Source organism: Protomyctophum parallelum, assembly GCF_964188405.1.
Source record: "Protomyctophum parallelum genome assembly, chromosome: 2".
Taxonomy (NCBI): domain Eukaryota; kingdom Metazoa; phylum Chordata; class Actinopteri; order Myctophiformes; family Myctophidae; genus Protomyctophum; species Protomyctophum parallelum.
Window position 1 is genome coordinate 57597021 of NC_139699.1, and position 68814 is coordinate 57665834.

Sequence of the window (68814 nt, forward strand, 5' to 3'; positions counted from 1 at the left end):
TACATGTTGTATTATTTAATATTTATAATTAACGCCATCTGTCAAGGGTAAGGTCCTATATATTCTGTGCTGTCTATTTTGTTATTATTTTGGGGGTTTTAAAGACTATGTTTATCATTTGATACATTTTCATTGACACGGCTCTGGAGTTGGACTGACGCCCATATAGTAGGCGGAGGTTACCGGCCGGGGAGGTAGACCTGAGAGAGAGAGAGAGAGAGAGACAAACATACAGGGAGTGTAGTCAGTGTACGAGGGACCTGGACACGTTTGTCTCACTAAACATCTCTTTACCTGAAGCTATAGCTACAAGAACTCATTGTGATGACTCGAGATAAAAGGTTAACGTGAGTTTTGTTTCTGTCTGGGTTTACTGCTTGTTATAGGCTGTTTTCATTACATTACATTCATTTTACACTGAAAATGCGCATTTCGTGTGCAGCATGAGCAGCATGAAAATTTGCCGTGCCGTCAGAGTCAGACAGTCAGTGTCAAACAGCAACAACAACGCACACACTACATTCACCCAACAAATGCTATCCAAGTCTACAGAAATGCTTCTACTCCACTACATCTTGTATCCAAATATTGTACTTTTACTCAGCTACAATTTATTTGAAAGCTTTAGTTACTAGATACTTCAAATATATTTGTATTATTATTACAAAACATACATTAACCAATGCAGCCCTATATACACATTTTGGCCATTTGAAAATGGCCGATCTACAACCTCACTATTCTGACCTTGTAGATCGGCTCTTTTCACATTCTTTTTACAGGGCTACATTTGAAAACTTGAAATGGGACATTCAGCATAATGAGTACTTGAATTGAAAGTACATTTTGATGCCAATACGTCTGTACACTTACTCAATACATTTTGAATTTACTTTTACTTAACCCATTTTGGGGCGGGAACCCCTTTTGGTGTTAGCTATTGAAAAACAGCAGATCTACAAGCTCATAGCGCACGCTACGAGCTTGTAGGTCTGCTATTTTTGAAGAATCAAAGAACGACTGACATAGCAAACATAGCTTTTTCAGAAAACTGTCAGGATGTAGAAGACATTTTTAGAATCTGATCTCAGGTCAAAATGGGTTAACCCATTCTGACCTGAGATCAGATTCTAAAAATGTCTTCTACATCCTGACAGTTTTTCCATTCTGACCTGACCTGAGATCAGATTCTAAAAATGTCTGTCAGTCGCTCTTCGATTTTTAAAAAAACCTACAAGCTCGCTAGGAGCTTGTAGATCTGCTATTTTTCAATAGCTAAAGTATAATATGATGCTTAAAACACCAAAAGGGGTCCAGAATGGGTTAAATGAGTATTTGTATAGCAACACAAATTGACATTAATATAACATTACCCTCAGTTAAGTTGAAATATTCCTGTTAGAGAATGAACCAGACCAGACAGTATTGACATTGAGTGTTTATTCAGTCTTTGCAGATACAGGTATGGCAGTGGTGAATAAATAACAATCAATAATGGGGATAAGTCAGGCGTAATACACAGTAGGAAACATAGGCAATACAACGAGTAGGATATATAGTAAAGCAGACTTACATTAATGCATCATTCAGTATACAGGCACATAGGAGTTGTCTCTCAGTGAGAGACAAATGTTTGTATGCTGCCTAGTTAGGCCTATATATATCCCTCAGGTGTGCAGATTATCAGCCCCGCCCACACCACCAACAGGCAACCTGCTACTGCTCCGCCCGCTTGTAGCGCGGCACTATGAGCTTGTGGATCTGCTATTTTTCAACAGCTAAAGTTTAATTGATGCTTAAAACACCAAAAGGGGTCCAGAATGGGTTAAATGAGCATTTGTATAGCAACACAAATTGACATTAATATGACATTACCCGACGTCAAGTATTGAATTAAAGCTGCAATGAATACACAGGCCATTCAGAAAAAGTTACATCCAACCAACTATGTTCAGAGAAACAGCAGAGACAGTTTTTAAATGAGATGGACATGTATATGATAGAAAACATTAAAAGCATCGTAACACTGGTGAAATAGTGAATTTCATATTTAATGTAAACATACAGCAGGACTAAGGTGAGGCAGGTCAGCAGGTTTACAGCGCTGTAGGGCTACGAACCCCATATCCAGGCAGAAGCTCGGACAGTACACTATACCAGCGCTTTCTTTTGCTTTGCAACACCATGTCTTTACTTGCATGTGAATTCAGAAATATAAGATAGCCGATCTACAATATATCCTAATAATTAACCCTATAACCTTAACCCAATTTGCTGTTGTACATGGTCATTACAGGTCAATCCACTTGGACGCAAGCCGGTGTCTCATCGGGTCGCCTGGAGGACGGTGTCCTGTTGAGAGACGCAGAAACATCACATGATTCAAGATTACAACATTGACAGTCCAGGTTTGTGAATCAGCAGATGTTTTATTTTATCATGCAAGTAAGGACACTCGGTGGCGCGATATGAGCTTGTAGATCTGCTATTTTTAATAGCTAAAGCATAACATGATGCTAACACCAAAATGGGTTCCCGTTCAGAATGGGTTAAACTCATATCGCGCCACTCGGTGGCGCGATATGAGCTTGTAGATCTGCTATTTTTCAAATAGCTAAAGCATAACATGATGCTAACACCAAAATGGGTTCCCGTTCAGAATGGGTTAAACTCATATCGCGCCACTCGGTGGCGCGATATGAGCTTGTAGATCTGCTATTTTTCAAATAGCTAAAGCATAACATGATGCTAACACCAAAATGGGTTCCCGTTCAGAATGGGTTAAACTCATATCGCGACACTCGGTGGCGCGATATGAGCTTGTAGATCTTCTATTTTTCAATAGTAGCTGCGTTACCTACCTTTACTGGGGACCCCCTGGGAATCCCCCAAGGGCCTGGGGGGTCCACGGATCCATTACTGAGAAGCACTGGGAGGTCAACTGTAGTTCACTGCTGTCTATATACTTCAAACCACTATAGCTGCGTTACCTACATTTACTGGGGACCCCCTGGGAATCCCCCAAGGGCCCCCGGGGGTCCACGAACGCTTAATTGAGAAGCACTGGGATGCATTCTAAGCATTCATGCGTAGTTATCTTTTGCGCGCGCTACGAGCTTGTAGATCTGCTATTCTTCAATGTCTGTCTGTCTGTCTGTCTCTCTTCTCTCTCACTGTCTGTCTGTCTGTCTGTCTGTCTGTAAAATGTCTTCTACATCCTGACAGTTAAAAAAAATAGCAGACCTACAAGCTCATAGCGCGCCACTCGGTGGCACGCTATGAGCTTGTAGATCTGCTATTTTTCAATGTCTGTCTGTCTGTCTGTCTCTCTTCTCTCTCACTGTCTGTCTGTCTCTCTGTCTGTGCGTGCGTCTCTCTGTCTGTGCGTGCGTCTGTCTGTCTGTCTGTCTGTCTGTCTGTCTGTCTGTCTGTCTGCGCGTGCGTGCGTGCGTGCGTGCGTGCGTGCGTGCGTGCGTGCGTGCGAGACTGCACATGCTTGAAGCTAAAGGTGCCGTTTAACTGAGGGCTGATTATATCCCCCTTGATTTAATTTGGTTGGCTCTGTTTCAGGAATGATAACTTCCAATACAACAGATTTGTATTATTATTAATTTATTTTTACAGTTGTAGAGCATTGCATGGATCAGGGTTAATCAAAGTGGGTGCCGTGACACAAGTCCAGGGGTGCCTCAGAATACTTTGATTATTTGGAATGTATTAATATCACTTGAGTAAAGTTTAATACTTAGTGAAACAGACCTGAATTGCACTGTACTTGCTACTGTACCACCAATTGGTGAATGTTCCCCCCTCATCAGATTGACATATTTACGTAGCGTAATATGACATACGTTATACACTAGAGTTATTCAGGGGTGCCCTGAGACAACAGAGTCAGAGAACCACTGGCATCCATAGATGCTGCTGTTGTTTGTCTGAATTCCGTTCTTGACGCATTAAGGAAGTGCGGTTCTGCGTTAAATGCAGTGTTATGTACTGTAGGCACAGAACGAGTGTTGTGTTGTGTTGTGTTGTGTTGTGTTCCACCTGCGTAAAACAAATGCTATTTGGGGCTTCAGATTTAGCTGTGAACGGCAGGTCTATACAACACCTGCTGCAAATGTGAAGCTTAAATCATTGTTAAATGAATGTGCAGTAAAGTTATTTTTCAGGCACCACTCTGCTCATTTGGAGTCAGTTACTAGTTACAGTATGTAAAATAGTCTCTCTCTCGTAGGTCAAGGGAACCACAAGGAGGACAGCCCGTTCCTGAACAGTACAGATGCTGCCAAGAACAATGACTTCTATGAAAGGAACAGCATCTCAAATATGCAATTTGTCGGTGTCAGTCTAGTTGAGATTAACAAAACATGTTGCGTTACAGAACATATGAAAAGTAGAAATTCTTCTAAAGCAAATTCTGAATTGTGATGCAGTTTCACAATGATGTAGACATAGCAACTATAGTGTATATAGTTGTATACGCATAGTTTCATTAATTTATATAGATATTCCACTGTACTTGTTTTTAGCTTTATTTCGTATGATTCATGGTGACTATTTTTATGTACTATACATTTGTTTTCTGTTCTTACTTACTGTAAATTGCTCTGGATTAAGTCATGCTCGTAGGCGATCGAGAACATGCAATGAACGTGGGTTATGCGGTTTAACCTCAAATGAGACAAATGAGAAGCAATAATAATAAAAAACTGTTCTGATTAACCCATTCTGACCTGAGATCAGATTCTAAAAAATGTCAGTCGTTCTTCGATTTTTCAAAAATGGCAGACCTACAAGCTCGTATCGCGCCACTCGGTGGCGCGATACGAGCTTGTAGATCTGCTATTTTTCAATAGATAAAGCATAACATGATGCTAACACCAAAATGTGTGCCCGGTCAGAATGGGTTAACTTAACACTCAGGAATTGACAGGTATTTTATCGGTCCTCCTCAGTGGACAGAAGCCACCCCATCTTAGCCAGCTCAGTGGTACTTACCACTGGCACATTCCTGTCTGGCTCCCTATTCATGGGTCAAACCACATCGCCGGGGGGGAGAATTGGAGACCCCCCATCGGGCGCCGGGCTATCCCACACGCTGCGGGAGAAGTTGGCGCTGAAGGTGGGCAGGCTACGGACCGGTACACCCCCAAGGATTGTGAAGGACTCTGTAGACTTCTCCCTGGCCCAGGTTCAAGCCCCTGACAAGCAGCCCACCCCGTTCAGCTTCATGAACTCTCACACACGCTGCAAGGTGAGATAATGCAAAACACTGCCTCTGAAGTTGACTCTAGAAGAACTCAAACCCCTCTGAAATGAACCATACTCAGTCTCTCAGACGTTCTCTGGAAGTGGTCGGAGTATGGTCTGAAAACACCCCAAATGATTCCTCAAAACAGTAATGACCAATTTAGGAGAAAACATGTTATAAGCGGTTTCCAGTCTGTAAAAATATTGCATTGTAAAGCAATGACTTAACGGACCACTACACCACTTTTAAACCTATCTTCATATAACGGGTCCTCACTAATAATCATGATAAAATGGCACAATTTTTTCCTACTCAGTCTGTGTCTCATAGGAGGGCTGTGGGCAGTTCAGAAACCCGTCCACCAGTGACATCATCGTTAGGCAGAATTTTTTTAACCCATTCTGACATGAGATCAGATTCTAAAAATGTCTATTACATCCTGACAGTTTCATTATTAACCCATTCTGACCTGAGATCAGATTCTAAAAATGTCTATTACATCCTGACAGTTTCATTATTAACCCATTCTGACCTGAGATCAGATTCTAAGAGTGTCTTCGATTTTTCAAAAAATAGCAGACCTACAAGCTCGTTATGAGCTTGTAGATCTGCTATTTTTAAATAGCTAAAGCATAACATGATGCTAACACCAAAATGGATTCCCGTTCAGAATGGGTTAAGAGTGCAGATGGACCCATATCCATGTGTTCATGTGTACATTAACCCGTGAGGGTCCATTTGGTTCCAAACTATCACTAATTTTCCTTTCCTTTCCTTTCCTTTGTTTAAATAACTTAAGTCCATGCAGGATAACACATCGAAGAAGGTAAACTCATGAGCCACGTGTCCTCCTCTCTCCCTCTCACCAGACACGGAGACATGCGACTACGGCTGGCACAAGTTCCAGGGTCACTGCTACGCTACTTCCCCACCAGGAAGAGCTGGGACGCGGCCGAGAGGGAGTGTCGTGTCCACGGGGCCCACCTGACCAGCTTGCTGTCCCACGAGGAGCAACACTACGTCAACCGTACGTCCCACAAACGCTAATATGGTATCCGTTTCGCATTCGGGTTCTTGGAAACGCCCCCCAGCCACTGCGTTAGTTTGACTGAGGTTAGGTTTAGGTATAGTTTTACTGAGGTTAAGGTTAGGGTTAGGTTTAGGTATAGTTTTACTGAGGTTAGGGTTAGGTTTAGGTATAGTTTTACTGAGGTTGGGGTTAGGTTTAGGTATAGTTTTACTGAGGTTAGGGTTAGGTTTAGGTATAGTTTTACTGAGGTTAGGGTTAGGTTTAGGTATAGTTTTACTGAGGTTAGGGTTAGGTATAGTTTTACTGAGGTTAGGGTTAGGGTTAGGTATAGTTTTACTGAGGTTAGGGTTAGGTTTAGGTATAGTTTTACTGAGGTTAGGGTTAGGTTTAGGTATAGTTTTACTGAGGTTAGGGTTAGGGTTAGGGTTAGGGTTAGGTTTAGGTATAGTTTTACTGAGGTTAGGGTTAGGGTTAGGTTTAGGTATAGTTTTACTGAGGTTAGGGTTAGGGTTAGGTTTAGGTATAGTTTTACTGAGGTTAGGTTTAGGTATAGTTTTACTGAGGTTAGGGTTAGGGTTAGGTTTAGGTATAGTTTTACTGAGGTTAGGGTTAGGTTTAGGTATAGTTTTACTGAGGTTAGGGTTAGGTATAGTTTTACTGAGGTTAGGGTTAGGGTTAGGGTTAGGTTTAGGTATAGTTTTACTGAGGTTAGGGTTAGGGTTAGGTTTAGGTATAGTTTTACTGAGGTTAGGGTTAGGTATAGTTTTACTGAGGTTAGGGTTAGGGTTAGGTTTAGGTATAGTTTTACTGAGGTTAGGGTTAGGGTTAGGTTTAGGTATAGCTTTACTGAGGTTAGGGTTAGGGTTAGGTTTAGGTATAGTTTTACTGAGGTTAGGTTTAGGTATAGTTTTACTGATGTTAGGTTTAGGTATAGTTTTACTGAGGTTAGGGTTAGGTTTAGGTATAGTTTTACTGAGGTTAGGGTTAGGGTTAGGTTTAGGTATAGTTTTACTGAGGTTAGGGTTAAGGTTAGGTTTAGGTATAGTTTTACTGAGGTTAGGGTTAGGTTTAGGTATAGTTTTACTGAGGTCAGGGTTAGGTATAGTTTTACTGAGGTTAGGGTTAGGGTTAGGTTTAGGTATAGTTTTACTGAGGTTAGGGTTAGGTTTAGGTATAGTTTTACTGAGGTTAGGGTTAGGGTTAGGTTTAGGTATAGTTTTACTGAGGTTAAGGTTAGGGTTAGGTTTAGGTGTAGGCTGTCAATCACAGCGACTGGCCAGTCACAGCGCACCATTTACTCAAATGCGAAACGGGAACCATATCGGCCCCACAAACAGTTGCTCTTTAAACCTTTGCATGCGTTGTCTTCGGGTCAAAAAGACTGGCGGTCAGCATGTTTACCATCAAAAGAATAAAAATAAAAATAAATAGTCATGTTCTTTTGTAAATGAACTCCCTCCGTGATCATGCTATGGCTTCACGCGAAAGCATTAACCCATTTAGACCTGAGTTAAAAAACATTCACTTTGAAAGAATATATACTTAAAGATTTGCGCCACAATCTTATGATTTTTCAATAGCAGACCTACAAGCTCGTAGTCTGTCTGTCTGTCTGTCTGTCTGTCTGTCTGCCTGCCTGCCTGCCTGCCTGCCTGCCTGCCTGTCTGTGTGTGATTTCTTTTAAATAGCAGACCTACAAGCTCGTAGCGCGCCACTCGGTGGCGCACTACGAGCTTGTAGATCTGCTATCTGTCTGTCTGTCTGTGCGTGCGTGCGTCTGTCTGTCTGTCTGTCTGTGATTTTTTTTAAATAGCAGACCTACAAGCTCGTAGCGCGCCACTCGGTGGCGCGATATGAGCTTGTAGATCTGCTATCTGTCTGTCTGTGCGTGCGTGCGTCTGTCTGTCTGTCTGTCTGTCTGTCTGTCTGTCTGTCTGTCTGTGTGTGTGTGATTTTTTTTAAATAGCAGACCTACAAGCTCGTAGCGCGCCACCCGGTGGCGTGCTACGCGCTTGTAGATCTGCTATTTTTCAATAGCCTGGGTACCGGCCTGGGTACCGCGCTTCCTACAACAAACCTTGAGTGTGTTTGTGTCTGTGGCTCCACCTGTCTGTGTAGGATGATGCCAGGAAGCTTCAGCACCTTGCAGACACCATGGAGGAAGGCACCATGCCAAAGGAAATGGCAGACATCATTATACGTTTGTGGAACGATGGTGGCATCCAGCAATGCTATGAACGAGCCGCAGAATACCAGCTCAATGACTCTGCCGGATAGTAAGTCAGCTCCTTTCTGCTACGGGAAACTTCATCATGGGTGTAAAATGTAGAAGAGTAGCTGTGGCTGACAATAAGTAGTTTAGTACCTCTCAAATACAAAGGGGCAGTCGATGAGTGAGTGGTACTGTATGTCTTTGGTTTCCCTTGTGGGAGATCAAGGTTCAAATCCGGGTGGTTTCCTAAGAACTAACGAGATGAGTAAATCTGTAAGATATGTTACCTTGTGTGAAAAGGACTTGTGTGATCAGAGAAGTTCATTGTTTGGCAGCTACCTGTGTGACTTGGCGAGACTGGTGGTGCCAGGCTACGTGCCTACGGAGCAGGATGTGTTGCGCTCAAGAGTAAAGACCACTGTGTCTGAAACTGAGGAGAATGGATGTATGTTTGTAGTGCGCCTGTATCTCTCAAGATCTTCACTGCAACTGCCTTTCCACCAGGCAGAGACACATACCCCTCTGAAATAAATGCTGAATAAACCGCTTTATTTAACGGAATGACAGGGGCAGCAGGGAATTCTCCTTTAACCCATTCTGACCTGAGATCAGATTCATACGAGGTTTCCGCCAGACACACACTGGTCCTGATGAACCCATTCTGACCTGAGATCAGATTCTAGAAATGTCAGTTGCTCTTCGATTTAAAAAAAATAGCAGACCTACAAGCTCGTATCGCGCCACTCGGTGGCGCGCTATGAGCTTGTAGATCTGCTATTTTTCAATAGCTAAAGCATAACATGATGCCAACACCAAAATGGGTTCCCGTTCAGAATGGGTTAACCCATTCTGACCTGAGATCAGATTCATACAAGGTTTCCGCCAGACACACACTGGTCCTGATGAACCCATTCTGACCTGAGATCAGATTAAAAAAATGTCAGTCGCTCTTCGATTTTTACATAACAACGTTTAATAGGATTGAAATTCTATTCGGAATGAAAAGGGGATTTAACTGCTCATGTAAACATAGCCACTGTGTGCTTTTCAATTCTGATGAATTGAAAATGGTGGACCGTATTGTAAACAAGTGATATGCTTTACCAGTGTGTCGTTCCAGTTCAGCTTCCCGTAGCTTTGTTTAGTTGGCTCGACAGCAGATTTAAACCGTAAAGATTATGACATTTGTGATTGTACAAGTCTGCTGCAGACAGTGCTGAGCCAATCTATCAACGCTATGGGAAACAGAACCTGAACAGGAAACTCAGGACTGTCTACAGTTATGCACATACAGAGACTACAGTATATGGACGGGGATTTAACAATGTGCTTTGTTACCTTGTCGTGTTTGCCCCAGATCACCTGGAGGGGAGCTGTGATCAGGTGCAGGTTGTCCTGGAGAGAATGACGAGATCTTTCTCCTACAATCTCCAGAAACGCTAACATGGACACAAAAACACAGAAGTATGCACACAAAGGCGCACACACACACACACACACACACACACACACACACACACACACATGCGCGCGTGCACACACACACAAATTGTAGAATCCCAAGAAAACATAGTATCAGCAGTAGTACAGCATTTAGTATGTAGTAGGCCTAGTAGCAGTAGTAAGTAGCACTCACCTTCTCTGTAGAAGTCATTTAGTATGTAGTGGGCCTAGTAGCAGTAGTAAGTAGCACTCACCTTCTCTGTAGAAGTCATTGTTGGGGATCCGTTCATCAATGAGTCCCTGTAGAATCTGCAAACAACAGCAACATAATGTAATCCCGCTGCTCTTTAAACAAACAAATAATGTAAACGCAATGCTGTAAATAGGCCTGTCACAATTATTACATTATCAACTAATCACAATTTCCTGAGATAATGCATTTGAGAGTGCATGGTCATTTTGCAAAACATAGAAAGAAAACATTGTAGATCGGCTATATTACGCATTTTTAAACTAGAGGTGCGGGCCGCTATGCAGCCCTCACATCTATAGAGTTCCACGTCTCAATCATGGTGTCGGGGGCTTTGTCAGAGTCTCCGTGTTCCTGTCAGCCATTGCTCAGGGGTATTCTTGAAGGGCGCTAGCCCCTCCTATAGAGGCTACAGCTGTTGTCCCCACACGTCTCAATATTTGCCATTGACAATGAACGGAGAAATTACGTCAGAAATCCGCTAAATATGACGGAAATTACACATTAAACGCCATTGACATTGAAGGGAAAACGTACGTCATATGTAAACGAGCAAATCGGCTAACCAATCACATGTTGGTGGGGAGCCCTTGGCCAATAAGGGACCACCTTATGTATCTCATGTAGCAATGGCAAATGTCCGCTAACATAAATTGATGTACGATGACAAGAGCGCCCCTCATTTCACACGGGTGTGATTTTTAAAATAGCAGATATGCAAGCTCACAGCACGACATCACACCGCAATACCACTGCTATAAGAGACCACCTTAAAGCTAACCAAAAGAGAAATAAGTTATTTTAGAGGCGCTATAAAGCGTCCCACTCCCTTTCATGACGACGACAGGCCCAGGAAATAATCCCCCGTTCATTTTCCCCATGGACATTTCAAAAATAACTTATTTAAAGATCTGTGAGCCTCGAACAAAGCCAACTCGGATCGTGACAAGTCATGACAACAAGCACAATATTTTGGGACCAAACAAATAATTACAAAGAAGAGAAACAACAAAAAATATGTAACCTGGCTTTTCTTTCTTCTTTCCAATTATTTGTTCGGCCCAATTAATTTCTTTTGTTTGTTGTCATGATTTGTCACGATCCGAGTTGGCTTTGCTGGGCCTGCCGTCGTCTTGAAAGTAGAGTATAGTTGTAGTAACAGCAGTAATATAAATAGAAATAACAGCAATAGAACACAGTAATACCTTCTAGTAATTGAGTTTCATTAGGTGGGATGTATTGTAGTACTAGTAGCGCCAGTGTAAGGTATTAGTAGTAGTCAAACTCCTTCTCACCTAGTAGTAGTAGTACTAGGAGTACCAGTGAGGTGGTGATACTTATAGTAATAGTGGTAGTACTTGTAGTAATACTGTAGCCTACCTTCCTGTAGAAGGCTTTGTTGGGGATCGGTACGTCAATGATTCCCTGGATAATCTGTAGAAGAAAACGGCAAAATAATGTAATCACACTGCTCACGTAAATACGCTTGCGTCGTCACACCGCGACTTCTCAGAGCAAAAACGCAGGTCTCATTGAAAATGAACTATAAGGCGCGTTGTATCGCTCCCCGTTTGCAATGCCCATTAAGGTTCAAGGTTGTACTTTAACCCATTCTGACCTGAGATCAGATTCATACGAGGTTTCCACTGGACAACACACTGGTCTGATTAACCCATTCTGACCTGAGATCAGATTCTAGAAATGTCAGTCGCTCTTCGATTTTTCAAAAATAGCAGACCTACAAGCTCGTATCGCGCCACTCGGTGGCGCGATATGAGCTTGTAGATCTGCTATTTTTCAATAGCTAAAGCATAACATGATGCTGACACCAAAATGGGTGCCCGTTCAGAATGGGTTAATTTGTGTACAGGTATATATAAGAGTAAAACGTATTCTTTGCAATGCAGCAGCATAGATAGCGATATTAAAGTATTAAGTGTACCAGTGAGTAGATATAGTACTAGTGGTGGTAGTACTGTAGTGACACTGTACCTGTCGAGGTATTTTGAAGCGTACGTCACAGCAGAGCGTCAGCATGTCTTCCATCTCTTGTGGTGTGGACGGGATCAGAGGAATATCCTGGACATCCTGACTGTTCTCTATCTCCTTCATTCTCTTTATGAACACGCTCTCTGTGGGGGCATCCAACCCTGGGACGAAATGCAAGAATCAACATTTGCCTGATGAAGACCCAGCAGGTCGAAACATTGCAAATTGTTGCCTCTAAACAAAGTACGTCTCATGGAGCTCTAGAAACTAGTGTGCGGATGTTCTTTCTCTACATATTGGACACTTTGAGGTGTAGTGGAGTAGAAGTAAAAGTATTGGAAATTTGGAAATACCTCAAAATTGCGCTTAACCCAATTTGGGGGCGGGAATCCCTTTTGGTTATACATTATGGTTACGTGATAATTTAGCTATTGAAAAATAGCAGATCTACAAGCTCATAGCGCGCCACCGAGTGGCGCGCTATGAGCTTGTAGATCTGCAATTTTTTTAAATCGTGAAAATGTGGCACAAATTTGGAATATATAAATGCAGGGCGCTATATAAATGCACCATTTACCATTTTGATTGGATGACACGGGTTGAGTGAATACAGGTGAGCTGTCTGGGGTGTTAAAGGCTCATACATATAGTCTGGATTTTCGGTGGTGGGGTGACCAACCGAACATGACGTCACTGAGCCGCGGTGAAGAGCAAACCACCGCCACCGCTCCAGCCCTTCTCTCTGTTTTTTACTCACCACGGTGGTCAGCTCACCACCGGAGCGGTGGTCACCTCACCACCGAAAATCCAGACTATGAATAGGCCTTTAGTGTAGTACCTGCCGGGCAGATGAGGGTGACTCCTGACAGGTGAGCTGTCTGGGGTGTTAACCCATTCTGAACGGGCACCCATTTTGGTGTTGGCATCATGTTGTGCTTTACCTATTGAAAAATAGCAGATCTACAAGCTCATATCGCGCCACCGAGTGGCGCGATATGAGCTTGTAGGTCTGCTATTTTTGAAAAATCGAAGAGCGACTGACATTTTTAGAATCTGATCTCAGGTCAGAATGGGTTCATCAGACCAGTGTGTGTCCGGCGGAAACCTCGTATGAATCTGATCTCAGGTCAGAATGGGTTAAGTGTGTAGTACCTGCCGGGCAGATGAGGGTGACTCCTGACAGGTGAGCGGGGAAGCGGGCGGCGTAAACCCCCGCTACTTTCCCTCCCATGGACGTACCGACCAGGTGGAATGGACGTCTGTCTAGACTGACGCTCTGTACAAACTACGCACAGACAAACACGCGTCTTAACTTCATTCTATTACATTCTATGACGAAGAGTGCTATTAAAAAAAACCCCGAAAAGGACCATAACAATATTAGTTATTATTACCTGATGTATACGTTTGACTTGTCCCTCTATGCAGTAATCTTCAGCATTTGTCCTGCTGGTCCCTTCATGTCCAGGCATGTCCAAACACACAACATGCTGGCTCTTTGGTAGGCACTGTACACAAAAACACACCGATGTTATTAGTATTCCAACTAATCTAGGTTTCGATGTTTACCCGATATCCTAGTTTTCTTTGAAGCACAATTGTCTTTGCGCAGAATTTCATGTTATTTCTTTCTATGTTGCCCTTCTGTAACATACTTTGGAGATTATTGCACTTCTGACCATTTAACAAGTCTGCTAAAACAGGGCTGGGCAACTTTGACGATGGAGAGGGCCACTATAGTTCCACTATCAACAAAAACACCCTGAAGACCTTAACAGGAGCCCTCGTACAAGGTTTCTTTGACTATGCATGCACCTCTTGGTACCACAGCACCTCTAAGGCCCTTAAAACAAGGCTCCAGACCTCCCAAAACAAACTGGTCAGGCTCCTACTTGGCCTCACCCCCCGAACCCACCTCACCCCTGCCCACTTTGACAGGCTGGGATGGCTTAGGGTCGACGACAGAGTACAGCATCTTGCAATGGGTCTGGTCCACAAGATTCGATACACCACCAAGATACCCATGTACCTGTCTAAATACTTCCTTAATGTAAACGAAGTCCACACCCACAACACCAGAGGGAGTGCAACAAACCATGTACAACCCAGATTCGGCACAAACAAGGGACTAAATTATTTTCGCTCCTATGCCACCAAAATGTGGAACGCCCTACCTAACAGTCATTAAGACATGTGAATCTCTTGACTCCTTCAAAACCGCTCTCAAAGCGCACCTACGGATGGCTGCAATTCGAAACTGGCCCCCGTAAAATCTGAATCCCCCACCCCCCCACCACCCCTTTTCCCCTCACTGTATATGTATCTTTTCCCTTTTTGCTTCCTATATGATGAATTCCTGTTCTGTTAGAAGTGTCTATTTGTATGTCTCTAAATGTTTTGATGAATTGAACAATGTGGACCCTGTTGTAAACAAGTGTAATGCTTAATTGGGTCGTCCACTCACAGTTAACAGTCTTTGTATTGAGTTTGTGCTTGAAATGTACTGTAATTCTAATAATCCTGAATTATTATTTGTTCTATTGAATTGGAATCCTGAAAACATTTAGTTATGTTATCTTTATGAACTAAACACAAATACATTGGACAAAAAAAAGACAATAACATTTTAATACTAGTCATTAAGTTACATTATATATACAAAATTGTTGCAATACCTTGACCATATAGAGCCACATGTCTTTGTTCAGTGAGAAGCCATGCAGTAGCAGGACCGAAGGTGTGGCGCCCCCTGGCGTCCCACGGTGGGAATAACAGAACCTGTACTCCCCGCAAGAAAGATAGTCTACTTTCAGACCCAGCCTGTGCCTCGAAAGCCTACGACAGAGGAGAGGAGAGGAGACAAGAAGGTGCTTTTATGACACGATACGATACAACTTCATTATCAGCTTGCACTGAAATTTGTTTTGCGTCCATTACTTCACCGTAAGAAGATACAGACAAGACCTACACAATACATTACAAAAGACACATTACAGGACACAAATCACAGAAGCAGACAGGGACAAGAAAAATAGAACATATCCTTACCGATTTGTTTTATCCAAAGAGCTTTACATAAATTGTGCATTACATTCACACATATTCACACATATTCATGCAGAAGAAACCATGCAAGGCACGAACCTGCGCATCGGGAGCAATTAGGGGTTCAGAGTCTTGCTCAAGGACACTTTGACACTGCCCGGGTTAGAACTGGGAACCTTGCTGTTCCCTACCGGCCGCTGACTCTATACCCCTGATTCACTGCCGCCCGCATTCAGTTGTACTTAACCCATTCTGACCCGAGATCAGATTCATACGAGGTTTCCACTGGACACACACTGGTCTGATTAAACCCATTCTGACCTGAGATCAGATTCTAAAAAATGTCAGTCGTTCTTCGATTTTTCAAAAATAGCAGACCTACAAGCTCATATCGCGCCACTCGGTGGCGCGATATGAGCTTGTAGATCTGCTATTTTTCAATAGATAAAGCATAACATATGATGCCGACACCAAAATGGGTGCCCGGTCAGAATGGGTAAAGGGGATATTTCACTTTCAAGAAAACCTTTGGTCATTAAATAGTCTACTCAGTCTCATTTGAACACCCCAGACAGTTTCTAAGTTGCTTCAGTCAGTATTTAGATATTTGATTATTCATTTTAGCTGCCCCGCCCCCTTCCTATACAAACCCATTATAACTATTATACTATAATAAGTACAGTACTTAAGTAAAAGTACTTACTTGCCACCACTGTAACTGGTAAACAGTACCTACCAGTTATAAAGCTTGATGACGGCAGCAGGCCAGAACACAAAGGAAATGATGAAAACCAGGATGGGGAGCGCAAGGGTACTTCCTGATAGCATTAACATTGTAGCCAAATCCAAGTCCATCATTCCAGGCTCCTTTAAGGAAAACACAGTGGATATTAAAACAATAATAATTATAGTCACGGGGCAGCCTGTGCCCCATACACACACGCTTTGATTAAGGACATTGCACGCACGCAAACACACAACACACAGCTGCATCCAACTATTAATTTAGACCACCGGGCCGTTTGGAAAGCAACTGAAGTGGGTATAGTGGGGCAGACAGGGCCTAACGTGATCTAATGCATCTAAATGCCAATACTGAGTGTTGAATGCATTCACAATTTATTCACAAATTATTCAAATGATTCACAATGATTCAAATGATACAAATGTTTCATAATGGTGTACGTGTACAAACTAAATGATACACAGACTTGCATGGTAAAACATTCAGTTTATTGTAACCCGTTGTCTGTTTGGCTCTTTGTTTGTCACCTGTATATTATGGCCTCTCCAGTGCTGGCACTCTTCTGAATGAATCTGAACTGCTGAACCAGAGCAGGACTCAACCATTCAGTTTAAGAAGGGAAGGGGAAGGTGCCAAGTACTGTTGAGGAGTAGGGGTGTTTCACAATGTGGATGAGCAAAGTATGTCTACTATCTTTTGAAATGAATGAAAATCCAAATTATGTATAGTCTAAAATAGAACATCTATTTGATCGGTTAGTTATTCATATTCATCTGATATCTGTGAGCTTGTAGATGAGCTAATGGGAGTTAATTAATTCTCTGTTTATGGTAGGATCCTCTCCTATAAAAGGGAAACTGCAGGCATGCAGATCTGACCCACTCATCAGTTGTGCTCGGGCGCCCAGTGAGAGAGAGCTGCCAGGGCCCTTTTAAAATGTCATGGGCAGTTTTTGTTCACAACAATGAGCCAAACACGGGTTACAATAAACGGAATGTTTTTACCCTGCAAGTCTGTGTATCATTTAATTGTTCTCCTGGTGGAACCACTTCCCCTGCTGGACAACATTTGCATTCAGGGCCCGCCGCCGTACCAAAGTGATACTTCAACTGAATTGTCACCCAGCCTATTAGAGCCACACCGTATTTAACAGGAAAGTGTCTGTTAAAGCATACAGTATAGTAGGCCTATCACCAATATCCCTATGTAATAAGGTTGCAACTTTTAAGTAGCTCTGGATAAAAAAAAGTCTGCTAAATGCCAAAATAACAAGTCACACTCCCTCAGTACACGTTTTTTATTTTATTTAATAATCTCTCAAGACACATTGAATCTCCGCAAATTCATTCAAAGGATGAAAACGTTTTATTTTTTTGCCGGTGCAGTCTGGGCCTGGGGTTCCCCCAGATTGCACCTTTGGTAACACAGAATCTGCCGAAGAGATTTAGTTTAGGTAAACATGTATACCTTTGGCAAGACAACAAATCCAGCATGGCCATTCAGAAAAGGTTAACCCTTCCTCGTCTGGTTCTGACAGACAGGTAGTGTGTGCAGGCTGGGTGGTGTGTGATAATCCGGTTGAATTATTGGCTACTGCGGTGGCGGGCCCGGGAGAACAATAACACGACACGATCGAGACAGTATCACGCTAAAGGTTCACAAAGTTTATTACACACAACAGGAACATACAGTATATAGTGCTGGATCATAATGACGTGACAACAAGATATGAGATAGAAACGTGCCATGATAATGACTAATGCAGCAGGGCTGACCTTAGCTAGCGCTGAGATATGTCTCTTAATTGTAGCCTATCCATAAAGTATGCTACAGTACAGGCAGTACACAATGCATATCAAGTACACTGTATCTCAAGTTCCTGTACACAGACTAAGATGTACTGATAAGATGGACTGATTATAACACCTTCACTGGCCCATTCAGCAAACTTAACCCATTTAGGACTGACACCAGATTCTTCAAATGTCTTCAAAATCCTGACAGTTTTCTGAAAAACCTATGTTTCTGTGTCAGTCGTTCTCAAACATTTCCATGTCAAGGACCCCCAGAATAAAGGATGGTTGCATTAACAATTTGTAATTGGTAAATTGGTAATACATTACAGATGATATAATCACTATTGTCAACAGCATATTGTGGAGGGGTTTTGTCCTTTTTCTTTTTGACTGCTAGTTGTGTATTGTGTTGTGTTTGTTTTTTTTCTTTTGTGTAAGTCATGTGTATTTTGTATGCTTTATTGTAAAAATCATTAAAAAACTTTGATGACAAAAAAAGGACCCCCAGAATTATCTGTATTTGGCCACCGACCCCATCTGAAAATATGTTGTTCCAGGGACCCCCCCAGAAGCAAGGATCTTAGTTAAAAACGTTCGCTCTGAAAGAAATATTCAAAGATTTGCAACACATTTTCATGATTTTTCAAAAATAGCAGACCTACAAGCTCATAGCGCGGCACTCGGTGCCGCGCTATGAGCTTGTAGATCTGCTATTTTTCAATAGCTAAAGCATAACATAATGTTTAAAACACCAAAAAAGGTTCCCGTCCAGGCTCTTATCAGACTGATAATAAACTACCGGTATCAGTACACCTCATGGGCAAAACTGAATCCATTCTTACAGGGTCCAGAATTAACCTCTGCAAGGCCAAAGACTTCATGGCCAAAGTGAGTGACAATGTTACCACAAGGAAAGGAAATTGATTACCTACCTGGGTTGTATTTTAGAGGAAAATGTTTCCAGTGGGGAAAGAAATATGTCAACAAGTAATCAGGAAAGTCAAAGAACAAGATTTTTTAGCAGGATCTCCTTGGTGGTCAGTAGAAATACCGTGAGGACACTAGCTGGAGCCAGGGATGTGCTGGGCCCATAATTCAGCCCGGGAAGTGGAGGCTCTCTAGGCGAAACGAAACACAGACGAATCAAGGGCGTGTGAGCGCATTTTAGGTAACTTTAGGCCCTACAGTGACCTAGAATCATTGTCCATGGATGTCATGTTTATACCTGCCACAGAAGACAGTGCTGCATTGTTTTACACAAAAGGTTTTTTTTTTTAGTAGCTCAGACAATGTAATACTTCCTAAGGATAATATGAGCATCAAAACAATATTTTAAATACTTTTCATTAGCACATGCATTCCATATTATTCCATAGGGCTGGACCACACATGGACATATATCATCAACGTGCAACAGAAGCAGTAGTTCCTATTGAGTGAAAGATTCTTTATTTATGAAAGAAATACAATATAAATAAATAAATATAATGTTTTAAGGCATATTTGTCTTATTAGCCAGGGATCCTTTTAAAATATTTTTAAAAAAAGCTACAAGGAATTAGCAATAAAGATTTTAAAATGCATTAATCATTAATAAAATAGGGTCAACAAAACCCATCTTAACAATACAATGACATTAGTTTTGTGAATCTTCACTAGTCTAGTGTAGATTCTGTAACAAACATTAAATGCCATTGAATGGAGAATTTGTGTCGCGAATCGGCTTTCGGTATGTCGGTGGAAACCCTCGGCCAATAACTAAGGTATGTTTCAGGGTCGGTATGAGGTCAATAATTGATTAGAGCTTCACACAGGTGTGACTTTCCTACAAGGAGGGAGGAAAGCTCACACCTCCCAGTTGTCCTGAATGTAGGAAGACAGATGAACCCATTCTGACCTGAGATCAGATTCATACGAGGTTTCCACTGGACACACACTGGTCTGATCAACCCATTCTGACCTGAGATCAGATTCTAAAAATGTCAGTCGTTCTTCGATTTTTCAAAAAAATAGCAGACCTACAAGCTCGTAGCGCGCCACTCGGTGGCGCGCTATGAGCTTGTAGATCTGCTATTTTTCAATAGCTAAAGCACGACACGATGCCAACACCAAAATGGGTTCAGTTCAGAATGGGTTAATACCATGACCGAGTGTGACCCCCGTTGTAACCAAGTTGAACGTGTCAACCCGTAGAGGGCACTGCAACGCTAGTTTTTGTGGTTCCTCGATAGTCTAGTATTTAAACGCATCACCTCAGATTGAATAGATAGAAATGGTATCTTATGATCATTAGCGAGTACTAATTATATTAAAAGGTTGAATGCTACTTTAATAAACACATTTGGTACATCATATTGCCCGAAAACTTTTTTTTAGTGATACCCCTTACCCTAGACGATGAGGATTAACATTAAAAAAAATAAGTCTGATAGTCTGATGAAGAGCAGAGGCTCGAAATCTCACATCCATGGTATAAACTTTAAAGGAATCATTAAATAATTTTGGACCATCATCCAGTGTGCGGACCTTATCTTTCTTCTTCATTATTCTAACCTCGGCCCGGCACATGGTTTTCATGCTTTATTGAGCTTTTCTGTAACATTAAAAAAAAAGGCCTTGACATTTCTGGAGAAAACTGGTCGCAAGAAGACAGCTTGAAATAATTGACATGAACTTGATTTTGAGTTTATTTAAAAAGGATATACAAAAAAAACAGATGGAGTAGAAATCTACATCAATGACAAAAGACAAGCAAGCAGAGATTGACAGCCAACATTTTAGCATCCCTCTCACACGGATGATAACAGCCCATTTATGCTTTGTTGAAACCAGTGCTGCTCGCTGAAGCATAAGTTGGTCAGTGGTTCATCGCGGGCGGGCCTTCGAGGACCCCCCCCCTGGTACTGCTAGATAGAAAACTAGCAGCACTATAGTTCCCACAGGACTGCGTTAGGTGAATAACACTGAGGGTGAATGGTCAAGTTCAGCTGAGTGCATTTCTAAGCATTCCTATTTACACCTGTACAACAGCTCACAGGTCAGTAGCAGGCGAACAGCTAGGCTACACATACGTTTGTTCTGTCACACTAGGTCAGATTATCGTCGCTTGTAGTCGAAGCAGCAGCATGACGATAAGACACATAGACACATAGACACATATTGAATGTTGCACCCGGTGGAGATGAAGTCCACTTAAATTAGAGGATTTAAAAAGGACCCTTTATCTGTGGTTAGTTCGTAGCACATTCTACCAAGGACGCTTTATCTGTGGTTAGTCCGTAGCACGTTCTACCACGGAGCTGTGACGCACCATAAACGGGATTGGCATTTCCTTTATGGCGAGTCTAGCTTCATTTGCACTATTTAGGAGAAAGGAATAACGGCAACATAAAATGGGAGCGTAATGTTTCCGTGGTGCATGGAGGCAGACGTCTGTATTGCCTTGCTACTCGTTCTAAAACACAAACGTCTACATAGGAACAGCTCGTATTGCTCATGTCAGAATATAGCTCAGTATTAGTGGAAGTACCCTGGTTGGATATGGGAGGCCCATGACAAAAACCAAGACGGCACCCCCAGGAGAAGACCAAAGTAAAACAAAATAATTGAGAATTTAAAGCATCAAACACATAAATATATACCGCATTATGCATAAAATCAAACATAACTGTAATTGCAATGTTAGAAGAACCTTCAAAAAGAATAAAGTGCAACTTTGAGGAATACTGTGATTGGAAAGTCTACCTTGTTTTTTTTGGTGTGGGGTGGGGGCGGGGGGGCATTAGAAAGAAAAGGTAGTTTGGTTTGATTACCTTCATTTTTAAATTGCAGAAACACAAACAAAGAAATGTTAAAAAAAAAAAAAAGAGAAAACGAACAAAAACTAAAAAAAACTCCCCACAAAAACAATTAATCGTTATTAGAGATGGAGGGCAGCTTGACCCAACAGCCTGGAGGGCAGCCAGTGTGGGTCATCTTGGGCAGAGAGGAGTGCTTTCTTGAGTCCACTTTGCCGCCAATGGTCAGCTCACCATCAGGAGTCAGGACGTGGACGGGGCAGTTTAATAATCACCCAATGATACAATGACTCATCTGTTAGTGGAGGAGAGAGAGAGAGCAAAAACAAAAAAACCCCACTGTAGCAGAGAGAGTATAGGAGATCTGCTCTATATAGAAAGTTCACAGCAGACTCTCCCTTGAACACCAAACACTCCGTTCCCCTCAGTCATTTTGCTGCCCCTTGCCTGCCAATCAAAGGGTTTTTACGTTTCCCCCGGGCGCGTCCTGCCAGGCATCATGTCCAAAGTGCTAAAGGTAGTGGATCAGTGTGCTGGCCCGACACACCCCACAGGCGCACAGATCTATCGCCGGGCCATTGTCCCAGTGTGTTCTGGACGGCTCTGTGGTGGTGGTGGTGGTGGGGGGGTGGGGGGGGGCCTCTGGCGGTGGGGGGCCCTCAGGCGGTGAGTTTCAATCGTCCTGCAACAAAGCAGAGTCAGAGGCAGGTCAGCTGTGTGCGCTGTGTGTGCAGGTGGCGACAGCGTTCCACAGCATTAGCCAAGTCCACACACACACACACACACACACACACACACACACACACACACACACACACACACACACACGCAACCCCAACCCAGCCACAAAAGCAGCAAAGATGACAAACAGAGGCCCATGCACGTTATCACAGCGAGAACAAGGCTCCTGCACTGTGTATGCTGCTCACTCACTCACTCACCGCTGCTGCTGCTGCTCACAAAATATATTCTTATGCCAAGTCAGCACCTTGTATCTGTTGTGGTACAAATGAAGTCCAATGTTGGGCCAATGTCGCAAATGAGAATAATGGATTAATAAGCAAAAAAAAAACAAGATTCGTTGATCCGTTGATGACGCACAAGAATCCACCAATCAGATTCAACTATGTAGGTTCTTGGTCAGGGACACGTGATTTGGAAAGGTACAGGAGCGGTTGCCAAACTCCGCCCCCCTGGGGAACCACACTGGAATCCAAACCGCACTCATTTATGTTACTATACTTAGTTGTTACTTTTTAACCCATTCTGACTGGGCACCCATTTTGGTGTCGGCATCATGTTATGCTTTAGCTATTGAAAAATAGCAGATCTACAAGCTCATATCGCGCCACTGAGTGGCGCGATACGAGCTTGTAGGTCTGCTATTTTTGAAAATTCGAAGAACGACTGACATAGAAACATAGCTTTTTCAGAGAACTGTCAGGATGTAGAAGACGTTTATAGAATCTGATCTCAGGTCAGAATGGGTTAAACATTAATTGTTACTGACTGTCATGGGTGCAAACGGTGGGTGCGGTTTTGGATGCCAGGGGGGCGGGGTTTGCCAACAGCTGCCGTACCTTTCCCCAATCACACGTGAGGCGTACCGTACCATACAGCACGCTGTGGTCTGTGCACCACTGGGAAAGGCAGGGAATGGGTCTCAATTGAACTGAGCCGCAGAGGCACATGCAAATACATTCTTTGTGTGATGTGAATGAGCCTTCTGGAAGATATAAGAATACTTGAACGCGCGCGCACACACACACACACACACACACACTCTTACGTCTTAGGCCAGATACAAATAAGCATTCAACCACATACTGTATACTCCAAAGTTAACACAAGACACAAACATGTACAGTACACACAAACATGTACAGTACACACAAACGCGCACACACACACATTCTTAGGTCTTAGGCCAGATACAAATAAGCGTTCAACCACATACATCCAAAGTCAACACAAGACAAGACATAACATGTACGGTACACACAAACGCTCGCGCGCACACACACACACGTCTCTGTCCGACCATGTGCCATACATGGCGATTTTGCAGATAGACAAACAAAGCTGGGGGCGGGTCCATCTGGGTTAGGAGGTGGGAGGTGTTAAGACAGGTGGGTGACGTCGTGGGCACCGGGCCACCATGCCATGCTGAGCGCTTCCATGCCAAAGCTAACCAAATGTTTAAAACCCCAACCTACCTGCCCACCATCCACAACCAATGGGCTGGCTCTGTCTACCTGTCTGTCTGGAAACCAATCAAGTGAAGACCACAGAGTTACCTCACAGGAACTCAATGGGTGTAAGCACACCTGGGATTCCATGCGCTGCCAACAGCCGCTGTCCGCCTTCCGGGTTTTTAAGACAGCTGGTGGATGGAAATGAAGCTCCACCCACGTCGGCCAGATTCCCGGGAAAAGCTTGCCCACGTGGGTGGAGCTTAATTTCCAGCCACCAGCTGTCTAAAAACCAGGAAGCGACGCCGGCGGACGGCGGCTTTTGGCCGCGCATGGAAGCTTAGGTGTGCCTGCGCTGAATGAGTGGATGGATGTTTGCTCGTACATATAATCAAGTCTCACGTTTGCATTACAGTGCAGTGTATGTACAGTAGGTGTGTACAGTATGCGAGTGGTGGGGTAGTAGGGATGCACAATATATTGACAAGAAATGAAATTCACTAAATTTGATAGCCGTTACGTTTGCAGTGTTAAAGGGTCTTTGTATGCGTGTCTTTCCAGGTGCTACTCCCTTCCCTCTTCATTAACCAATGCAGTGAGTAGAGGAATTACTGAATGGCTTGTTAGTGTTAGAACAATGGCAGTGATTTGGTGGATAATTATTAATATCAAATATTAGTCTCATGAGTCTTTTGCATGTTAAATGGTGCATTTATATAGCGCCTTTCTAAAAAAAACAAAAAAATAAAACATTCAAAAACATTCACACACCAACTATGCGAGGCACCAACCTGCTTATGGGGAGCAGTTAGAGGTTAAGTGTCTTTGCTCAAGGACGCTTCCAACAGGTCCAACAGCCAGGAGGAGCTTGGGGATCGAACCGGGACCCTTCAGATTCCAAGACAACCACTCTGCCTCCTAAGCCATTGCCGCCCCCGATTGTACATTACAAAAACAGTAACACACAGCTGTTTTTGACCATAATGCCATGGGGATTTTTGCACACAGACAAACACGGCTGTTAATGGAAGTATTCGCATCTCTGTTCCCATCTATCCTCTATATATACTGTACACTACAGTCCAACATGTTCTACCCTGCTCCTGAACTGCTGCCTGTGACCCCTACCATAAGCCCTCAATGGGGGTTGGGTTTTTGTGCCAATTCGCTTATTTCCATCGAAATAAGTAGTAAAGTGTGCCGCTTGGGGTTCAATTTTTGAACGATGGAAATAAGCGAATTGGCACAACACCCCAATGCCCCATTCAATTCAATTCAATTCATTGAGGGCTCATGGTAGGGGAAATGGCCAATAATGCACTTTTGCACAAAATAACACCTGGACCTCTTTGGTTGGGACGTAACGACTACAAATAAAGGTAAGAAAGCCTTCTAGCATGGAATTCTCCTTTAAAGCTCATTGGACTTGAGTGCCTGCTTGGTGAAATTTAACTTTCAGATATTATTGCCTAGATCATGTCACTGTGAAAATGAATATTGTACCATCAGGTCATCATGATATATTGTGCAGCCCTAATGAGCTAATATGACTGCCTAGTCTCTCGCATACGGCCAATCAGGTGAAGAAATCAGTGTTTTTGGCAGAAAATTTCTATTTTAGTCGTAGTCTCTTTGATGGTTCATTTAGTTTTAGTCACATTTTAGTCACCTGGAATGTTTTAGTGTTAGTCTAGTTTTAGTCGACTAAATATCATACGATTTTAGTCGACTAAATCTAGTTGATTTAGTCGACTAAAATGTATCTTGGCGGGCCTTGCCCTTGATGCCGTTTCGACTGTTCAGACTGTTTTTTTTTTCCACTTGTATGCAACTAATTGTAAAATGACTTACACTGGATCTCTTGTCCACTAGTCCCTTCCTAACATTTTAGTCTAGTCTAGTCATCATAGATTCGTTTTATTTAGTTTCCATTTAGTTTTCGTCAGTGGAAAAAGGTAGTCAAACATTTTTCGTCTTAGTTTTAGTCGACGAAAGGGTTTTATGGAAGATGTTTTTGCACACAATGCTAGTAGTTTCACAACTAAACAACATTCATGCCTGCCCCTCAGCTTCTGTTGAGACATTTCATGAAAATATCATGAAAAGAAAGAAGTGATCTAATGTTAACATAAGCCAAAGTGGTCTATTCTACAAGCTCTCAATGCGTCACAGACTCATTGAGAGCTTATAGAATAGACTACAGTCACAGACTAATTGAGAGCTTATAGAATAGACTACAGTCACAGACTCATTGAGAGCTTACAGAATAGACTACAGTCACAGACTCATTGAGAGCTTATAGAATAGACTACTGTCACAGACTCATTGAGAGCTTATAGAATAGACTACAGTCACATACTCATTGAGAGCTTATAGAATAGACTACTGTCAGAGACTCATTGAGAGCTTATAGAATAGACTACTTTGGCTTATTCACTTATGCTTAGATAGAAGAAATGCCTGACATCTCCAGAATCCAAATGACTGAAATCAGTCTTTAACTGTAATCCATATGTGTACCTGTAGAAAGCTGTGACTGTGACCTGTCATAATGTGTGTACCTGTAGAAAGCTGTGACTGTGACCTGTAATAATGTGTGTACCTGTAGAAAGCTGTGACTGTGACCTGTAATAATGTGTGTACCTGTAGAAAGCTGTGACTGAGACCTGTAATAATGTGTGTACCTGTAGAAAGCTGTGACTGAGACCTGTAATAATGTGTGTACCTGTAGAAAGCTGTGACTGAGACCTGTAATAATGTGTGTACCTGTAGAAAGCTGTGACTGTGACCTGTCATAATGTGTGTACCTGTAGAAAGCTGTGACTGTGACCTGTAATAATGTGTGTACCTGTAGAAAGCTGTGACTGTGACCTGTAATAATGTGTGTACCTGTAGAAAGCTGTGACTGTGACCTGTCATAATGTGTGTACCTGTAGAAAGCTGTGACTGAGACCTGTAATAATGTGTGTACCTGTAGAAAGCTGTGACTGAGACCTGTAATAATGTGTGTACCTGTAGAAAGCTGTGACTGTGACCTGTAATAATGTGTGTACCTGTAGAAAGCTGTGACTGTGACCTGTCATAATGTGTGTACCTGTAGAAAGCTGTGACTGAGACCTGTCATAATGTGTGTACCTGTAGAAAGCTGTGACTGTGACCTGTCATAATGTGGGTACCTGTAGAAAGCTGTGACTGAGACCTGTCATAATGTGTGTACCTGTAGAAAGCTGTGACTGAGACCTGTCATAATGTGTGTACCTGTAGAAAGCTGTGACTGAGACCTGTCATAATGCGTGTACCTGTAGAAAGCTGTGACTGTGACCTGTCATAATGTGTGTACCTGTAGAAAGCTGTGACTGTGACCTGTCATAATGTGTGTACCTGTAGAAAGCTGTGACTGAGACCTGTAATAATGTGTGTACCTGTAGAAAGCTGTGACTGTGACCTGTCATAATGTGTGTACCTGTAGAAAGCTGTGACTGAGACCTGTCATAATGTGTGTACCTGTAGAAAGCTGTGACTGAGACCTGTCATAATGCGTGTACCTGTAGAAAGCTGTGACTGTGACCTGTCATAATGTGTGTACCTGTAGAAAGCTGTGACTGAGACCTGTAATAATGTGGGTACCTGTAGAAAGCTGTGACTGAGACCTGTCATAATGTGTGTACCTGTAGAAAGCTGTGACTGAGACCTGTCATAATGTGTGTACCTGTAGAAAGCTGTGACTGAGACCTGTCATAATGTGTGTACCTGTAGAAAGCTGTGACTGAGACCTGTCATAATGTGTGTACCTGTAGAAAGCTGTGACTGTGACCTGTAATAATGTGTGTACCTGTAGAAAGCTGTGACTGTGACCTGTCATAATGTGTGTACCTGTAGAAAGCTGTGACTGAGACCTGTCATAATGTGTGTACCTGTAGAAAGCTGTGACTGTGACCTGTCATAATGTGGGTACCTGTAGAAAGCTGTGACTGAGACCTGTCATAATGTGTGTACCTGTAGAAAGCTGTGACTGAGACCTGTCATAATGTGTGTACCTGTAGAAAGCTGTGACTGAGACCTGTCATAATGCGTGTACCTGTAGAAAGCTGTGACTGTGACCTGTCATAATGTGTGTACCTGTAGAAAGCTGTGACTGTGACCTGTCATAATGTGTGTACCTGTAGAAAGCTGTGACTGAGACCTGTAATAATGTGTGTACCTGTAGAAAGCTGTGACTGTGACCTGTCATAATGTGTGTACCTGTAGAAAGCTGTGACTGAGACCTGTCATAATGTGTGTACCTGTAGAAAGCTGTGACTGAGACCTGTCATAATGCGTGTACCTGTAGAAAGCTGTGACTGTGACCTGTCATAATGTGTGTACCTGTAGAAAGCTGTGACAGACCTGTAATAATGTGGGTACCTGTAGAAAGCTGTGACTGAGACCTGTCATAATGTGTGTACCTGTAGAAAGCTGTGACTGAGACCTGTCATAATGTGTGTACCTGTAGAAAGCTGTGACTGAGACCTGTCATAATGTGTGTACCTGTAGAAAGCTGTGACTGAGACCTGTCATAATGTGGGTACCTGTAGAAAGCTGTGACTGTGACCTGTCATAATGTGTGTACCTGTAGAAAGCTGTGACTGAGACCTCCTGCGGGTGCTGGGGGTCCTGGAGGTGGAGGACAGGGTGGAGCCGGCGCTGCTGGCGCGGGAGATGGGCAAGGGCACGGGGGTCACCGGGGGGCTGTCCAGCTGAAAGAGGTTAGAGGTAAATGGTGCATTTATATATAGCGCCTTTATCCAAGGCGCTATGCATAGATTGTGCATTACGGCGGAAACCATGCTAGGCACCAAACAGCACATCAGGAGCAATTAGGGGTTCAGTGTCTTGCTCAAGGACACTTCGACACCAACTCTGGGGGAGCCCACAGGGATCGAACTGGCAACCTTGCGAGCCACTATACCCCTGAGCCACCACCGCCCCATATAGGTAAGCAACATGTTCCACTCGCAGTATGTTCCCCCCCCCCCCACCACACACACACACACACACATATACGGTGATTACTTACTTGAAAAGGGGCAAAGCAAACAAATACAGCTAATTGCTATAAACACATAACCGTTTCAACTGACAATGTCGTGTCAACGAATCACTAAAAAGACATGTCTATATTTGACATTATAAAAATGTTAAAATGAAATTAACCTTTCACGATGGTCGACACAGCTCTGCATGGCCTGATTTCATCATTTGATGTTTGTGCGTGCGAGCTGCTAGGAAGCTTATCTATGGACATGCAGAAAGACTCCCCACCACCTACCCACCATGGTCCAGCAATGATTCATTTCTGCATGGAATTGCTGCTATACAGGTGTCTGTATACAAGCTGTGTGTGTGTGTGTGTGTGTGTGTGTGCGTTACCTCCACGCTGTCGTGTGTCGGAGAGGAGGAGGTGGAGGAGTTCTCCTGTCTCCTGTAAGATACGTTGGAGGTGGAGGAGCCCAGCTCGATGGTGCGTACGCGCTGGGCGAACTTCAGCGAGCACACCGACTCACTCATGTTACTGACCAGAGGAGATACCTACAGCACAGGAGAGGCGGAGCGAGAACAATCATCCATTTGTGGGGCTAAATATTTTATCTTCTATATAATAGTCTAGCTGTGTAATATACTCTGTATTTACTGTATACTGCTGCTCGGTTTCTCTGCTTATACCAAAGTATATATATACATTTCATGACATCTTTTTATCAGTCAAACGTTTCATGACCATGTGCATATAGACCAGTACTGTGAGACTTTGGAGACCCAATTTACAGCCATTTGACAAACGCAATGTGGAAATTGCATATCTTGACAGGTGCATAGTGCTGGCATGCACTCTACCACTAGTTTCAGATTTGAGCGAAATCCGTCACCTCAACCAGCCTCATTGGCAGAAGGACATGACTGAGAGATCCCATTCTCTTTCAAATGTGTGCAATACCAGTGAGCTAATGTATCCATCAACAACTAATGTTGATTCCCCCTGTCTGATGAAGAGCCGAGAGGCTCGCAACGTCACTTCCATGGGGTAAAGGAAACATTAACCCCTTTTGGTGTTTTAAGCATTATGTTATGCTTTAGCCGTTGAAGAATAGCAGCTCATAGTGCGGCACTCAGTGCCACACTATGAGCTTGTAGGTCTGCTATTTTTGAAAAATCGTGACAATGTGGCGCAAATTCTTTGAATATATTCTCTTTCAGAGCAAATGTTTTTAACTCAAATCTTTGCTTCTGGGAGGTCGCTGGAACAACATATTTTCAGATGGGTGTCGGCGGGCCAAATACATATATTTTTTCAGGGTCCTTGACATGAAATAGTTTGAAAACCACCGATATAGAAACATGGGTTTTTTCAGAAAACGGCCATGATTCAGAAGACATTTTATAGAATCGTCCTCAGGTCTAAATGGGTTAAATAAACGTTTTAACGCATTTTAGGTGGGAACCCCTTTTGGTGTTAGCATTACGTTATGCTTTAGCCATTTAAAAATAGCAGACCTACAAGCTCGTAGCGCGCCACTCGGTGGCGCGCTACGAGCTTGTAGGTCTGCTATTTTTTTTAAAGTCGAAGAACGACTGACATAGAAACACAGCTTTTTCAGAAAACTGTCATTTTCAAACAGACATTTTTATAGAATCTGATCTCAGGTCAGAATGGGTTAAAGTTTTGGACCATCATCCAGTGTGCGGACCTTATCTTCCTCGTCTTATTAACCCATTCTGACCGGGCACCCATTTTGGTGTCGGCATCATGTCGTGCTTTAGCCATTGAAAAATAGCAGATCTACAAGCTCATATCGCGCCACCGAGTGGCGCGATACGAGCTTGTAGGTCTGCTATTTTTGAAAAAAATCGAAGAACGACTGACATTTCTAGAATCTGATCTCAGGTCAGAATGGGTTCATCAGACCCAGTGTGTTTCCAGTGGAAACCTCCGTATGAATCTGATCTCAGGTCATCAAACCTCTGCCCTGGCGGCGGCGGCACCGGGGTTTTTCCCCAGTGAGTATATGGAACGTCCCAGTGCTTTACAACATCGTGCTGCTGTTTCTTTGACCTTTGACCCCTCCTCACCTGCACCATCATCAGCGTCTTGCTGTCTCCGCTCAGAGAGTCCTGCAGCAGGTAGGTGAGCCGGGAGTTCCTGAAGGGCACGTGGGAGTGTCTGCTGCGCAGCGCGTGGATCACGTCCCCCAGCGCCGACAGGGACTTGTTGATGCACTGGGCCTCGCGCAGGCGGCTGCCCTCCGCCCCCGACTTGGCGATCCGCTCCGAGCCGGCCAGGTCCACCAGGTTCAGCTTTCCTGCAAAAAGCGAGTGACGCAAAAAAACGCACACGTCACGGGGACAATTTTGAGTCTAACCCCTGTTTAACCCCATTTCTTCTGACCTGAGATCAGATTCTAAATCCTCTTCGAAGTCCTGACAGTTTTCTGAAAAGGCTATGTTTCTGTGTCGGTGGTTCTTTGATTTTTCAAAAAATAGCAGACCTACAAGCTCGTAGCGCGCCATTCGGTGGCGCGCTATGAGCTTGTAGATCTGCTGTTTTTCGATAGCTAAAGCACGACGTGATGCTAAAACCAAAATGGGTTCCCGCCGCCAAATGGGTTAACCCATTTAGGCATGAGGTCAAAAAAAAAAAGAAAAAAGTTCGCTCTGAAAGAATATATATTTAAAGATGTGTTGCCGCATTTTTACGATTTTTCTAAAATAGCAGACCTACAAGTTCGTAGCGCGCCACTGGGTGGCGCGCTATGAGCTTGTAGATCTGCTATTTTTCAATAGCTAAAGTATAACATGATGCTTAGTTAAAACACCAAAAAGGGTTCCGGCCAAAATGGGTTAAGGCACCGACGTCGAAATTAAAATGAATACTGAATAATAATACTAATGTTGTTTAAAATATGTTAGAGAAAAATGACAATGTACAAAGGATAGGCATTAATAAGCTTTGAGCTTCGGCCTATGCCTTTTCCATCACCTATAAGAGAGTGTGAATATTTAATGTAATGATTTATGTTACACTGTTGAATTGATCGAAATAAACTAAACTAAAACTAAACTAAACTATCATTAATTCTTCCGCCACCACCAGTGTATTTAGGTGAAAACCCTTATTTTGAAGTCCAAACGGGATCGTCTTTTCTTTCACCCGGAAAATACATTTTGTAACCGCGATCATCGGTTCTTTAGTTATGGGCCGTTTAATAAAGCTCGTTTGGACCAAAAAACGCAATCTGGGAAGATAAATGTATTTTTGTAAATCTCTTTACATTGAGGTGAAGCAGGCTGCGTTTTCACTTCCGGTTTCTATCCGTCGCCTAGCAACCTGGAGACATTCATAATGAATGAACGAATGAATGCAATCAACAGTATTGTGTTGTCCAGTGGCGTGCACAGATAGACACTAGGGGGTGCTAGAGCACCCCCTGCCCTTTTCCCCCTGGACAGCAATGTGACCTTTTGAAAAAAAAAAAAGGGCACATTGCACATTTTTTGTACAGTGTACACTGTACAGTACATGGACCATGGTGACATTGATCAATTATTGATAAAAAGCTTCTAATATATTATTTATGCCCCAACATCTATAAATCTCACACTGGTGTCTGTCCAGTGGATGAGTTGTACATATACCTTGTGTGCGGTGTCTGTCCAGTGGATGAGTTGTACATATACCTTGTGTGCGGTGTCTGTCCAGTGGATGAGCTGTACATATACCTTGTGTGCGGTGTCTGTCCAGTGGATGAGCTGTACATATACCTTGTGTGCCTGTCTGTCCAGTGGATGAGCTGTACATATACCTTGTGTGTGGTGTCTGTCCAGTGGATGAGCTGTACATATACCTTGTGTGCCTGTCTGTCCAGTGGATGAGCTGTACATATACCTTGTGTGCCTGTCTGTCCAGTGGATGAGCTGTACATATACCTTGTGTGTGGTGTCTGTCCAGTGGATGAGCTGTACATATACCTTGTGTGCGGTGTCTGTCCAGTGGATGAGTTGTACATATACCTTGTGTGTGGTGTCTGTCCAGTGGATGAGCTGTACATATACCTTGTGTGCGGTGTCTGTCCAGTGGATGAGCTGTACATATACCTTGTGTGCGGTGTCTGTCCAGTGGATGAGCTGTACATATACCTTGTGTGTGGTGTCTGTCCAGTGGATGAGCTGTACATATACCTTGTGTGCGGTGTCTGTCCAGTGGATGAGCTGTACATATACCTTGTGTGCGGTGTCTGTCCAGTGGATGAGCTGTACATATACCTTGTGTGCGGTGTCTGTCCAGTGGATGAGTTGTACATATACCTTGTGTGCCTGTCTGTCCAGTGGATGAGCTGTACATATACCTTGTGTGCGGTGTCTGTCCAGTGGATGAGTTGTACATATACCTTGTGTGCCTGTCTGTCCAGTGGATGAGCTGTACATATACCTTGTGTGCCTGTCTGTCCAGTGGATGAGCTGTACATATACCTTGTGTGCCTGTCTGTCCAGTGGATGAGTTGTACATATACCTTGTGTGCCTGTCTGTCCAGTGGATGAGCTGTACATATACCTTGTGTGCGGTGTCTGTCCAGTGGATGAGTTGTACATATACCTTGTGTGCGGTGTCTGTCCAGTGGATGAGTTGTACATATACCTTGTGTGTGGTGTCTGTCCAGTGGATGAGCTGTACATATACCTTGTGTCTGTCCAGTGGATGAGCTGTACATATACCTTGTGTGCGGTGTCTGTCCAGTGGATGAGCTGTACATATACCTTGTGTCTGTCCAGTGGATGAGCTGTACATATACCTTGTGTCTGTCCAGTGGATGAGCTGTACATATACCTTGTGTGCGGTGTCTGTCCAGTGGATGAGCTGTACATATACCTTGTGTGAGGTGTCTGTCCAGTGGATGAGCTGTACATATACCTTGTGTGCGGTGTCTGTCCAGTGGATGAGCTGTACATATACCTTGTGTGCGGTGTCTGTCCAGTGGATGAGCTGTACATATACCTTGTGTGCGGTGTCTGTCCAGTGGATGAGCTGTACATATACCTTGTGTGCCTGTCTGTCCAGTGGATGAGCTGTACATATACCTTGTGTGCGGTGTCCAGTGGATGAGTTGAAGCCAGCCACGGTGATGATGAGGAGAGCGTGTGAGCGAGAGCTGTGTTCATTGAGGTTGGTGCAGGCCGTGGCCCTGTTCATGTGACCCAGTTCGAACACCTGCAGCAAGAGGTCAGGCCAAAAGGGCAGGCTTTTGTTCAATGGCTGACCGTTAATGCTCAATTCATCATTACACAAAACAAAAACAGAAACGCGCATTACAAATGCAAACCTATGCAGGCATAAACCTACTTGAGAACAATGAGCCTCATTGGTGGACAATTGGTAATCGGACGCATAGAAACAAATCCCTGCTTGGGCGCATTCCAGCGTTGCGTTGGAACGCAACAGCACTGCTTGGGCACATTCCTCCTTCCCGCTGGTACACGCAGCACTTTTAGCCATTTGTGCTTGTATTAAATGTATTATGGTTCATGTCATTTTACTTTTAGAATTAATTAATTGTACATGAATGTGTCTATTATTTATTATACAGTCTCTTACTATTTCAATTTGACTATTATTTAAGAATTATAGAAAGTCTGACTAATGTAAAAAGAAACAAATTAGCAGTAAGTAATGGTACAAAAATAATAGGATAATAGTAAAAAATCTTTCTGAGGGACAGCACATGAGATGGAAGTATTTACACAAACTACGATAATTCAATACAGCCATGCTCACAATAGATAAACACCATTTGAATAATCTTTCTGTTAAAATGACCTGTAGATGTCAGCTAGAGAGACCATCCAAGCTGCTACCAACACCGCTTTCCCAGGCAAAGCAAGAAGGCTCTGCACATTTACATTTACTTATATATATTTCGCAGACGCCCTTATATCCATTCTGACCTGAGATCAGATTCATACGAGGTTTCCGCCGGACACACACTGGTCTGATGAACCCATTCTGACCTGAGATCAGATTCTAAAAATGTCAGTCGCTCTTCGATTTTTCAAAAATAGCAGACCTACAAGCTCGTATCGCGCCACTCGGTGGCGCGATATGAGCTTGTAGATCTGCTATTTTTCAATAGCTAAAGCATAACATGATGCTAACACCAAAATGGGTGCCCGGTCAGAATGGGTTATATCCAGAGCGACGTGAAAGTCGAGTTGAAACGTAAAGTGCCTCAAAGAACCTAGGAGGATGTCAGGCAAACATGCGAGCTAACTAAGTAGAATTCTCAGTGAGATATACAGAATAATGCCTAATTTATACTTTGTCATACAAATGTGTTGCTCTGATCTGAACTGAAAAATGTGTTGTTGTTTTTTCAGTCAACACCACAACAAAGTATAATTTGGGCTTGACGTGTTACGACGTGTCGGCACGTCATAAGCAATCCAACCCGACGGGGTGCTTAGCGCATTTTACATTATCAAACGAGAGAAGAATATTCAGAATTTCTTTCTTTTTGAGTTGGCCTCCAAGGCCACCATACTCTTCGCTCCGCGGTCCCGGGGCGGTCACTTCCCTGTTTACCGCTGCAGAAAGAATCCCTCGTATCTCCTATAATCTAGGGCGCTCTACGTGGTTTTGATCAGATGGATATACTTTTTTTTTTTTTTACAGAGTAAAAGCGACCATATCTTCCTGGCACCCCCGAGCTTCTATTTTGAAAGAATCCCGGCGCCGATTGTGTTTAATAGTATACCCATGCTTAAGAATCCTGCAGCCCATATCTAAAATGGATTTGCGATTGGCATTTATTGTTTTAATTTAAATCGGAAGTCTGTTATTTCATTAATCAGAGTGTGTACTGCTTAACAAATGGCTCAGTGACCTCTCACATCCTGCAGATGGAGCCCTTTTCATTCTGGCAGAGACAAAATCCAGATGCAAAAAAAGGACTCATTTTTACGATGTGACTGAAGGCTCAGAATGGTTTCCCCATTTCCTGACATTTTTTCCAAGAGACTGTTCAGTGGAATTTCAGCGCAATTATTATGTCAAACTTGTCTTTAGTCGACGTGGCGAACATCATAACATGTGAACGTACCCTGTTGATGTCCTCTGGACTCTGAACAATGAACTCGCTCAGTCCCGGGACGTAGAGCTGACCGCTGCCGTCTGGGTTCATCTTGATGTCCAGCTTGTCACTGGGGTTGTCCCCCAACAGGTTCCTGTTGGACACACAACAAAACGCACATTAGGAAGAACATCATTAAGAAAGACTGGTGAGTTCAAAACAGCCCATCAGTAAGGTTTGATGTTTGACCAGGGGTGTCATTTGGGGGATGGCAACTGCCCACCCCATAGTATTCACATTTAACCTTGAATTCAGTCATTTTATATCCATCCACATTGTCCCCAAGTCTGACTCAGTGTTGTTTTTGGCAGCAAGTTTTGATTTTAGTTTTAGTCACATTTTAGTCACAAATGTTTTAATGTTTTAGTGTTAGTTTAGTTTTAGTCGACTAAATATCATAAGACTTAAGACGACTAAAATCTACAGTTGATTTAGTCGACAGAAATGTTGGCAGGCCTTGATGGCGTCGTAATGACCGTTTTTACACGTGCTGAAAATATCAGCTGAAAATCTACAAGTTCACAACGCGTCGCGCTGTTTGTTTAGTTTCCATTTAGTTTTCGTCGGTGGAAAAAGGTAGTTGACGAACATTTTTAGTCGACAAAATAAACACTGGTCTGACTCGCAGAATTTATATCAGGACTGTTATACTGTCAAATCCATCAACAGAACATGCCGACACACGTGTTGGACTGTTAAATCCGGAGAGTTAATTTAACCCTGAGATCATAATAATGGACCCATAAGGTCCCCTCTCAGATCGTTCTGTCGCAAACCTCCTTGGCTGGAACTAAAGCTTACGCAGATGTTCAGAGGTTATGCAACATGACAGAGGGAAAAGATATACTTTGTACTCAACAGATGACCGTGGATGTTTAGTATAATCCGTCTGTTCACAGGAAAATCCCCCCCCCCCCCCCCCCCCAACACACGCAATGCGTTTCCTTGCCAATTTCATAATGTTTCAACTATGAGCGCAGCAGGATGACCTTGACGCACATCAGACGGTCATTTCACATTATTAACAGACCATGAATGGATGCCAGAAACAGCAGGCGTTCTCTCTCTCTCTCTCTCTCACCGCAAGGTCTCGTTGTATATTTCCACCATGCTGACTGTGATCTTGTAGTCCCAGTCGGGCGTTTTCTCAGTCACCTCGGAGAAGAGCAGGCGGAGAGCCCTCTGGTTGATGCCAGGGTCCGCGGCCACGCCCTGGAGGAATGGGGGGAGGGGGGGGTGTTAACATGGCACGTGTCCTCAGACATGAGTCAGACAGCAGGCGTCGCCGCTCATGCGTTTCATTTTCTAATTGCATTTCCCCAGTAGGCCTGTCACCAGTGGCGTGCACAGACACCATGGTGACATTGATCAAATTTTGATAAAAAAAACACTTCTACTATATTATTTAGGCCCCCCACAATCTAAAGCTATGTTTCTATGTCAGTGGTTCTTCGATTAAAAAGAAAATAGCAGACCTACAAGCTCGTAGCGCGCCACTCGGTGGCGCGCTATGAGCTTGTAGATCTGCTATTTTTCAATAGCTAAAGCACCAAAATGGGTTCCCGCACCAAAATGCGCTGCACAAGGTGCCCTTTTTTTTAGTGCCTGTCGTAGACATGCGGAGAGCAAGTTCAGTCAGGAAACCTCAGCGCCGTCGCTGCCGGCCCGTTATTGGGCCACCTCAGCATCACGCTCTCATCCACATGATTCACTCAGCCAATCACAGACTCACTCCATCTTCATAGCGGCTACTTAAACTAGAAGGGTTTGCACTCCTCCTCCTGCTTCCGTGCTTGCTGCCGCCGATTCTGCTGCGCTGCCGTATGCAAACCTTGCTGCGCACCCTCCTCCACCCCAGCTACCACCAGTCGTTTTGGATCTAATGTTTAGGTACGGAGTCCCTATGGACGGGACTGATGCGCTTGATCAGAGTACCTAAAAAGCAGATCCAATACATCGCCAAACCATAAAGAATATATTGCTCATCTTATATTCAATAAATATATATTCCATCCATTCTTGAGTTCTCCTGACTGAACTGGAACGTGAGCGTACAGCTTACCTCCATGGTGTTTAAACTACAATGTGAGCGTACAGCTTACCTCCATGGTGTTTAAACTACAATGTGAGCGTACAGCTTACCTCCATGGTGTTTAAACTACAATGTGAGCGTACAGCTTACCTCCATGGTGTTTAAACTACAATGTGAGCGTACAGCTTACCTCCATGGTGTTTAAACTACAACGTGAGCGTACAGCTTACCTCCATGGTGTTTAAACTACAACGTGAGCGTACAGCTTACCTCCATGGTGTTTAAACTACAATGTGAGCGTACAGCTTACCTCCATGGTGTTTAAACTACAATGTGAGCGTACAGCTTACCTCCATGGTGTAGGTCTTTCCTGAGCCGGTCTGACCATAGGCAAAGATGCACACATTAAAGCCATCGATGCAGGAAGTCACCAACGATTGCACCTCCTGGAACACCTGGTGGAACATGGACACGTGGAACAAACATTGTTATCTCCATATTTCAACTTTCTATGTTTTTTTCCGTACATTAAGTCACGAAATTACTTTCCACACTCGCGACACGTTTCTAGCTTGTACATCACTTATTGTAGCCTCTTTTTTTTTTAATACTTTGAATGTTCAACTTCCTTTTAAGGTTTTGTGCCATTTTCATGCATTCTCTAATCTCTATGTGAAGCACTGTGATCTCTGTTCAGTGGATGAAGGATGCTACAAAAGATGCATTATATTCAACGAGTATCTACAGTATAAACCATTATTACATTTTACACTCACTTAACACGAAGCCCGCCAGAAACACAGTAACCGTAGATAGTCTAGCAGCCCCGCCAAAACCGTAAGCCTACGTTTTCTAATTGACAGGGCGGAGAACTCCGAACTGTGCGCTCAGGGTCAACATGACCCAGATCGTGATGAGTGTGTCAGGAGGTGTTACACGTGACTGACCTCTTCCTGTGTAGCCTGAGGTGAGAAGACTTTGTCGAGATCAAAGGTCATTAGTTTGCCCTTGTTGGAGAGGTAGAGCACAGCGTCGTCCTCGGAGTCAAAGCTGACCATGTTTTTGGCATCGGCGGATTCCTGGTCCTGTGGGCACACGGGCCGCACGCGACAGAACACCCTGATGTTACCTGGGAAACGGAGCACAGGAGGCGCTTTCACCACGTGTCGTCAAACAGAAAAGCCTCCCGTTGTCAGAGAGGTACAGTGAACCAGTGGTTCCCAAACCTTTTCATGTCAAGGACCCCCAAAATGATACTCATTAGCCCCCATTTGAAAATATATGCAGGGACCCCCATAAGAGAAGACTTTTACGGCTCCAGCAGTGATTTTCAACCATTTTCATTTCAAGGGCCCCCGGTTTGACCTGGATTAGACTACGGTGCCCTATATATATTGTTTTATATATATTTTATCCCACAATTTTGTAACCCATTTTTCACCCCTGTGTCAATCATCTAATGTGATCCTGGGCTCTACACACCCTTCGCCAACCTAGTCCCCATATATGGGGGACAAGGGGAGAGCAACGGACATGAACTCATGCTTCCTTCATGCCCGAGTGTCCAAGTTGCTCCTTTACACCTGACAGGGGGGAGTTTCCCTGGTTGGACGTAGTGTGTGGAAGGAACACGTTATTCCAACCAGTTCCTTTCCCCTCCATCAGGCACCCCGGCTGGCCAGTGCCCTATTTAATGGCATTTATATCTCTGGGACCCCCAATTTATATTGTAAAATCAATGTTAATTTAACTCTGAGAGTGTACAAATGTGTTCAATTTGTACACTCCGAGTTACAGACCCATAAGGGTCCATTTGGTAGCTATAACTATCATTTGGCTGGGGACCCCCTGGAACTCCCTCGAGGACCCCTAGGGGTCCCGGGGACCCCAGTAAAGCTGCCATAAAGCTGCCATGTCTCTTACCTTTGAGGCGTACCAGCTCGTTGTGGCATTTCTTCCTCAGGTTCATCTCCCTCTTGTATTTACACAGCAGCTCCTGGTTGGTGCTGCTCACCTCGCTGATCACCTGACAGATCTGAGAAGAAGCAGAACATCAGTAAACACACACACACACACACACATGTATATATACAGCCAGATGGCAGGACTTTTGTTTTGTTTGTTTTCTGATTGTCACAGAGAGAGATGGGGAAACAAAGAGCAGCGGAGTGACCAGCTGTAAATGGTCCGTCTAGCCTAGAGTCCTAGAAGGTAGCTCTACTGTACTGTGTCATCTACACAGTAAAATGAGTTAAATGAACACTAAGGAGTATAGTATATTAACCCGTTTAACCCGTTTCGACTTGACGACGATTCTACAAATGTCAGTTGTTCTCAAACATTTTCATGTCAAGGACCCCCAAAAATATATTTGTAATATATACGAATATGCACAAATGAGACGTTGGCCCCACCTGGTGATCAGAGGTGGGACCAGGAAATGTAAAACAGCTGAACACACTGTTTTAGAGGGCTCTCCGTTTTCTTTTACGCTTGTTTTTTGTATTATTATTCCTTCTGTTGTTGGTGTTGTCATTGCTGCCAGTTCCCACCTGAGGTTGTGTGGGAGTCCTGACTGCTCCAGACCGTATTGAAGAACTGCCAACTTGCATAATGTCTTCATACTAGGATTCAGGTCCAAGATCCGTAAGATGGGTTGAGTGTTGGTCATGTCATATCCTCCGAAGACGAATACACGATCTCCCTTCAAGGCAACACCACAATAACCCATCGGGAACTTTCCCCCTGGGCTGAACCTTCGTCCAGGAGAATGTCTTGCAGTTTAATTTCCACAGATCGCTGAAGTAGCTCCTCAGACCAAAGCTGTAACCACCCAATATGTACAGCTCTCCATCATAAGCAAAGGCTGAATGAAGACAGCGTTTCTCTGGAAGCTGTGAGGAAGAAGGCGTGCTCAGCCAGTGGTCGGTCTCCATGTCAAGCACACTGATGTTGTTGTGGTCCTCATCCCTCATTTGTATAATACCCATACCCACGTAAAAACCCCAGGAAAGTGTTTCTTGTCCGCCTCAAACATCATTAAAATAAGATCTGGTGGCAAAAGGGGCGAAGTGGCCCTTTAAAGAGAGTCAGAAGCCAGCTCTTCAATGTATCGGTTGGATCCGTATCTGAGAAAACAATGCATCAGGACTGTTGTGTGACTCACCTCTTGTTTGGCCTCGGTTATAGCTTTGTCCAGCATGAAAGGGAAGTCCTGCACTTGTCTCTTCAGACAGTTGTAGTCACAGGTCAGGGTGCGGAGGGCAGGCTGCAAAGTCAGCAGGTTCATGCGAACGCCTGCAAAGGCACACAGAGGTTGTTGCCGCAGCACTGCATAGGGCTCAGATACAAATCAGTGTCACGTACAGTACCAAAAATAACATTTACAGGCTCACGACACGTCGCTCTGAAACGTGTTGTGAGCTTGTTATGTTCGGTGAGCGACAACCACGGGGAAAAAAAAATATCACACTGCCACTGATTAGTGATCAGCGTGAAAGTGCACTTTCATTCTAGTGTTGATTTTGGCTGCACATTTCTATTTTAGTTTTAGTCATAAGTCTCTTGAATAGTTTTCACTTGGTTTTAGCCACATTTTAGTTTTGTATTAGGATTTAGCCTTCCCTCCCCAAATGATTAAGTCCTTGTGACATCAGAAATGTCATACAATGTAGCTTTAATAATGCCATTGCTCAGTGCTGTACCATTTCACAGAACACCATGCACTGTGACAAGCTTGTCACATAGAAAACATACACCCATAGAAAACACAAATACATGAACACACTAGTGTTGTTTCCGTCGACTAAAACTAATACATGAACACACTAGTGTTGTGTCCGTCGACTAAAACTAATACATGAACACACTAGTCTTGTTTCCGTCGACTAAAACTAATACATGAACACACTAGTGTTGTGTCCGTCGACTAAAACTAATACATGAACACACTAGTGTTGTTTCCGTCGACTAAAACTTATACATGAACACACTAGTGTTGTTTCCGTCGACTAAAACTAAAATGTGCGTCGACTGCCTTTTTTCACTGACGAAAACTACATGAAAACTAAATGAAAACTAAGCCATGATGACTAAAACTAAGACTAAATATACTGACAATTTCGTCAACAGCTAAAAACTAGACTAAAATGTTAGTGGACTAGTGGACACGAGATCCAGTATAAGTCATTTTACAATTAGTTGCATGCTGAAAATAGCAGATCTACAAGCTCACAACACGTCACAGTGTGGGCTTGTAGATCAGCTATTTTCAGCAAGTAAAAAAAACTGTCATTACTACGGCATCAAGGCCCGCCTAAATACATTTTGTACGACTAAATCAATTTAGTCGACTAAAATCTTATGTTTAGTCGACTAAAACTAGACACTAAGACATTCCTAAAACTAAATGAAAACTATTCAAGAGACTACGACTAAAACTAATATTTGCTGCCAAAAACACTGGAACACACACACACACACACACACACACACACACACACCTGCCAGGTTCTCGTGCACGGCTTTCATCTCGCTCTCGGCTCTAATGAACGCCTCCTCGATGACGCGGTTCTTCTCCTCCTCCAGGTTCTGCATCTCTGCCTCCAGCTGGCCCTGGGCTCTCTCCATCTCCCCTTCATACACCAGGATCTGAGCACAGGTGGAAGGGCTGTTGGTAAGCAGCTACAGTGGGAGGACAACACCAATGCCAGGCTCACATGTGGGCCTTGTTTGAGGCCCACACAGTGGTAGCACATACTTCTCAACCCTGGCCCATGGCCCACTGTCCACGCACCTGCCTTGTTGCCAACATCCGGCACATAGGCCAGATGTTGAGTGAACCAAAACAAATGTTGTGGTAATCACTTACATGCACATAGGACGCCATGTGAATGCAATTAACCACTTGCAACCTGGTGTCCCTATTTTGGACATTATCCAAATTCAAATAATTTCAACATTCAGAAATAGCCCAAAATGGCCCTTCTGTAATCTTGACATGTTTTTAGCTTGCAGAGCATCTATTTTCACTATTGCTCTGTGTGTGTAAGTATACAGGGCATAACTTACACAAGATAACATGTACTCATCCCTGGGGGCAAATTCAGGTATGAGAGCAGAAGGGCATTTAAGAGTAAAACGGTCAAGAAATCTAAATAAATAAATGTAGTTTCAGTTTGACTTCTGCATGGGGTCTGGCTCCGAGTCAAAAGTAAAACTGTGAATATGAGACTGAATTCCATGTATTTAATTGTACACGGTATTCAAACCAAACTGCAGTACGGAGAGTTTTGCAAAGATCAGGGTTGAAATACCAGAGATGGACTTTAGAAATAGCTAAGGAGTTGAACCAAGTCAAGAAATCCACTGCTCCCAAGCAGTGTTGATTTTGTCGACTAAAACTAAGACGAAAACTAAATGGAAACTAAATGAAAACTAAGCTATGATGACTAAAACTAAGACTAAATATACTGATAACTTCGCCAACAAATAAAAACTAGACTAAAATGTTAAGGGGGGACTAGTGGACAAGAGATCCAGTATAAGTCATTTTACACTTTCTGAAATAGCAGATCGGCAAGTGTAAAATCAGCCATTATGATGGCATCAAGGCCTGCCAAAATAAAAAATAAAATGGCAGATTACTAAAATCAACACTAAAACATGACTAAAATGAGACTGAAACCAAATTAAAACTATTTAAGGGCCTGACTAAAACAAAAATCAAAATGTGCTGCCAAAAACAACACTGCTCTCAAGTTCTAGCTGCTACAGTATAATATCTGAAGATGAGATTCTGGGCAGGGGAGACAAGGGGAGGTACTCCACGTCACCATAAACCACACAGGACAAGCAGACGCCACACAGGGAAGCAGGGGGCCTGTGAGTGGTGGTGGAGAAAGTACTCGCGTTGTTTTTACTGTGCAGAATTCAACATTTACTTTGAGTGAAAGCACAACGTTTGGAAGTAATTGTGGTGGAGTAAAAAGTACAATATTTGCCTCTGAGATGTAGTAGTGCAGTGGTATAAAAGTATTGAACATTGTAGAAGTAAAAAAATCCTGAAAAGTGTACAGTACTTGAGTAGAGTAGTAGTTGAGTAGTTACTTTACACCGCACAGGAGAGTAGATACAGGGAACTGTTCACATCACATATACAGGAGATCTCACAGGTTTCAAAGGTCCCATGGTCCGAGGGGACAAAGGTCCCATGGTCCGAGGGGACAAAGGTCCCATGGTGGGGGATTTTTTATTTATTCCTCACTCATGGACATTTAAAGGTATAACTGGGTACGATGGGACTTTCTTCATTACCCATGGACATTAAAGGTGGTGCAAGTGATATGTTGTTACATTTTGTTCAAATGTTAAAGCTCTGATTCTGATGTATTCTCCAGCTCTTTAGAGAAAACACTAAACATATTTTATATTGGAAGTTTATTCACTTCCAATGTTTATCCTGTGCCATGTACCGTACGTATGAGATCTTTCATGATTGGATGAAATTAGCATTCCGACTCAACCGTTTACTAAAGAGCAGGAGACACTGGGACCAACCTGGGACAACCTGGAGGGGTTAGGGGGATTGGGGGCCCAACCTGGGACAACCTGGAGGGGTTAGGGGGATTGGGGGCCCAACCTGGGACAACCTGGAGGGGTTAGGGGGATTGGGGGCCCAAGGAGGGGTTAGGGGGCCCAACCTGGGACAACCTGGAGGGGTTAGGGGGATTGGGGGCCCAACCTGGGACAACCTGCGAATGACCCCGGCGTTAGCCCTGCCGACAGCCTTAGAAAGAAGGCTGCAGAGACGGCCTTGGTCCGTCAGCAGCTGTAACCAAATGCATGCAGAGAAAGAGGGGTTAAACTACAGAGCCACGCATGGGGCCCACAGGGCAGGAGCACATCTTCCCATTCTGTAGCGCGAGGCGGCTTGATGTACTGTACTGTACTGTACTGTACACCCCCTGGACATGAGGCTAGTACTGTACAGTATGTCGCAGGGATGAGCGGTCAACCTAAACTCTGGGTCGGGGTCGCTTTCCGTGAGACTTCAAGAACCGTTGGACCAGTACAGAGAGAAACAGCACATCATTTTCTTATTTTTTTAAAAATTAATAAATGTTTTATCCCACGATTTTGCAACCCATTTTTTCACCCAGTGTCAATTATCTAATGTAATCCTGGGCACTATACACTTCCTCTGCCAACCTGGGGGGGGGGCAGCGGACTGACATCATGCTTCCTCCTATGCATGAGGCGTCCAAGCTGCTTCTTTTCAGACTGGCAGGGGGGAGTTTCCCTGGCTAGACGTAGCGCGTGGAAGGAACACGTTATTCCGACCAGTTCCTTTCCCCTCCATCAGGCGCCCCGGCTAGCCAGGGGGAGGCAGTTTATAGAGACCAGGATTACTGTATGTTTTTTGTGAGGGTATCTACCCTAGGGGACACGGGGAGAACATGCAAACTCCACACAGAAAGGCCCTTTCGCCAACCCCCGCCTTCGGGTATGGGCACTGATGACGCGGAGGAGGGAACACGCCCCCCCAGCGGGAATCAAACCCAGGAGCTTCTAGCTGTGAGGGCGACAGCACTACTACCGACTGTGCCACCGTGCCCCAGCACATCAGAAGTGATGGTATGGTATAGCCGTACCTGCGTACGTAGCTGAGTGCAGGTCCTTTGGGACTCGTGCAGCTGGGTTTCCAGCTCTCTCAGCAGCTGTCTCTGGAGAGCCAGCTGCTCGTGCAGAGCAGCATTCTTGGCCTGGGCTTCAGTCAACGCCTTCTGGGTCTCAGGATCTTTGACCTCTACTGTCTGGGTAACATACTGAGAGACGCACACACACACACACACACACACACACACACACACACACAACAGGAAAGAGAAGAAACCCCGTTAATTTCACGATAATACTTTTGCTCGTTTCGCTTCACCAACAGGAATTACAATTTAGCAGACCGTAATCCAGAGCGATTTACAATAAGCAAAGGTAAATAATCACATACCGGTACTTCGAATGCACTTTGTAAATGGCTCAAGGAACTATAATACCAGGTGAAACATGAACCTAGCATTTGTCTACTCTAAAACAATATGCCATCTAAATCTGTATCCAAACTAGTATAGGATACCATGCGGGTAAACAATGAACCTAGTCTAAATAACGTGCCGACATGAGAATGACTGACCAAGATGTCTCTGCAAGTAGCCATATATTATATTGCATCAACCGAGAGAGAAGTTGGAGAAGACTTTTTTTTTTGCTCTTCATTGTATCGTTTTAACCCATTTTAGGTGGGAACCCGTTTTGATGTTAGCATCATGTTATGCTTTAGCTATTGAAAAATAGCAGATCTACAAGCTCGTAGCGCGCCACCGAGTGGCGCGCTACGAGCTTGTAGGTCTGCTATTTTTGAAAAATTGAAGAACGACTGACGTAGAAGACATTTTTTTTAATCTGATCTCGGGTCAGAATGGAAAACCGTCAGGATGTAGGAGATATTTTTAGAATCCGATCTCAGGTCAGAATGGGGTTATAATTTGTCATTCGTCACCTTGACCAGTGAGGGCATGGCGGCCTGCCGCGCCAGCTCCTCCTCGCACTCCCGGAGCTGCAGTCCGAGGGACAGCTCCGCCTCGTCCTGCTGCCGCCTCGACTCCTCCAGCTGCTGCCGGCCGTCCGTCAGCTGACGCGTGGAGTCCTCCAGCTGCCTCTGGAGGCCGTCCACCTTGGACGCCTTCTCCAGGAGCTCACGCTCGAGGTCGGCCAGCCGCCGCTCCCGCTGCCGGGCCTGGCTCTCCCAGCGGGACACCTCCCCGCGCAGCGCGTCCACATCCTGAGCCAGAGTTTTTTACCCATGGGGAGATTTAGATTTTGATATCGCACACTGAAAAACAGCCGATCTATCTGCAAGCTCACAATGCGTCGCAGCTTGTAGATCTGCATGCGACCAAGTACACTGTAAATCTGGGAAAAGTATGCTACTGTCGAAAACAAATCCTGTAACACATTTTTTCACCCAGTGTCAATTAACTATTATACAACAGGTCGTTTCAAGGAAGCAATCTGATTGTTTGAAACGGCCTTCTAGCCGTGGTTCAAACGAGCACCACTCCACGCCTAATCAAAACTCGGCTTTCAAAATTCAGCTGCTCTGTTCTCCCAGAGCGCAGCAAAACTCGGTGGCTAGGCTAGCTAGTTTCTTGGGACATTTGTGGTCGTAGTGACTACATCCGTCATTAAGAAATATGTGTTTTTTTTCAGCGATTTTCTTAGTTTAAAGGGTAACTGTATAATTGCAATATTGCCATTTTGCTTAAATGTAATCCTGGGCGCTACACTTCCTCTGCCAACCGGGCAGCGGACTGACCTCATGCTTCCTTCTATGCATGAGGAGTCCAAGCTGCTTCTTTTCACCTGACACAGGGGATAGTTTCCACGGCCGGACGTAGCGCGTGGAAGGAACACGTTATTCCGACCAGTTCCTTTCCCCTCCATCAGGCGCCCCCGGCTGGCCAGAGGGAGGCAGTTTTGGAGAGCAGGATTACTGCATGCTTTTTAGGGGACACGGGGAGAACATGTGAGGGTACCTAGTCCCTACCCTAGGGGACACGGGGAGAACATGTGAGGGTACCTAGTCCCTACCCTAGGGGACACGGGGAGAACATGCGAGGGCACCTAGTCCCTACCCTAGGGGACACGGGGAGAACATGCAAACTCCACACAGAAAGGCCCCACCTAGGGTACGGGCACTGTCGACGCGGAGGAGGGAACACGCGTCCCGAGCGGGAATCGAACCCAGGACCTTCTAGCTGTGAGGCGACAGCACTACAGACTGTGCTACAGTGCCACCGTGGCCCTACATCACAGTTTGGTGACGTTTTGCAATTTACGTTTCGTTCAATAGGGGGATTTAGGCCAGGTGTGACACTGAAGTTAAACTTTCTGTACATTCACATAGTCACGTTCACAGCACACTGACCCGGCTGTGGGGGCAGTTGCTGCAGGTGGAGGCGGAGGCGACGGCGGCAGCGTCTTGGTGGAGAAGCAGGGAGCTCTTGCATGACTTCAGCTCCTGCTTCAGCTGCTCGTTCTCGACCACCAGCAGCTCCAGGTGTTTCTCCAGGTCCGTCGCCCCCTGCAAGCCATGGAGGACAAAAGGTATCAAAGAGGCGTCTTTTTCTTCTTTTCCCCACAATGTCTTTGTTGATTCTATGCTCTCGTTTTCATTGGGGACGCACCGAAAGGGAAACCGAATACCGAATATAGGAAACAGTTGGCCGAAAACCGAATATTATTAATATTATTATTATTATTTTTCCTACCATTGCTGTCATGGCCTCACCTTAAAGCTACCTGATTTATGACAAAATAAATGGTTATGGCAAACGAATAATAATCACTATTATGGGTCCATAAAACATTTATTCAGCACTTTTGAATGCATTAATTACATACACTATTCAGTGATATAATTTTCTACCTATTCGGGCCGAAACCGAATAGGCCGAAAATGCGGAAACCCATTTTGGTGTCGGCATCATGTCGTGCTTTAGCCATTTAAAAATAGCAGATCTACAAGCTCATATCGCGCCACCGAGTGGCGCGATACGAGCTTGTAGGTCTGCTATTTTTTTTTAAATCGACTGACATTTTTTAGAATCTGATCTCAGGTCAGAATGGGTTCATCAGACCAGTGTGTGTGTCCAGTGGAAACCTCGTATGAATCTGATCTCAGGTCAGAATGGGTTAAATAATAAGATAATCATTCACAATAAGAAACTGTCCTATTTCCACCAGCCTGCATTGGCGGGCGCAGCCCTCTGGGTTGTCGTTTCAGAACTAAGTATGTCACGGTGCAACCAGACACCTGTAGGGAGAGGTGTGTGTCTGTGCCGAGCCTCCAGACCGCAACCAAGGAGCCGTTTGACTCAGTCTGGAGGTGGATTAATGCCACCCAAGCCCACTAAGCCCAGCGAGGAATGTGGTCCCCTAGTGTTCCCTGTCTTTCTGTCCTCATTATTTTAACCCACTTAGACCTTGGGAACGATTCTACAAGTGTCTTCTGTGTCAAGTGTCTTCTGACCTACAAGCTCGTAGCGCGGCACTCGGTGCCTTGCTATGAGCTTGTAGATCTGCTATTTTCCAATAGCTAAAGTATAACATAATGCTTAAAACACCTGTAACCCCCCTCCCTCGCCCTCTCCACTTCCCATCTCACCAGCTCTGAGCGCAGTCTCTCTGCCTCCTGGGTCTGGTCCAACAGCTTCTCCTCCAGCTCCTCCACCTGACGTGTTCAGAGTGGAAAAATGCTCAAAAAATGACAAAACACAGTGCTGATTTAGGCCATGCTATCTACATGGTGTTGGTCCACTGACAGTGAAAACGTAACAATGGTTATCAACACAGCCATCTTTTTAGAGTACATTGTGCTTCAGTATGTTGACAAGCTTCATGGCTTTGGCACCTGCCCACAGTGCCAAAACTACTAGCAACTGGTGTACTGACCATGGTATTACTGTGCTTAACTGACCAGCCAACTGGCCTGACCTGAACCCCACAGGGAATCTAGGTTGTATTGTCAAGAGGAAGGTGTGAGACATAAGACTGAACAATACAAATTAATTTACGGCTGTTATCAAAGCAAACCTGGGCTTCCATAACACCTCAACAGTGCCACAGGCTGATCACCACCATGCCACACCCCATTGATGAAATAATGATGTTCAAAAGTAGCCCAGACCAAGTATTAACTGCATACATTAATATACTTTTCAGATGATCGACATTTCTTGTTTAAAAAAAAATTTGGTCTCGTAAAATATTCTAATTCATTGAGATAGGACTTTTTGATTTTCATGAGCTGTACGCCATAATCATCAAGATTAAAACAAAAAAAGGTTTTAAATACTTTATGCACAATGAAATGAGAATATGAAAGTTTCACTTATTACATAAATATTCAAATTCAGTGAGATGGAGCTGTATATATAGTGAGAAACACCTCAGTGTACATGGAACCATGGGGGTTCATTTTTACACTTTGATTACAGTAGGTGTAGTTGGAGACATTATTATAGGCTGGATTGAGGGTTATAGTTAGTTAGTACAGTTAGTACCTACAGACAGTATCGTAGGCTGGTTTTAGGTGGGTGTTTCTACAGGCTACAGACAGTATCGTAGGCTGGTTTTAGGTGGGTGTTTCTACAGGCTACAGACAGTATCGTCGGCTGGTTTTAGGTGGGTGTTTCTACAGGCTACAGACAGTATCGTAGGCTGGTTTTAGGTGGGTGTTTCTACAGGCTACAGACAGTATCGTAGGCTGGTTTTAGGTGGGTGTTTCTACAGGCTACAGACAGTATCGTAGGCTGGTTTTAGGTGGGTGTTTCTACAGGCTACACAGTATCGTCGGCTGGTTTTAGGTGGGTGTTTCTACAGGCTACAGACAGTATCGTAGGCTGGTTTTAGGTGGGTGTTTCTACAGGCTACAGACAGTATCGTAGGCTGGTTTTAGGTGGGTGTTTCTACAGGCTACAGACAGTATCGTAGGCTGGTTTTAGGTGGGTGTTTCTACAGGCTACAGACAGTATCGTAGGCTGGTTTTAGGTGGGTGTTTCTACAGGCTACAGACAGTATCGTAGGCTGGTTTTAGGTGGGTGTTTCTACAGGCTACAGACAGTATCGTAGGCTGGTTTTAGGTGGGTGTTTCTACAGGCTACAGACAGTATCGTAGGCTGGTTTTAGGTGGGTGTTTCTACAGGCTACAGACAGTATCGTAGGCTGGTTTTAGGTGGGTGTTTCTACAGGCTACTGACAGTATCGTAGGCTGGTTTTAGGTGGGTGTTTCTACAGGCTACAGACAGTATCGTAGGCTGGTTTTAGGTGGGTGTTTCTACAGGCTACAGACAGTATCGTAGGCTGGTTTTAGGTGGGTGTTTCTACAGGCTACAGACAGTATCGTAGGCTGGTTTTAGGTGGGTGTACAGTACACTTACAGAGAGTATTGTAGGCTGGTTTTAGGTGGGTGTTTCTACAGGCTACAGACAGTATCGTAGGCTGGTTTTAGGTGGGTGTACAGTACACTTACAGAGAGTATTGTAGGCTGGTTTTAGGTGGGTGTACAGTCTACAGTACACTTACAGACAGTACTGTAGGCTGGTGTCTAGCTAGAGGTACCTGTGTGCGCAGCTGAACAATGAGCTGCTCTTCCTCTGGACTGTTGAGGCTTTCAACGTGTTGCTTCTGCCCCCGTGGCTCAGCCAGGCTCTGCACGGCCTTTACGCCTACCAAACACACAGCGATCAGCTTGAGACAACGACTACTACTAGTTTCACACTTTTCTTCCCGATAAATTGCTTTTCCTTTCACTCCACACATGATGTACAAAGAATCACAATTTCATTTGCTATTTTGTGTGTCTTTACCCGGGACTCCATCATCAACATCAATGTTAATGATTTATCAACTGAATTATGTCAACCCAGCTGCAAATTACGTGATGACAGACAGACTTATTATTATGTGCCATCTGACATCCGTCACAATTTGAAATTAAACTTTGCCGATGGCTAGTTTGCTTCTTTTTTTAGCAAAAGGCCAATGCACACCTCAGAAGGCTAGTGACAGGTGCATAGGGCAATAGAGCATATAATGAAAAGGGTATCTTTGAAAACCAAAGAAAAGGTCCCGCAAACCGTCAGACACTTGTCCTGATGAAGGTCTAATCGACCGAAACGTTGACCTAATAAAGAGCAACATTTTGGCAATTGTCTGACATTTCTATGCTCTACCATTGTGCAGCATAATGATGCTGCATTATTCGAGACCACCTAAAGCAAGACCAAGTGGAGACAGAGACTGAGGAGAGGCGAGACCGGGTCAAGACCAACACCAGAAAATGTGTAATCCTCGTGGAGGCCATGATGAGGCTAGCGCGGCAGGCTAGTGAGCAACGCAGCTGCAGTCAATAAAACTAATAATGGGTGTGCTACATTTACATTATAGATGTGCCCAGAGCCATGGGTCTGCCAATGTGCAAGCATTGACAGGAACTGAACACACCCATTTTACACTCGATTACTAGCTACAGCTGTGTTGCTTACAATACATAATATGAGGTCAGTCTTACAAAGCCGGCCATGTTTTTTACCATGCCGTTTTGCCTTGCTCGACTATCTATGTAGCATAGGTGGCCGGCCGTCCCTCTGAGAGCAGAAGTAGGTCGTGAGTATTTTAATTCCAATAAGAAAGGTGCCCTCGGCAACTGCAACAACTGGCGTGGCATCACCCTTTTGTCCATCGCCAGCTAAATCCTTGCCAGAATTATCGTACAAAAGACTATCAGATGCGACAGACAAAAAAGGAACAAGCAGGGTTCCGAAAAGGTAGAGGATGTGTCGACAGCTGATGGAGAATACTGTTCATTTGGGACTCCAAACCAACTTGTCCTTCTCGTCAAAAGCTTCTATAACGACATGCCAAATTGTAAACCGTCAACACAGTTTCGCAGTCATAACAGGGGTGAGGCGAGGTTTATTGTGTCTGCACTACTCTTCAACCTGGCCATAGGCTGGGGTGATGAGAAGAACCACCGAACATAAACCAAGAGGCATCAGACTCTCTTCTCACAGATCAACCTGAAGAAGACAGAGCTGATGAGGCTGAACATCCCAAAGCCCTTTACCAATACACATAGATGGAATACATCTACCCACAACAGATCTGTTCACATACAGAGGCAGCTGTCAGTCATGATGGAGGTGCAGGTAGCGACATCACGAGCAGACTCAGCAAGGCCAGAAACGCAGTCGGCCCAGTATAGCACCAACACCAAACTTAGACTGTACCAGAGCCGTGTCCTGTGTCTGCCCTGCTATACAAACTGTCAACCTTCCACACCAAGGGCACTGATTTCGTACTATTTTGAAAAACATAAAAATTGTTCAACTATAGCCCATTGGTTTTCAACCCTTTTCATTTTGCATTTGAGCCACGGACCACCATTTGATGACATTTAGCCTCTCAGACCCAAGACTAAAGAATATGTCCATGCTGTACTGATGTTGGTACCATAGGACAGATACACCGACAATGATTTAACTCTTGAGAGCGTAGCATGAATGATCTATTGACCATTTGCAGACCGCGGCCATCTCGCCATCAGTTTGGAAGCACTCGTTTTCAGTAATGCAACGTCCTGCTGCCATTGTGCAAATTCAAAACAGGTGGTACACAGGACTGTTGAGTGATATCTAACGAGCACTTCCAAACTGCAAAACTTAGAAAAAGAATCACCTGCAAGGACACAAAGTAGCTCATAACATGTCTACGGTGGATTTTTAATGAAACAAACACTTTGAGGATAGAAAGAAGAGATAATTCAAGCTTTTTGTACAGCTGTAATGTTGGTGAGTTTGACATTATTTAATACAATTAGACAGGACTTTTCTGTTTGGATGAATGGGAAGTTGCACCTTGTTAGCACCTTGCCATTAACTTATATGGTAAGATGGCCGCGGTCTGCATAATATGGTCCATAAGGGTAACCAACTCCATCATTTAGCTGGGGACCACCTGGAACCCCCTCAAGGACCACTAGTTGAAAACCACTCAACTAGCCGATCTACATTAACCCATTCTGACCTGAGATCAGATTTTAAAAATGTCTTCTACATCCTGACAGTTTTCTGAAAAAGCTATGTTTCTGTCAGTCGTTCTTCGATTTTTCAAAAATAGCAGACCTACAAGCTCGTAGCGCGCCGCTCGTAGCGCGCCACTCGGTGGCGCGCTACGAGCTTGTAGGTCTGCTATTTTTCAATAGCTAAAGCATAACGTAATGCTAACACCAAAACGGGTTCCCACCCAAAATGGGTTAACACATTGTGAGCTTGTAGATAGGCTATTTGAACTATTAAAAAGAAAAATCAAAATATTAAAAAAAAGTTTAGGAGTGGACAAGTGGTCGTTTTTAAGTAATTAAGTGAATATTCAAGCATTTGATTAATTTAAAAATGAGAAGCTATGGCAGCTATGGTAGCCAACTTTGGAGAAATTAGCACAAAAAAAAAGTCCTACGGTCTAAGGCTGTGTCAAGGACGGGTAAGACTGCAGGTTAGACCAAAACAAGACAGAGACTTGTATTGAGTGCTACACTGTAGCACTACACTGTGAAATCATCAGTGTTCATTGTATCCATGTGTAACAGAGACCGGGCACCCATTTTGGTGTCAGCATCATGTAATGCTTTAGCTATTTAAAAATAGAAGATCTACAAGCTCATATCGCGCCACCGAGTGGCGCGATACGAGCTTGTAGGTCTGCTATTTTTTGAAAAATCGAAGAACGACTGACATTTTTAGAATCTGATCTCAGGTCAGAATGGGTTCATCAGACCAGTGTGTGTCCAGTGGAAACCTCGTATGAATCTGATCTCAGGTCAGAATGGGTTAAATGAACACATAGGTATTGACAGAGCAGTAGGCTTCGTTTGTCCCCTCACCGTTAGGCTGTGCACAGAGCAGCTCCTCCTGTGGCACGTCGTGTGGTAGGCTGCGGTCCTCCTGTGCACTGTGCACGTGTGGTAGGCTGCTGTCCTGCTCCTGTGCACTGTGCACGTGTGGTAGGCTGCTGTCCTGTGCACTGTGCACGTGTGGTAGGCTGCTGTCCTGTGCACTGTGCACGTGTGGTAGGCTGCTGTCCTCCTGTGCACTGTGCACGTGTGGTAGGCTGCTGTCCTGCTCCTGTGCACTGTGCTCGAGACTACTCTGCTGCAGTGTCTGGAGCAGCAGTTGAGAGACCTCTTCGCTGTGCAAACGAGTCTGGAACTCGCACACTTTGTCCTGCAAGGCCTGCAAGCACGCACACACACACACAGGCAGCACACACAGGCAGAGCGCGCACACACACACAGACACAATCCATGCATTAAATTATGTTAAAATACAGGATATCTACATTTTCCTGTTGTAGAACACTATAGTTCCATCACTGCAAGGTTTTAACCACCACTGATTTGATCCATTAAATGATTTTGCACCACAGCACTCCCACAGGGCTCTTTCTTACACCCAACCCAGAGCCATCCAACAGAAGAGTTACAATATGGAGGGGAGCAGAGACACCCAACCCAGAGCCATCTAACAGAAGAGTTACAATATGGAGGGGGCAGAGACACCCAACCCAGAGCCATCTAACAGAACAGAAGAGTTACAATATGGAGGGGGCAGAGACACCCAACCCAGAGCCATCCAACAGAAGAGTTACAATATGGAGGGGGCAGAGACACCCAACCCAGAGCCATCTAACAGAAGAGTTACAATATGGAGGGGGCAGAGACACCCAACCCAGAGCCATCTAACAGAAGAGTTACAATATGGAGGGGGCAGAGACACCCAACCCAGAGCCATCTAACAGAAGAGTTACAATATGGAGGGGGCAGAGACACCCAACCCAGAGCCATCTAACAGAAGAGTTACAATATGGAGGGGGCAGAGACACCCAACCCAGAGCCATCCAACAGAAGAGTTACAATATGGAGGGGAGCAGAGACACCCAACCCAGAGCCATCCAACAGAAGAGTTACAATATGGAGGGGGCAGAGACACCCAACCCAGAGCCATCCAACAGAAGAGTTACAATATGGAGGGGAGCAGAGACACCCAACCCAGAGCCATCTAACAGAAGAGTTACAATATGGAGGGGGCAGAGACACCCAACCCAGAGCCATCTAACAGAAGAGTTACAATATGGAGGGGAGCAGAGACACCCAACCCAGAGCCATCTAACAGAACAGAAGAGTTACAATATGGAGGGGGCAGAAACAGAGCGCTGTTCATGCAGCCTGGACCGAGACAAGCTGGAGTTGGAAATACATTGTTTTCAACGAGGGCGGCGCAAATAAGAGCTATTTTAAGCATGTGTGCAACATGACGACTGTTTTTAAGTGTTGTACAGTAACAACTAAAGTCTCTTTAATGTTCATGTTGTACTATTACTACAAAACAATCTAAAATGAAGGGATTTAAGGTCATTAAAGCTGGGCTGTTGCCTGAGTCCAATGCATTTCTGCCTACTCCCGGTCCAGGACTGGTCCCAGTTGGTTGTCCCCCATTCTCAATAGAAGTCTATGTAGGAGAGCCACCATGAAGTGAACGCAGTTTGCGTAACTCCGTCTATATCTAAGGCTCTGACCCAACCCAAGCAGACCCGGCAAGCTCTGCTACGGCAACAGGAGCCCACGGAATTCTTGTTGGCAGCACGTGTAATTTTATGATCCATCTTTATTCAGTATTGATCCGATTGTTGTGGCTGTCTGACCAGGTCTCTCTGCAGAATGAGAAACAATGGTCTAGAACATTTTAAAAGACGAAAAGATGGGAGTTTCATGGAAAGCAAAGTGGAAATGTAAGTATAGAGAGGCAAGAGACAGTGTCGCAGAGCAAGAGAGAGGCAGTGTGTGAATGTAAGCGGGCCAGTTTAAATCAATACTCTGATTTAGCAGTGTGATGGGGGCTCGTGTCCAGAAGCTGGACCAGGTCAACTTCGACTCGGAGAGAAGGACAGAGCAATGAAAGGGAGAATGGACTGATGAATCAAGAGGAATAGAGGGAGCAAAAAATAGAAACAATAAGCAACACAGAGAAGTTGACTGAACTGAACCAATTCAGATCCAAGGAGGCATATGTCGCATGATATGCAGAAGAGCACATGCCGACCAGCGTGGCTCAGTTGATGCACCAGATTAAGCAGACGGCTGTGTCGTCTTTGATAAGAAGCCAGGCCAGAAGTGACTTGGGGTCTGTCATTTCAGGGTTTATTTCGGCCGAGTCAGCTAATGACTCAGCAGTGAGGCCGTCACCGCGTGTCAATCCTGAAATACCCTGAAAAGAATGTTGATTCAGCTATAATAAAAACAGGTGCCATAAAAATATTATTAGAATGAATGCCACAGCTTTTACGTCAAGTGTGATTTTAATACCAGAATGAATCACGTACTTGTCTGATGTTCCATCCAAAAGGAACTGTATTCACAACACTGGTGCGTCACTAACGGATAATACACTGAGTGAGTGAGTGCTCATATAATGATTTTGCAGTTTCTTACTTTCTTAAAATACATTTGAGATGTCATAGACCGTGACGTAGACGAAACCGCCGTTCGGAACCCCACTGTGCTCCCTGGTCCTCATACGCATTTAACAGAGGTTAACCTTTTTTTTTGTTTGGACTACTGAAGGATCGAGTGCTTGAAATGAACACGAGTGTTCAGATTGGACGGATTGAAACGAGCCGAGCAGGAGTTTCACGCTTTCTTCCTGCATGCCAGGAAGGGGCAACGTGCGCACTGAGTGGGTGTCCCCATTTAGATATTACAGTTGCACTGCCAAGACGGTGGCTAGTATTGGATTGACGACATTCTTATGACAATTACAGTAAGTTGGAAGTCTGTGGGGAAGATAGCTTTTGCGGCATGACTGTGCAAAACTACTACTCATTTTAAGATCAACACATCTTCACCCCGCAAAGTCGGCGCTATATATCATTTGCTATCGAGACGAACCAGGTGCAATTCCTGTGCATCGTGGGAAGGATATTGTAGCTCCTGGCACTAATAGAGAGTTTGCGTGTTTTGCGGAGGGCCCCCACCTCAGCGTACAAACAAATGTAACCAAGTCAACCAGCCAAATCGCTCTGGATAAGAGCGTCTGCTAAAATACCTACATTGTAAACTGTGAAACGACCCCTTTTGGTGTTAGCATTATGTTATGCTTTAGCTATTGAAAAATAGCAGATCTACAAGCTCATAGCGGGCCACCGTGTGGCGCGCTACGAGCTTGTAGGTCTGCTATTTTTTTTTTTTAATCGAAGAACCACTGACATATAGAAACTTTTTCAGAAAACTGTCAGGATGTAGAAGACGTCAAGATCTCAGGTCAAAATGGGTTAACTCTCAGAAATAAACACACAGACATTCAGGGATTTGTGTACAGTGTAAAACCGCCCAGGCTCTCACCTGTATGAGTAGCTGCTGGCTCTGCCTCTGAGCGGTGGCTTCTGAGAACTCTGCCGCGGTCAGCGACGGGCGCTGAGAGAAGGCCGAGGCGGGGAGCGACAAGAAGGAGCCGTCCTCTTCACCATCACTCATCAGGAAGTCCACTGAGCTTGCTGCAGGCGCACACACACACACACACACACACACACACACACACACACACACACACACACACACACACACACACACACACACACACGTTTGATGAGCGTACGTTCATAGCGTTGGGTCTGGGGACCACCAGCGGTCCAGATGGACCCTTACATTCTGTAACTCAGTGTACAAATTAAACACAATTGACCCGTTCATTTGTACACTCTTGACAGTGAGGATTTTACATAGTGAAGCCAAGGTGCAGGTTTTTTTCTTTTTCTTCTTTTTTTTTAAAGATTGACAATGTTTAGGATTCAGGATTTTGGGGGGGGATAAACAATTACCTGAAAATGAAGCAATATGAACAGATGTACAAAAAAGTATACTGATAATTGAAAACTTTTAGGACCCTCTCCAAAACGAGATACTATAACTATAACTATATCTCAACGGGGTATTTCAAAATAAAGAATTTCAAACAAAAAACGTTTTTTTATCAGTTTGATTATTTGTGTAGTTACTGCACTTTGTAGGAAGGGCAGTACGTTTTCAGTGAGTCGCAACCTTTTTAATGAAATTAAAGGACCCCCGGTTTGATATGCATTAAGACCACAGACCTCCGTTTGATACAACTTTCTATCTTTGGGAGCCCAAGCAACACTGTCAAATCACCAGGGTTAATATGACTCTGAGAGCGTACAATTATTTTGGACACCAGACCAGATATGGATCCATTTGGACCTCTAGTGGTCCCCGGACCCCACGTTGATAAACCATTCTGGGTGTGAACCCCTTTTTGTGTTTTAAGCATTATGTTACACTTTAGCTATTGCAAAATAGCAGATCTACAAGCTCATAGTGCGGCACAGCTGTAGGTCTGCTATTTTTGAAAAACCGTGAAAATGTGGCACAAATCTTTGATTATATTATATACCGTATTCTGTCACAGTGAACGTTTTAACTCAAATATTTGCTTCTGGGGGGTCCCTGGAACAACATATTCCCAGATGGGGGTCCGTGGCCAAATCCAGATAATACGACATTGACATGAAAAAGGTTGAGAACCACCGACATAGAAACATGAGGTTTTTCAGAAAACTGTCAGGATTTAGAAGGCATTTGTAGAATCTTTTCTCAGGTCTAAATGGGCTAAACACTCAAAGGAATGTAACTTGGGACACCAAGTCGGAGCTGTTGTGCATTAAGTGTCGTTAATCCGTATAATTTCCCCCTCATGTATTTCCAGTCAAGTCAACCAATACAAATGTGTGATTAAGTGTGTCCATTTATTTATAATTTCTGCCTTCTTGCTCATCATGAATGGTTGCCACAGAAACCAGCAAGGTCTCATAATGAGATAACAGCAGGTTACACATTAACCGTGTGTGTGTGTGTGTGTGTGTGTGTGTGGTGTGTGGGGGGGGGGGGGGGGGGGGGACAACATGTTTGTTCCCACACACACACACACACACACACACACACGCTTATCAATCTTGAGAACAATCAATGCACTGTACGACCGAGCTGAAACACGCTCTTATGGTATTAAAGGAGAATTCCATGCTAGAAGGCTTTCTTACCTTTATTTGTAGTTGTTACGTCCCCAACAAAGAGGTCCAGGTGTTATTTTGTGCAAAAGTGCATTATTGGCCATTTCCCCTAATTATGAGCCCTCAATGGGGGTTGGGTTTTTGTGCTAATTCGCTTATTTCCATCGAAATAAGTAGTGAAGTGTGCCATTTACATTATGAGAGAGGATATATACAAAAAAAGATTTTTGAGCGATGGAAATAATGCCCCATTAAATTACGGTAGGGGAAATAGCCAATAATGCACTTTTTGCACAAAATAACACCTGGACTTGACTCTTTGGTGGGGACGTAACAACTACTGTACAAATAAAAAGGTAAGAAAGCCTTCTAGCATGGAATTCTCAATTCCGCAATTGACCAATTTGCTCACACACCCACATTCAGTGTGCTAGTGGACAAGTACACAAATACTTACACTATAGGCAAACACTACAGCTAAACGTCCCAGTAAGAATGTTTCATTGTACACTACACACACACATTCAGCCAACACAGTATATCACAATATTGTGAATAATAGAGCTTCAAACTGTCAAAACACAGATAGGAATAATGCTTACAGTAGCAAACATACACTGATACACACACACACACACACACACACACACACACACACAGAGCAAAAACAGCTGAACGCTCACACACCTCATGAACAAGAACACTCACCTGTCAACAGTTGAGTCGAGGCATTATATCAGCCCTCATACAGGAGGAAACACTAACCTCTCCCATCCTCTGCCGTTCTTTTGTTCGCTCTATCTCCCTTTCGACAGTGTCCCTTTCCCTGCTTCTCTCTCCGCCCTGCTATTGCTCTCTCTCTCTCTCTCTCTAAATCTCTTGTCATTCCCTTCTCTTCTCTCCCCAGTATTCTGGCCAGGCACGGCCACGACTACAGTGTGCCACTCGATCGTCACCTTGGCTGCAAAGTGCACTGCTGCAGGGAAATGCAGGCATGCATGCTTGCTGATACAATACAACCCACACGGGGTGTGAATATTAACCCATTCTGACCTGAGATCAGATTCTAATAATGTATTACATCCTGGCAGTTTCATTATTAACCCATTCTGACCTGAGATCAGATTCTAAGTGTCTTTGATTTTTCAAAAATAGCAGACCTACAAGCTCGTATCGCGCCACTCGGTGGCGCGATATGAGCTTGTAGATCTGCTGTTTTTCAATAGCTAAAGCATAACATGATGCTAACACCAAAATGGGTTCCCGTTCAGAATGGGTTAAATCCCCCCCCCCCCCCCCGTTTCAAATAGGTGTTCGTCACGAGTGCTAGAGAGAGAAAAAAGAAGCGAGAGAGAATAAGCGCCGTCCAATAAGTGCCAATAAGATCCATTTCACAGCAACCTGCTAACCTCGTTTTCCTCTTGACAATGAGACCCAAAAAAAAAAACTGACCTGTATTCCATGGAATACAATCAGCCTCTTCATCAATCCCAGTCGCTTGCCTCATGCCAGCCAGCCAGGTCCTCCTCAGGTACGACCCCAAACACCGTTCATTTACCCCCACCCCTCCATCCCTCCCTCCCCCCCACGCCCCCTTTCCCTCTCTCACAGCGAGACACCTGTCAGTACAACATGCACACACACACACACACCTCTTCTCCTTCCACTCTCTCTCTCTCGCGCTCTCTCTCTCTCTCTCACGCCTGTCATTCGAATCTAATCTAAAGAATGCAGCGGCACTGGTATTATTAGAGTCCCGCCCCCCCCCCCCCTCTGCTGCCGTTTTGAGTGACAGACTCACCGTCCAATGACACGTCTTTCTTCCAGAGCTCCTGCAGGCAGGGGGAGTGGTTGAGGTCCCAGGTCTTGCGTGTTCCAAACATGACCGCAGGGCTGAGCAGAGCGCTGGACCGCTGGACCAGCTGCACACACACACACACACACACACACACACACACATAACGAGACAGAAAAGGGAGAGATTTGTTTGTGACTTGTGTGGCATTAAAGTGCCGTGGTCGTCATGACTTATGGAATTTGGAATGAATCACTCAATGGACGAACTCCACCCTATATTTCCATAGAAAGTGCTGTCATTGTATCATTCAGCAAACTGTCTGTTACACATTAAAAACCACTGCATCGTGCGAGTACCGGTAGATGGTCTGCTCGACCCAGTGGTGAAACACTCATCTACGTACTGTAAGCATATTGATGTCCATGATACAATGATGACCATCAACTAACCCATTCTGACCGGGCACCCGTTTTGGTGTCAGCATCATGTTATGAAAAATAGCAGATCTACAAGCTCATATCGCGCCACCGAGTGGCGCGATACGAGCTTGTAGGTCTGCTATTTTTGAAAAATCGAAGAACGACTGACATTTCTAGAATCTGATCTCAGGTCAGAATGGGTTCATCAGACCAGTGTGTGTCCGGCGGAAACCTCGTATGAATCTGATCTCAGGTCAGAATGGGCTAATATCAGAGAGACTGGCGTCTGTGCACAATGATACGAGATTCATGTTCCGTTCCGTGTTCATTCCGTTCTTATCCTTGTTCTCATATCTTCTAGGCACGTCATGTATCCACTGTCCATACATATATTTATCCGTTGTCTGTAATGAACTGGAATGTGTCGTGCAATACTCCCTCCCTGGCGTTGTCATGTTCTTCGAGCACATGTCACTCAACTGAATCAACACTCGCCAACCCTGGTCTAGATGGAGACTCATGAGGGACCACAAGGGTGGTCAACAAACCACCATCACAACTTGCCGTTTGTTCGCGTTGAATGGAATGTTTGTGACTTGACAAATAAAGTAGCCCCCCCTTGAAGACTATGAACATAAGAGATTTGATGCAAAACAGCTGCCAAAGCATACCAGAGGGAATAGATTCAAGCTGCTGCTTTGATTATAAAGTCTATACTAGGAGTAAATTGATTTAGCAGAGAAAATATACATTTTGCAGAATGTTAGAACCATTATGAAAAAGTGAATGAGCAGGCCTCATACCCATAATAACTTCACAACTAGGACTACTCTGCAGAATCCTGAGTGACATTGTACCGCTCAATGCATGCGTCTATTTTTACACAGTGTAAAACTCTTGTTCTTTTGCAGGATTTTTACCAGCGTTCCCTCCTCCCCAAACTGTAGATTTACAACAATATTTAGCATACTGTATTTTCCAGTTTTCCACCCTGGGGGATTTATAAAGTATTATCCTTACACCAGCAACAAGTTGGACCATCAATATAAAACTGTTAACACAAAAAAAGCTATTTTTGGGCAAAGAAAACCTAACATAGCCTTACCATAACCTAACCTTGAGTCTAGATAGTTGTTCAGAGTTAACATGAAGTCAGACAGACATGCATTGCAGATTTTCCGTTTCATCAGATATTTGCATATATTCCATTATTAACTTAAGCTAATAACAGAGCCTTAAGGCTTAAGCATTACAGTGGAGCTCAGCATTAGGATTCATGTGACTCTGTGAAATAGATCAAGTACAGTATCTACAGTACACTGTACCCTAGTTAACATCCAGTGTCCTGCAGAAAACAAAAGGCATCTCGTCCCGAGGGACAGAGACTAGACGTATCCAGCTACCAGGTGTAACCAATGTTCTCCGTCTTTCTGCTTGATTGCATTTATCGATCAGACCCGATTCCTAGTGTCATGGTGCTGTTGTCACCCCTAATTAAAACATAGTCCGGGGACAGTTTGACGCACTCAAACACAGGATCATGTGATACCACCCTTGTGTAAGACAGTTTAAAGCTGCTATAAGCAATATGTCAAAATTGTAATGATTTTATTTTTTGGAATTCAGACAGCCAGCAATGGGTACATTTTTGACATATTATTGTTTATAGCAGCTTTAAGTGATTGTGTGGCATTAACATGGCATAGTTTGATTACACATGATGGCACATCCATTTTATAAAGAGGTATGTATTGTTTTTTGGGGTTTTTTTGTGGTAACTAACTGGTAACTTCACGGGTGATTGGCTGCCCTTCGTCACCACTCTGCTCTCCACAGTCCCTAATCCTCCTGCCTGTATCCATGGCCACTGCACACACACACCCAGAGACTTTAGGTTTATTTGTTTAGGTTTAGGGAGGTAGAGAGTTGAAGGGTCCAGGGTCCACTCAGCCACCTTAAAAGCTTTGGCTTTGCACCATACCAACACACAGAGGTCTAATCTACTTAAACGCATGGACTAACTTCACTCCAGTCAACATAGAGAAAGAGTATATATATAGACCACCATGCTGTAAACGATCACTTTGTCATTACTCCTCCTTATCTTGCCAACAGTCCATAAACGTGGCACCAGCGGATCCATTCGTCACGTTCAGCCCCCAGGCTCAACTGAGAGCAATAGTGATAATTTAAAATGCATGCAGTGCCTATAAAACGATCCCGGGATCTCAAAGTGTCTGAGATGAACGGCTCTAGTTGGAGATTTGACCCCACGTTGGTCAATCACTGGTAAGCATTTGGAAGTCCCACACTCAATTATAGACTGTAGAAAAATGGGATGACACTCAAACTAAATGATTTAAGTAAATGTGTAATAATCCTCTGATCCACTTATATACGCTATATAGTCCACTTAATTAACCCATTTCGACCGAGACCGATTCTACAACATGTCTTCTAAATCATGAAACCTTTCTATGTCAGTGGTTCTCAAACCATTTCATGTCAACAAGGACCCCCAAAAAATATATATATGTAATTGGCCGCCGATCCCCATCTGATAATGTTGTTCCAGGGACCTCCCTCGGAAGCAAACATTCGAGTTGAAAATGTTCTGCTCTGAAATAATCTATTTTCCAAAATCTGCGCCACATTTTCACGATTTTTCAAAAATACCAGAACTACAAGCTCGTAGCGCGGCACTCTGTGCTATTACCAGGTGTGCCCAAAAAATAAGCAATCAATAAGCAATCTACCAGTAGATCACAAAGGCTGTGCAGGTAGATCACGTGACATTATGCCCTTAAATAACACCCGCATTAATTTCTACTTGCAAAAAATAGATTTCAACCTTACTACTACTTTGTACTACTAGGACTAAGACTAAAAAATATGTTAAAAAAAAAATAACAAAATAAAGTTTGATGAAAAATGTATAATAATTATATAATAATATAATAAATTAATAATTTACACTTGGGGGATATCTTTCACAATAATGAATAAAACATGTTCTAGACATTCTAATGATCACAAAAAAACATATATTACAATTATTTTACCTACTTTTATTAGGGTAAAGGTCAAAAGTCTTAGGTTAAAAAATGTCCAGACATTATTTTATTTGTGTGAATTTCAGCCTCTGTGGGGGGTATTTATATGCAAATATCATGACCAATGGCATTGAAATGGCATTGCAATGAACATCACTGATGACGTTTAGGTGAAAAAAGAACAGAAAAATAAATAAAAATAGTAATTAAATTAAATAAATTTGTTGCTAAAAAGCAACGCTGGGTCTTAGAGGGTTAAAGAATATTTCATTTAAATATATAAAAAACTATTCTTGGCATCTGCCACTTGAATTAAAATGTGACTTGATTGATTGACATCAAAAAGCACCCGTCAGCTCAAATCCACAATGCAATATTATTTTGAGTGTTGCTGTGCACAAACGTCGGTAGAATTATGAAATACAAAACACAAAACAAAAAACTCTGCCTATAACAATGGCTGAAAGAAGTTCTATCATTCCTGCCTTTGGAAAATCTCAGGTATAAAGTAGACAGAGCCCAAAAACACTTTGTCCTAGCTTGGAGTGCCTTTGTGGAGTTTGTTGAAGACTTTTCATTTCAGTGAACTGTAATCCGTACTGTGTCCGACTGTGCCCGACTATGTCCCTGTCTTGACTATTTTTTGATCTATGATTGTCCACTGCTTTGTCCCACCACTTTTTTTATTTTTTTATTTTTTTAGCCTAGGGGGGAGGGGGGAGGGGGGGGGTCGTATATGTTTGTGTGTTTACTTGCTTACATGTGATGTAATGTAACAATGTATGAACGAAAAATAAATGTAAAAAGAAAGTTTACAAAAAAAAAAAACCTCTGCCCATTCCATTTCTACCCCTCTATTTCTCCATTCCAAGTGCATTTGACTATTTCCAGCAATGGTGGGTAGATCTTGTTGAGCTGGTCATTTTGAAAGTAGCTCTCCAGTCAAAAAAGTGTGGCCAGCCCTGTTCCAGACAGACTTAATCACTGCTCAAGGACTAAATCTGACCAAACCTATTGTGTAACACAGCTGTTGCTTTGCCCACTGTACAATATGGTTGCCATAAAATGACGGAATGCAGTAACTACAAAGTTGCTTAACAACAACTTGTGGCAATATCGATTATTGTGTTCATCTCAAGGACCTCCATTTGAAACAGTGTGCCAGGACCACCATAAAGGAAGACCTTTGTTGTTGGATTAGATTTTCTACATACCGTCTGTGGGTGTCGGGCAGGGTTGTTTTTTGGCAGCAAATTTCAATTTTAGTTTTAGTCATAGTCTCTTGAATAGTTGGAATGTATTAGTGTTAGTCTAGTTTTAGTCGACTAAATGTCATAAGATTTTAGTCGACTAAATCTACAGGTGATTTAGTCGACTAAAATGTGTTTTGGCGGGCCTTGATACCATCATAATGGATGATTTTAGTGTAAAATGACTTGTCTTTTACTTATACTGGATCTCTTGTCCACTAGCCCCTTCCTAACATTTTAGTTTATCTGTTTTTATCTATTTAGTTTTAGTCATCATAGCTTAGTTTTCATTTAGTTTCCATGTAGTTTGTCAGTAAAAAAAAGGTAGTCGACGAACATTTTTTGTCTTGGTTTTTAGTCGACGAAATCAACACTGGTGTCGGTGGGGGATAACAGCACAGTAGAGAGAGTGAAGTCATACTTTTACATTCTCTCATTGGGTCAACTTCAGGATAACAGCACAGTAGAGAGAGTGAAGTCATACTTTTACATTCTCTCATTGGGTCAACTTCAGGATAACAGCACAGTAGAGACTAGAGAGAGTGAAGTCATACGTCATTCTTTTACATTCTCTCATTGGGTCAACTTCAGGATAACAGCACAGTAGAGAGAGTGAAGTCATACGTCATTCTTTTACATTCTCTCATTGGGTCAACTTCGGGCCAGTGAAATGGAAACGTGTCATTGTTTTGACTGCTCATCAGTCTGACCCCTTGCCCTATCCCAAACGCTAACCCTAAGCAGAATCACACATGGAAGCCTCCGGTTTTAATACTGCCTTAAGTTCAGGGTGTATGTTCCAACATTTATGGAATAATTGTCAAGACAAATTGAAGTTGGATTGTCTCTTTTACTATTTTTAAAAGACTCTTAACTGACCTCACACTAGAGGAAGGCATATGCACCTGCTTTTTGTAATATTTGGTTATAAGGTTTTACCGTTTTGTTTCTGTGTGTATGTGTTTGTGTATACGTTGTGTCCATGTCACGTTGTGTCCATGTCTCTCTCTCTCTCTCATTAGCAGGCAACAGTGCAGCACTATCTCTCTCTCTCTCTGTTTCTGGCACAACAGCGCCACTCTTGGTACTCATTGGTACTGGTGCTCATAGTCACACACATGAACACACACACGGTTGAACACACGGTTGACACGGACATTGCTGTTCCTTGGAGTGGTTGCACCACTCAAAAAGATCTCAATTGGATTCCCCTGAAATAAAGGTTTCAATCATTGGCTGAACGTAGCGTATATACAGTCACCGTCCAGCTGGCTTCTGATGAGTGCTCCAACCCAGCCCAGCACGCTGCCTGGCCTGGCTGCTCATGTCCTTGACCAGACTGTTCAGCATACAGACCACCTGGCTACTTTCACTCATGGTCAAACTCACACTGCCCCATATGCTACACTATCACCGTCATTAGTCTAAACATTTAGTGTCTATTAATGGAAAATACTGTCTATTTAAGATCTTTAGAAGTATGTTCAAAGGTGGTCCGACGGTCCGTCTCATTTGACAGAGAGTAAGACTTAAATTCAGTGGCACCCATAATGTCCCAGAAATTCCTGTCAGATGATTCACCTCCTGCTGTTTCTTCCTGCTGCAGAGCAGACACCGTCTGCTCACTTCTCCTTAAATGGATTAATATAGACTGGTAGACTGTAGCACCTAAAGGCATATGGGAGGCAGTAACAATGGACGCACTCGCAGTCTTGCACTCACTTCTTTGTGCTAGATTTGCTTGGCTTAAAATAATATGTATTCATGCATTCATTCATTCATTCATTCATTCATTCATTCATTCATTCATTCATTCATTCACTCACTCACTCAACAGGAGGGATGAAGGCCCATGATTTGAAATTCAGAAATACTTATATGGCCACAAATTCGTCTTGGCAATGAATTGGTTGGTGAACAAAAATATGGAAAAAGGTCTCTCACATACACGTCCGTTAACGGATTATTGTGTACTTTTTGAGTCCCTTACAGAGCTATGTGTGTGGGTGGGTGGCTGGGTGGGTAACTGGCTGGGTATGAGCATGAAAACATGGTTGTTTTTCACCACATGTGCGCAACCTAACACACACACAAACACACACGCACATATGAACTGTGTATATGATGCTTTCGGGTGTGCCAGTATAGTACAGTACAGTAGAGGGTACAGTATAGGCCGGACTGCCGCACGGTAACTCTGTCATTTCACAACCATTTCGGACATGGGGCGGCACGCCGGAACCGGCACCGTGGGTGCGTTCCTGTGGGTCTGGAACCCCCCCCCCCCCCCCCTTCCTGGAAACCCCCACAGGAGTTGCACCACTCACTTCACACGGGTGTGATTTTTGAGGGTAAAACAGTCTGGTGTCAACATGTCATATCTCTTACTTTCACCGTGCCTGAGCCGAGGCCCTCCTGCTGTGTCCACAGGCCATGACGGCACAGCCTAATATCGTTTATGACAGGATGTAGACTAGAGGATAGGCTTAGTAGGCTTCCGTTTGTCTCCCTCTGTCTGTCTACGTGTGGAAGAGAAAAACAGCAATTCTAATAAACTTCATCAATGAGATAAAACACCCCTTTGACAATGGCTGAACGTAGCGTATATAGTAGTCACCGTCCAGCTGGCTTCTGATGAGTGCTCCAACCCAGCCCAGC

General features: G+C 43.8%; 3 protein-coding genes across 5 annotated transcripts; 1 reads left to right on the plus strand and 2 right to left on the minus strand.

Moving 5' to 3' along the window:
* Nucleotides 1-4856: 4856 nt before the first annotated feature.
* Nucleotides 4857-8843, plus strand: LOC310877026 (uncharacterized protein; the record flags this gene model as incomplete). Its single annotated transcript, XM_083790674.1, has 4 exons — nt 4857-5257; nt 6124-6281; nt 8403-8560; nt 8812-8843. The coding sequence occupies exons 1-4, from the start codon at nt 5033-5035 to the stop codon at nt 8841-8843; spliced, it is 573 nt and encodes a 190-aa protein (XP_083646800.1). The 5' UTR covers nt 4857-5032.
* Nucleotides 8844-9725: 882 nt separating this feature from the next.
* LOC310877034 (monoacylglycerol lipase abhd6-B-like) lies at nt 9726-15330 on the minus strand (the record flags this gene model as incomplete). Its single annotated transcript, XM_083790686.1, has 8 exons — nt 9726-9731; nt 9835-9935; nt 10194-10248; nt 12182-12339; nt 13331-13463; nt 13573-13686; nt 14854-15013; nt 15323-15330. The coding sequence occupies 8 exons, from the start codon at nt 15328-15330 to the stop codon at nt 9726-9728; spliced, it is 735 nt and encodes a 244-aa protein (XP_083646812.1).
* A 6886-nt stretch (nt 15331-22216) lies between these two features.
* Nucleotides 22217-60626, minus strand: LOC310878242 (kinesin-like protein KIFC3). 3 transcript variants are annotated; one of them, XM_083792456.1, is made up of 21 exons: nt 60402-60624; nt 57955-58106; nt 54442-54790; nt 51120-51226; nt 49165-49230; nt 47926-48081; nt 46498-46779; nt 45593-45766; nt 42443-42590; nt 41107-41237; nt 39864-39975; nt 38888-39069; nt 38291-38395; nt 36990-37120; nt 35879-36002; nt 33864-33993; nt 30861-31090; nt 29163-29321; nt 28363-28489; nt 23778-23824; nt 22217-22243 (listed from the first exon to the last, which is right to left on the minus strand). In XM_083792456.1, exons 1-21 carry the CDS (start codon nt 60520-60522, stop codon nt 22235-22237), a joined length of 3042 nt encoding a protein of 1013 aa, XP_083648582.1. In that variant the 5' UTR covers nt 60523-60624; the 3' UTR covers nt 22217-22234. The 3 variants fall into 3 exon arrangements, with proteins under 3 accessions (XP_083648582.1, XP_083648583.1, XP_083648581.1); XM_083792457.1 differs by lacking the exon at nt 23778-23824 and having other exon boundaries at nt 60402-60589; XM_083792455.1 differs by lacking the exon at nt 22217-22243 and having other exon boundaries at nt 23109-23824; nt 60402-60626.
* Between the last annotated feature and the right edge of the window lie 8188 nt (nt 60627-68814).

Coding starts and splice junctions, on each gene's coding strand:
- LOC310878242 (XM_083792455.1), bottom strand. CDS start 60,522: ATGACAAGAGATTTAGAGAGAGAGAGAGAGAGAGCAATAGCAGGGCGG. Junction 41,238..42,442: donor CGTGCACGAGAACCTGGCAG/GTGTGTGTGTGT, acceptor GTGCCTTTGCAG/GCGTTCGCATGAACCTGCTG. Junction 28,490..29,162: donor CGACACACGACAGCGTGGAG/GTAACGCACACA, acceptor AACCTCTTTCAG/CTGGACAGCCCCCCGGTGAC.